We start from the raw sequence: 72,089 nt of genomic DNA, 5'->3' as shown, positions 1-72,089 counted from the left end.
AGTTGTTAAAAGCTTTGGCTCCTCATCTAGTGGTAAATGCCAAAATCCACAGTTTGCATCAAGTTTTGTAAAGATGGTACTTTTTGTGAGTTTTGGCAAGCTTTAAAATTACGGCATTGAATGTGCATGTTCTGCTGTTTTTATGCATTTTGGGCAAGACCAATGACAAATTCTGATGGAACCATTTGGTTTTGGTACTATGCCAGAACACCATCTTGTTAGTTTAGTTACTAGCAAAATAGTACCTTGTTGAAACATTGCCTCTATTTCACTTTCTTTTTCAAGAAATGTGTGTGGGACTTATCTAGATATAAACCAATTAGTTGCTTTAGCATCTGTTCTTATCATGACATCACATGCAGTTTTCAGTTTGAGCATGGGTCTGAACAGTTCTGAGGATTGCATTCTGATTTTATTGCTTTGCTCTTGGTCATTAACCTCTTCAATGCTGAAGATTAGTTCTGCTTAAAAATGAGCATTCCTGGCTCAAAACGAAATGCAATGTTTCGTGGTTTCTCTATCTTTGCACATTGGTGTTATATTTAGCTGCCCTTTAACTTTCAATGTTAGAGTCAGATTAACAAAATTGCAGAGTTTCGTTTCAGTCTCCAGTGCTAGCAACACATTGTTCACAGCTGCCAACTGTCTTCCTGCCACACTAGTGAGATTCTACAATAACATCTTGGGAATTTTCTTATTGTTTCTCTGGCTGCTGCTTCAATGCATGCTTGGTTTTTCACCATTGAAATTGAGTGGCTCCAAAAGGCTTGTTCAATGGGATTTTTCTCTCTCTCTCTGACAAAAAAAAATTGGCTTTGCTTTCTGATGTTGGTCTGTATAGCCAGCTGTGCTGCCTTCGTCAATATTTGATCTTCTTAAGAGAGTGGAGTCTGAATGATTTTTTTTCTATCCCTGACTAAATAAACCTTTAACATTCCGTACTCTCAATCGCCAGCCAAATGCTAAACATTATTAAAATATGAAGTGATTCCTTCCCCAGGGTCTATATTTTCTTCAGTTAAATTCAACTTGCTCAAGTGTGTTTTATGAGCACTGAAATATGAGTCAAAAGCTTCACTGACATCCTCATAGGAGGCTGTCTCTTCATTCACCCAACCTGGTTAGCATATCACACGCAATACTGGTAACAGCATATAGCAAGGTATTGACCTGATCCTTATTATTCTTTCTCTTCAAGCTTGAAACATTTCAAAAGCAATTGAAACATTTTTTCCATTTTTTGTTTAATTTCTCTGCCTGTGTGGGCCCTCCACCTTTTACCATTTCTGGGAGTAGCATGATAACCATTTTCCCATCCTAGGTTGAGTTTCCTATCCTAAAACAGAAGTGAAATGAGGAATGCAGATATCTTGGTCTTTTTGGTCATGCTACAGGAGCTACAACTTTTCTACCTTCACAGTTAGAATTAGATTTTGGAAAGATAAGACTCAATGGTTACTTATAGCCATTCTTCAATTTGACCCAGTCATAAATCTCCATTCATATTCCTATCATTCAAGCTCCCAAATATCAAAGAATTATTGAACCTTGCATTATTGGGACTTTGGGCTGAGACATTCACTGGTGCTGGATGATTTATTTTGAGTGCTAGGTTAGGTCTGTTTGGCCCATTAAACCTTTTTGATATTCAGTACAATCATAGCTGTACTATTTGTGTTTTGGATTCCATATTCCCACACCAATAATGTTTGACACACTTCACTTACAAAAAATTATTTACTGGCTTCTTATAATACTCAATGACCCTGCCTCCAACTTTGAGAGGAAAAAAAGAATACCTTAATCTCTGTCATTAAAGAGTGATCCTGAATTTAAAGAGTTCCCGAGTTCTGGGTTTTGACTTGGTTACAAAGGGCATTGAGTTAAGCTTGTTTGATAAGTAAGTATTACAGAGATTAAGAAATAAAATTATGAATGTAGGTACTAGAGATTTGGCAGTAATCAGAGTTAGTGGTGCTGACCAATGATGGTATGAAAGTCAAGGTATATGGCATTGGTAATCTCCTAACTGGAAGAGGAATCTAAATTACAACAGAGCTATTTTCTATGGTTCTGCACCTTGTGGTTCAGCTGGAGATTACAGCTGGGAACTTTGTCAGAATCAAGACTCTGCTTTGCTTATATCACCTACAATGGGTAGGTTTAGTTTTGCCAACATTGAACTGGAGTAATTTGTGACTTGTCTGGGTCCAAATGTCAGACAAGTCATTAAAAGCTGTAGCCTACTGATTGACGGATAGGAAATATAGAGGTAAATTTGAATAAAAGCTAACCAGTACTTCCTGATTTTACCAGGACAGCAGGTTTCCTGTGCTCAATTTTCGTTCCTCAAATTATCATCTTCATTTTCCTCTTTTAAATTTGTGTGTCTTACCGTACTTATAAGAAGTGTGTGAAATGTGAGACTATGAGCTGCACTCACTTAAAATAATCTGCTCTGGTTTAAGTTTGATGAGCATTCCAAGGCAGAATCACAGATTTTATAGAATCAGAGTGAGAAAGAAATTGTATTGTGATAAAAGAAAATTCCTCACCTAAAAAAAGAAGTTGTGCAGCACTGTTTAAACAGCCCAACATCCACAGATTTCAAATGCAGTGTGGGATTTTATGAGGTAATAATTTCACAGCACTCTGGGGAAACAACAACATTTGAATTACTTGAGCTTCAATTAATCATTCTGTTTTGGTTTAATTAAAATTCCATGCATTTAAGGTTTTGTAGGGAGCACAAACTATAATTCAGTCACTTATTGATCCTGGTTTTGTGTGATCACTGCCCACCACTGGGAACCTAAAACATATACTTATGACACCACACTTAGAATAAATGTTTGCTGTGATGGCAGAGATTTTGAAACTGACTTTACTCTCTCAAAAAGTGGAACAGCATATGATAATTTTGTCATTGCTTTCCTCTTGACATCTATATTTTTAACCTATTCCTTCACCAAGTAAGAACTGCCTTGTATTATTTGTAGCCATTGTGGCCAATAAAAACAGTACCCATTTTCCCATCCTGTGATGGAGACAGTACAGATCAGATTTGATTCTTAATCTGAGCTCAGTTGTAAATACTCAAGTAATAGCTGAGATAATGCAAATATTTTTATTGATCCTGTCCCCTCAGGGAAAAGATTGGCCTTGGCACAGAAAATTCTTGTATTGAACATCCAATTGAGCCTCTGGATCTAGGAACAAAAGGCTGTATTTCACGACCTCTAGGAATGAAAAGGAGAAGACTGGGGCAAGCTGGGATAATATAAACAGGTTGCTTTGAACAACAGCAAAATTTGAAACAACTGAGCAAAGCCCTTTCTGAAAGGTTTCTGCAAAATAGCCAAATTATAAGATCACAAACATGAATTCAAAGTAGTACCATTAAATGCTGACTTCTTACTGGGACGCACTATAATCACAAGTTATCTTGAAAAGTAGAGAAAAATTTAGAGATTTTACACATTCACCATTTTACATCAAATGTAAAGTTTGTCAGTGGTCCGTACAATTTTATTTATTTTCATAGATTCTTAAATAAGTAATTATTGTAAGCTCAATGAATCACTTAAGTAACAGTAAGTATGTTCATAGAGTACCTTTAACATAGGAAGATGCCCCAAGACATTTTACAGGGTCATAATCAGGCAAAATGTGACACAATGAAAAATCAGTAAGGTGACCAAAAGCATGATCGTAGTTTTTAAGAACTTCACTATCTTACACTTTCACCAACCAGGCTAATTGAATACTAGATCTTCAGGATATTTCACTGTTATTCCAATCTATTACAGATCATTGCAGAAACAACATTGAGAAGGTGAAAAACAGTTTTAAGGAGCAACATGAAAGAGAGAATAAAGAGGTGACGATGTCTCTGGAAGGCTACTAATGAAGTCAAGGAAGTGAAGTGGTATAAGAGATCAGGGTTGGGTGAATACAGATTCTGTAGTATTAGTGAGCTCAGGATTAAAATGCTTTTATCAAAATAGAAACAAATAATAATTAATATGTAAAATCCGACCACTTGTAATTAAGGAGAATGTAATCCTCAATATGCTTATTCTTCCCAATTATTTGCAAGGAAAAGATATCTTTTGCATTTAAAATGATTGAATATACCAATAACCAATGTTTAGGTGTACCAAACATTCCCTGCGATATCTCACATGTTAGAATTTATAGGGCACTGCATTTCCCCAAATTATTACTGCTAATAAAAGAAGATTAAAGTAAGGTGAATAAACCAACTCTCACAATGACAGGAATACACAGCCATTGGTTTAATCTTAAATTAAATTAGTTACTTGAATACTTCATGCCCACCATCTTAGTCCTCATCAGTGTCTTGAGAAAAATAAATTCTTGGGATTTGCAAATAATAACAAACTTTTGCAGCTGGTATAAATAAGATGACTGTCTTTTAAAAACATTAAGTGTGCTTTCAATGCAGGAGGTAGGATCCAGTCATTGAATAATTTTTCTGACTAAGATATCCAGAGATGTTACTTACACACCACTGGAGCAGGTGGAACTTGAAACCAAGCCTCCTGATCCTGCAGCAGGGACACAATCACAAGAAGATTTTCCAATCAAGAGATTTTCAATCACCCTGCTCAGTGATGTTTATGATACACCTGAGGAGCAGGTGGGAATTGAACCCCATCACACCTGTGATATCACACCAGCTCTTGATGGTAATTAAAACCAACTGAAGTCTCTTCAAGCAAAATATTTATGATTTAATGTAAGCTTTGTAGTAATTTCAGGCTTAGTCAATATTTTAAAAATGTTCTGGATGATCAGGTTGTAAATATCAGGAGAGAAAATTTTGGGTTTTTTTGCCCATTATGGGTCAGAGGCCCTTGTGTCTTGGTTAGCTCAGTTGGTTGGATGACTGGCTTGTGATGGAGAATGATACCAACAGATGGGTTAAAATCCTGCACTGGCTGAGGTTACCATAAAGGACTTGCCTTCTCAACCTCTTTCTTGCCTGAGGCATGGTGACCCTCAGGTTAAACCATAATCAGTTCTCTGCCTCTGAGACGGTGGTCTGATAAGTGTATGGGGACTTTACCTTTGTATTACATTTTCTCCTAAAACCATTCCTTGAAGATTGACCTTAATTTCTTTGGCTATGGTAACTTCATTTACATTCATTTGAATTACATTTTGCTGCTCAAAGCAGACTTAAAAGTCACACTAATTTTGTGTATGCAAACGTGGTGCTATACATACTAGTGGGGTTGGCCACAAATGCAACCTTTCAAAAAAAGCATTTCTTTAGTTCTGCATCAGTTAAATAAGTGAATTGAGAATTTCTTTTAAAAATAAGACGGATGTAAAATAATTCATGTTGGAAGAATCATTTTAGTTAATTGTTGATGACCTACTGAAAACCTTCAAGCAATCTTATACTTTCACCGACTAGGTTAATTGTATACTAGGAGGCATGTTCAGGACATTAATAGGATGTCTTACTGCAGTTTACAGGGGTTTGGTGAGACTGCACCTGAAGTAATAATGTACCATTTTGGTCTCCCTACTGAAGTCCCCACTCCAGGCATCCTCCCAAATCCATGTTTTTCACCATGCAGACAAAAGTATTTTTCAGAATTCCATCATTTGGAGATGCATAAGCGAAGAAAGGGTATACTGCACCTGCTACAGAGGGATCATGTTGAAGTTTCACTAGATTGAAACTGGGGATGGCCGGACTGTCACATGAGAAGTAATTGGTTCAACTTGGCCTGTATTCACTATAAAAAAAATGAGAGTGGATTCAGTTGGAATGTCTAAAATTCTAACGAGGCTGGACAGATTAGATGCAAGAAAATGTTTTTCTCAGGATTGAGAATGGGGAACAGGGGTTACTGTCTGAGGATTGGGCTAAGCCATTTAAAACTGAGATGAGGAATTACTTCTTCACTTGGAGGGTAGTCAACCTATGGAATTTAATACACAGACCACTTTTGAGGCCGATTCACTGAGTTTATTCAAGAAAGGGATTGATAAATTTTTAAATGTTTAAAAGCATCAAGCTGTATGATGAGAAAATGAGAATATATGGTATTGAGATAAAGGATTATCCATGAATATCCATGATCCATTGAATGGTGGAGTAGGTTTGAAGGACCGAATGGTTTACTCCCAATGATAGTTTCTGTGCTTCTAGAGATATCCTTGTTGAACAAATGAATGATTTATTGTCACATATCTCTAGGAAGATACAGTGAAAAATGTTTTGTCTTCACAATCTGGAGCCATTTTGTGATACAATAAAAATAAGAAGACATTACCTAAATAGGAGTTCATTTTCTGTTCAAATTGGCTCCAGGACTTTTGCAAGATATTCCAGTCCTCAAGGAGTCCTTGCTGCAGATACAGCAGATGGTGCTGGTGAACCAAGGGACCCTGCTCTGCTGCTGCTGCCCCCATCTCACCAACACTGCCAAGAGTCTCCGCACCAGGCCTACTGCAGCTGGGAGTCCCCGCTCCAGGCATCCTCTCAAATCCATGCTTTTTACCACACTGACAAAAGTATTTTTCTGACTTCCATCATTTGGAGATGCATAAGTGAAGTCCTTCTGCTATGCCTTCTCCATTTCAGACAAGTAAAATTGTTTCTTTTCCCAGTGAAAAGGCAATGTGTCAGGGAGTGGAGTTCCTGGTCAGAAATGTTCACAACTCAGGCCCAGAATCTACATGAAATTGGTAAATTTGCAGCAGACATTGAGGAAGTGATGTGCTCTTGCTTGACGTTACACCTTGAGAGTCCAGCAGACTGTAAAGGAACATAAAGAAAGAGACAACCTGTCTTTCACATTAATGCCTCATCTTCTTCTCGACAGCATCACAGGCACCTTCATGTTATAATCAATAAAAAAGCCTGTTCTGATATTGCCAAAACAATGGTTTTCACTGAGTATTCTGTCAAATATTTCTGACAGTTGCTTGGAAGGTACGTTGGCTGCAAAGTTGGAAACTGTAACCTTAAGCCGAAGGGTGCTGCTTTTTTACCAAAATGACATCTGCACCAACTGTGCACTTCTTTTGACATGACCCAAGCTGAATTTTATCTTGAGAAAGAGATTATTGTGTTTTGTAAAATTGCATTGTGTGATGTTAGCCAGCATGTCAACTGATTATGCAAATATGTAGCCATTTCAATCTTGCATTCCAACTAATGTCCTCTCTTGAACATGTATTCACTGTGTGTGTTAAACAGTAGGAAGGACTGCTACTAATGTCGTTTAAAATATTCAACAGTACTCTCAGGTTAGTTTTGATTGCTTTCTACTGACTCTTCTGGAAGTGTTGGGTCTTTTGAGGAATTGTTGAAAGTTGGAGATGCCTATAACGAGTGAAGCTGCTTGTGGGGAAGGTGAAGAGCACGCTGTTCCCTTAAACTTACAGCCAACACATCAGTTACTGAGTGACAAAGGTGATCCAATTTACACCTGGTTAATGTCTCACCTTTGCAACCAAAGCACAAATGACCAGTACATATATAACGAAGATCACCAAGCTGCAACTTAAAACATCACAGGTCCACCCTCTGGAGGACTGAAGCAATGGCTCTGCAGGCTGGAGCACTCAGGAAGGGCTCTCTCTGGGTGTATGTCTGATAGTTGGTGGTTTGTTATGTCTTTCACAGCTTGGCCATGCTAAGTACAGAGTCAGTGATTTAGTTAACTGTTCAGGTGGACCAAGAAGAAGGAAAGAGGCTGTCAGCACTTCTGTGTTCACAATCACCTTATTTAATTTTGATTTCCACAAACACAGCCCCAGATTCGTATTGTTCAACATTTCCATATCATACCATCCCTCCATTCTGTGTCATTGTAATATTTTCATATTCTCGCGCCATATTATTGAAATAAAATTAACTAGTTCACACTACATTTATCCAACTAAACCTTCATTATGCCCAAAAAGACTCAACTAATCATGCTTCTACATTTCTTTTGTGAAATATTTGTGTTCTGAAGAAAGGTCATACCAGATTCACAATATTAACTCTCTTCCACTCTCCACAAATGCAGTCAGACCTACTGTGTTTTTCCAGCATTTTTTTCAGAACTCCTGCCTCCACAGGAATTTTTGCTTTTATTTTTGTGCCATAAGAAGAGACTGTTTCACTTTCTCCAATACACCAAGAGTTTAGTTGTGTTTACCTATCATCTTTTCATGTTTGCATCCTATCAAAGTCCCCAACTGAGTCTTCTATAGCATGTGTAACCTCGGCTTTGAGTGGCTGGGAATCGTGTTATCCCTTCTTCCTGTCCTGGCTCTACACCACTTGTATCCAGTTATTCAATTCTAAAGTACACATATTGTCTGTACCTGGGCTGGAGATTAAATGTAAGATTGATGGTCAATATTTCTCCATCATTGCACCATCCCTCTTGTTCTTCTTGAACTTCTTGCTGACATAGATCAAAGTTCGTGTATATCTGAAATGAGAAAGGTGAGATAAATTTATAAATTGAGTGATGCATACTGACATGTCCTGCAACTTGCACTTCAGAAGAGATTGTGTGGATGAGGGAGGAGGTCCTCAGGATAACTGTTCACATTGATTGCGGAGGCAATCTGCTCATGCTGCCTATTGAGCACTTGTCTGTAGGGTCTCTTTGTTCCATGTGGGAAGGTCTCTCTCCCTCTGAAGCAGGAACTCTAATGTTGTATCAGGAAAAACCCAAAACCCAACCTGTTGCACTGTTTTAGTTCTTCTATTGGTCTTTGGCAATCGCTTCCAATGTCTGGTGCACCCAAAATACCTATTGCCTTCAAAGGTACAGGCTAACATCAAGTAATATAGGCTCAGTGTCAGTGATGCTTGGCTCACAGGAACGTAAGCATGCTGTCAGCCAACAGTGTATTCTGCATTTAATTTTTAGCCCACCAGTTAGTTCTTTAAAAAAATTCACGTACTTGTGAAAATTCTGAAAGATTGACAAATAAAGTTTTCATACATTAATAGTGTTTTGTGAAGGTTAGCAACCTGCAAATAAAAGTAAATACATTTTGAAAGGTTGGTTACAGAATGTTTAGGTGTGGCTGAGTATCTGTTGTAAATAATGCATGTTCAGCAATTTGTTTTTCTCTCTGAATGCCGAAAAGGTAAAAATAATTCTTTAAGGGTATCATATTTCAATTCCAGCATTGCATGCAAAAGCTTTATAAATAATGTGAACCTTTCTACATTTTTAACAGACCATATTCAATTGAAGATTGATGCAGTTTTGCTGTTGCTGCCTGTTATTATAACCGTCAGTTTAATGCTGCAATGTTCAGTTTCTGCATCTGTAAGCGACTGATTGTAATCCATAAAAGTGACATTATCTCATGTTCCCGTGCCTATCAATAGACATTATTTATCATTAACAATTGAATACCTGGGCCTTTGAAACTTGTTTCATCCATGATGTTTTTAAATAATTTCATTTGTCCAATTAGCACACCCAATAGCTACACTAGTTTTGTTGTGTTAGTGAGCCCATGACTAACATATAAGATCATCAGACTTCTTTTAGTATTTGTGTAGGCTATTATTAGTATTTTTATCACTAATTCAAGAAAGCGTCTCATATTTATCAAATTCGCATTTATCAGAAATTCTGGAAATATTGGTATGTTAAAGTGGACTTGCAGGCAATAGTCCCATTCACAAAGCTTCATCTTGGGTTTGTGCTAAATGTTGTAAGTCCTACCCAAAATATATAATTTAATTTTTTGACAAGTTCCTGTATTCATCAAAGAAAGGGCTGTCAGTTTTGGAGAGTAAAACAGGTTCATTAATTGCAATCTTTGTTGACATCAAGAATATGCAGGTCTTTTCAGCATAGTTTAGAGGTGAAATAATATTTATATTGTCTTGACACAAGAATATATCAATCCAATCTTTCATAGTATCTGTAGGGTACAAGTCCCTCTCTTTTTAATCCATTTGACCGTTCCAAGTTTCATTTTGTTCATTCACAGGACAAGGGCATAGCTTGCTCGGCCAGCATTTATTACTTATGTCTAATTATCCAGAAGACAGTTCAAAGTTAACCACATTGTTGTGGGTCTTGAGTCACATGCAGGTCAGACTAGGATAGGATAGCAGTTTCCTTCCCTTAAAGACATTAGTCAGCCAGATGGGTTTTTCCTAACAATCGACAAGAGTACATAGTCATGATTGGACTCTTAATCCCAGATTTTTAGTGATTTAAAATCCCACCATTGACCATGGTGTGACTTAAACCTGGGTCCCTAGAATTTAACTTGTGCCTCTGGAGTAACAGGCACTGATTCCTGAAGAAGGGCTCATGCCCGAAACGTCGATGCTCCTGCTCCTTGGATGCTGCCTGACCTGCGCTTTTCCAGCAACACATTTTCACCTCTGGATTAACAGTCCAGTGATAATACCACTCAGCCATCACCTCTCCTTTGATATTGTATATATAAAATTAAATAATTGTATTATATTGAATTATTATGTCAAATTAGAGTCAATTAAATTAATTTTACACTGTCGATTCATAGCAAATGGTTTTCATCATGGACTCTAATTTAAATATAGATAAATATACTTGAAAAATTGTTTTGAAGAGACGTGATCCAAATATTACTTTTTTAAGTAGGTTATATATATATAAAACTTTAAAACAATGGGCACTTCGCTAAGGAAAATAATGCAACAACGTGACAATTGCAAGGAGCAGATCAGATGGAGTCATACAATCTGGCCGGATTTTGAAGAGAGTTCCCTTGAGAAGAACTATTGCACTTTTGAATGTAATGAAAGAGAATTTGATCTGCCTGAGTAGAAGCCGTCTCCAACCTTTTTAAACAGAAGATCAGTTTAAAATACAACCCAGGATTTGCCCTGAAGAGAAAAATAGAACAAGTAGTATATGTCTAGAACTGTAGAAGTGTGATGCAAGTATATGCAATTATTCATATTTTCCTCTGATCACTGAGTCTCAGTGTGACATGTGCGACTGCACATTATTTGCCAATGCCTTGAAGTCTAGGTTGTAGTTTGAAAATGCTAGTTGTATACAGTCCATCAAATAGATATTTGTGAGATACTTAGACTTATTATCTTCATTTGGGAAAATGCTTTCATAGAAGTATATGGATTCAAAGTGGGTATTTTACTCTATTTACAAAAAATGCTATCTCTTGATCTGACTTTCAACTCAATATCAATTTTGTATAGTAATCATCTTCAGAACAACTCCATTGCTTTGTAAATCAAACTCCAGATGAAAATTTGTAGCCAACCCACCAATGTTTACTTGAAGGAATTGATTTGAGACAAAAAAGACAATTTGTTTCACCACATCTAATTCCAAGTGAATTTTTTTGCTAACTTTCTCAGGCGTGTACAGATATGTTCTAAATAGAACCATATTTCTTTTCCCTTGATTTTATTTTTTGTAGTATTTTCTCCAAACTCAGGAAATGTTGTAGTATTTTGTTTTCCAATTGGGAGGACCATGGACCCAGTTTCAGCATGCATTCTCAGCACTGATCATATGCTCTAAGTCTCTGTCCTTTCCCTGCAATTAATAATTTATCTTCTATAGTGTTGATGTCTATCTGTAAGGGACCTGAGGATTAGTTCATTGTAGGCAGCATCAGGTTTGTCAAGTAAGGATTCAAACAAATGTTGTTGATGAGCTCCTTCTTGAATTGAGCTCATAATCTTCAAACCAACTTCCATTACATAAGTTCACAATCTTATTCACTAATGCTTAACTAGTGTAATATACACTATTTGACAAAAATAGGGGAAATCAAGATCATTTCTGCAAACTGTAACAAAGTCCACAAGCATAGCTGGTGCACCATCAGTTATAATAAAAACAATTTTGATTGGTGTGATTTTTTTCAAGCAAGTACTTTTCAAATTTGTTGTAGATATCCTCAGCCCCTATTCTTGCTATAAGGGGTATAAGGATGGGCAATTCCTCCTTAAAAACTGCGTGCACAAAGATAATCTGTGTCAGTCATGTCAACGGATTCATCAAACTACAATGAAAACCTTCCACTGTTATTCAAGTTTTGCTGTGGTTGTGAAAGACAGCTTCAGACAAAGATACCAGTCATCTCACTACTATGGAAGCGCCAAGTGACATGCTCTGGATTCTCATTATAATTTCTTCTTTGTTCTTAAAGTCTTTGAGTAAGAGTCAGTGGCCGCAGTCATTGTTTCTTTAATTACTTCCACCATGTGTGAATGATTTCCTGTGTTTTGACAGTAGATGGCAAGCGTGAAATGATGGCAAACACTTCACTGCAAGCCTTACAGTTCCTGCTTCTTCAGAAAAAAATGACCTGAGCTTTCAAAACAACCTTCAGCTTATCAGCTTTCTTTTGGCTGAAGTATGCTGTTCAAGGGAAAACTATTACTGAATTTATTGTGCATCCTTGTGCGGTGTCAGACCAAACTCCCTTTTTTTTAAACTTTTTTAGATCTTGGTGACCTAATCAGGCAATTGCTCTTTTCTTTTACCATTATGAACAGAAATTAATTTTCCATTCCACTACATGTTTTTTGTGTCATTTAGAAGTCCCAGGTTCATCACTCACTGTTATTGTATCACTTTGTAGTTTGTAGATTTATGCTAAAGCTGGGCCTCTGGATCCGTGCCTCTGCATTGTCTGGAATATTGCTAGCTGCTTTCAAGTGTGGAAACATGGAAGGTCAGTTCCATGGTTGTAATTTGTTTCCAGGTCCCTGGTTGGCTTGCGTCGCTGATATATTGGATGTGGGGTGTGACAGCATTCCCTGCACTTTTTCTTTTTCTTGTAAAAAACTATTAGAGGGCAGTTGAAGGAAAAGAAAACTGCAGCTCTATAGCAAATGGACAGCAGAGTGAGATTAGCTGAAATGCTCTTCTAGGCAGTCTGCATAGACATGATGGGCTGACCAGCCTTCAATGTTTCTAGTACTATAATTTTGAAATGATAATCTACCTTGACTAATGCTAAAGCTGTAAAGCCTGTTAAGAACATACAGTTTACTCTAGAGATGGGACTTCTGGAAGTGTAAATCATGCAGCAGCCTGATGATTGACATGAGCACATTGAGGGAAGGTGGGCAGACAGTGAGAGACTTTGCGATAGATCAGTTGATTGTAATCTATATGATGGATATGAGGGCTGTAAAGCATAGAGTCATAGAGGCTGCAATACTGAAAAAGACCCTTTGACTCATTGAGTCTGCACTAGACAAAAACAACCATCTTATTCCTTATGAAGGGCTTTTGCCTGAAACGTCGATTTTCCTGCTCCTCGGTTGCTTCCTGACCTGCTGTGCTCTTCCAGCACCACTCTGATTTAAACTCTGGTTTCCAGCATCTGCAGTCCTCACTTTTGCCTAAAAACAACCATCGACCCATTCTAATCTCATTTTTCAGTAGTTGGCGCATGGCCTTGTACACTTGCAATGCCAAGGTATTCATCAAAATACATGTTACATGTTTTGAGAGTTTCTGCCTCTACCACCCTGGAACTCAACATTGAGTTCCAGATTCCAACCAGCCTCTGAGTGATAAACATACGACAAATCAGGGCAGGACTAATGTACTTAATGTTATGGTCCTGGGGAGTGTTGTTGAACATAGAGACCTTGGAGTGCAGGTTCATAGTTCTTTGAAAGTGGAAACTCAGGTAGACAGGATAGTGAAGAAGGTTTTTGGTATGCTTGCCTTTCTTGGTCAGTGCATTGAGTGTAGGAATTGGGAGGTCATATTGCGGCTGTTGGATTGAAGGGTCTGTTTCCATGCTGTACAGCTCTCAGACATTATGACTTCTCTAAACCTCCTATCCTTATCTCAAATCTGTGCCCACTGATCATTGAACTCTCCACAAGGGGAAAAAGTTCCTTCCCTATCAGTCCCTCACAATTTTATACTTCTCAATAAAGTCCCCCTCAGTCTCCTCAACTCCAGGAAAACAACCTTCATTTATTCAATCTCTCTTCAAATTTAAACTGTCAGTTTAGGCGTCATCCTAGTAAATCTCTGCACTGTCTCCAATGCAATCACATCCCTCCTATAATGTGGATTTCAGAAATGGCACACAATACTCTAGCTGTGACCTAACCAACTTTCTATACAGTTTCAGCATAACCTTCTTGCTCTTCAAATATATGCCTCAGTTAACAAAGACAAGTATCCTATATGTCTTCTTAAGCATTTTATCAACCTATCCTGCTACCTTGAGGAACTGGTAGAAATGCACACCAAGTTCCCTCGATCCTTGGTGCTTGCCAGCATCCTACAATTTAGCATGCATTCCCTTGCCGTGTTTGTCCTGCCCTGGTGCATCACCTCATACACGCCCAAATTGAATTCCATTTGGCACTGATTAATCCACCTGACCATGCAGTTTATATCCTCCTGTATTCTAAGGCTGTCCTCTTCCCTATTTGCCACCTCAAACAGCAAGGCTCCCAACACTAATTTCTGAAGAACCCCACTCAATAAAGTCACACAAACACCACTAGAACACCATCCTCTGCTTTCCGCCAATCAGCCAAATCTGAATCCAATAGCAACTTTCCTTGGATCTCCTGGGCTGTTACCTTTTTTCTATCAGTCTCTCCCATAGGACCTTACCAAAAGCCTTGCTGAAATCCAAATGCATTGCCTTCATCGACATTTGTAGTTACATCTTTGAAAAATTCAATCATAATCTCCCTTAACAAAATCATGCTAATTCTTGACTAATTCCTCCCCCTCCAAGTGCAAATTAATTCTATCTCTCTGAATTGCTCCCAGTAGTTTCCGAACTACTGAGGTTAGACAGATTGGCCTGTGTTTTCTGAGTTAGTCCTTGCTGCCTTCTTGAAGAATAGTCCTTCAGTTCTTTGGCACTTGTGGCCGGAGAGGAATTGAAAATTTTTGACAGCTCCCCTGTCGTTTCCTCCTTGTCTCACTGAAGAATCTGGGATGCATTCCATCTGGCCCTGGATGCCAATCTAATTTTAAGCGTGCCAGACCATTCAGAATCTCCTCTCTGTCTACGCTAATTTCTATAAGTATTTCACAGTCTTTCTCCCTGACTTCTATATCAATGTTATCCCTCTCACTATTGAATATTGACACAAAGTACTCATATTGAACAATACCTACATCCTCTAGCTCCATGCACAAATTACCACTGTGTTCCTTAATGGGCCCTACTCTTTCCCTAGTTACCCTTTTGCTATCAATATATTTGGAAAATAACTTCAGATTTTCATTTATTTTACCGGCCATTATTCTATCATGCCCCATTTTACATAAATTACCCCTTGCACTTTCTGCATTGTCATTGCTCTGTCTCATTCTTCTTCTATTTTTCTTTGTAACACCAACACCACTCAGCAAAGTGTGAGGGCTGAAAACTCACTAAAACTTACCTGTACCACTGGGGAATTCCTGAGGAGTATTTTCTATTCATCCACCTGAAGCATAGGGAATTCAGCCAATAAAAGCTGTTCAGGAAGATAACGAAGTGCTAGCAGGTAGTTTGCACAGAATACGTTGCAATGAGAACACCATTTGGCACAATTTGTGACTTATCCTTTTCTCGTAAACTATTACCTGACCAAAGTACCTTAAAGTTAACACTTTGCAGAGTTTTCTTTTTTTTGTTTATTATGAAATGTTTTAATGTTTTAGATTTTCTGAAAAAAATTGTAGTTATATGTAATATAATCCAAACTGTTTGTCAATAATCTTTGCATCTTGATGTGCTGTGTCGACGGTAGTCATGATTCGGAGGTGCATGATTTGGCTTTGCATCTTGAAGTTTGTTCTGGATAATAACCTAATTGTTTATTGACTAAAGAAAGCTGGCTGACTTGTCCTTAATACTGAGCATGATACAGTATGAGACTTCTCTAATTGTCCATTCTAACATCCCGGTTATATTTCAGATTTGTTATGACTGATGAAGGAGTGCGACTAGGAAAGAAAACAGTGCACCCCTACAATTCCAGGTGTAATAATACTTTCCTGCTTTGGGAAAATGCTGGATGGCTATATCAAGATCTATTCCAAAGCTGCAGCGGCAGACTGTAAGCTGCAAAGTAGTCTTTTTGATTCAAGTTTTGTCTCACTTAAAACATAAGCAGTAGCAGGATGAAAGTCAATCTGACAGCAACAAGTCTGTGTAAATAGGACCCTGTTGACTCAATTTAGCACCTTCACAGCCAGCAGAATGAACATATTTTTGATCTATTAGTATTTAAAACTACTACATTCTCAAAATCATCCCTATGTGCAGTAGGCTATATTTGTGTGAAATCTCATTTAGAGTTGCTGCTAAATGACTTATTAATCCTTCAGTGAACAAAGCTCTGTTCAGTAGGGACTATTTGCACTCAAATGACATTGATTTGTTTTTCAATTCCCATTTTGTTTAAGATATGTGCCTCTTGATTAATGGAATGTATATGGTACATTAAGAGTTTCTTTTTGCAAAGAAAAGCTATCCCCAGTAAGAAACAAGTGCAAATAGCTTTTAAGGAGGCAAATTTTCATGCAATTTCTTTTTTAATCACCTTTCTTTGATTCAAACAAGAACTAAAACTTTATTACTTTGGACAGCATGGTATAGCATAAGTGATGATGATTGATCACATCGTATCACTACTTATATTACTGTGAGATTAAATCAATATCAAATATTTGCAGAATGTTTATATAGTGATCTAACTTTAAAATAATTTCAGAAACAGTTTCTTCAAACTGTTATGGTTTAGAACTAATCAGAAATTTGCGCTGATTTGTCCGTTAAACTTATTTTTCCAATTTGAGAGATCAAATTGATTCCAAACACTTTGGCATTTTCGTTCTTCCCAGGGTGATGTGGAAAATGGTGAGAAAGTTTGGAAAATGCAGTAAAAATTAAAAGATGAGACTTTCAGCGTTGAGAAAAAGTTGCGAATTTCCTCTTAAATAGCAACTTCAGAATTTGCTGTTAACAATACTTGCTTTCTTTTGGGCACAGGTTTCTACAGATTATACCCATGTTGCTTTAAGAACGCTCTATCACTAACCTGCAGAGTTCATTTTTCACTTTCATCAGTGTTCAAATTACAGGGCAATCCCCCGTATCCATAGGTTCGGTTACTGCGGTTTCACTTACTCACTTTATTGCGGCCCAAACATATAAAAGGGAATGTTCTAGAACCAGAGAACAGGAGGCTGCTGGGAAGGTGCATTTCCCATTTAAATGAATGGGTTCGCACCTCTCCATGGTTTCGGACTTCCGTGGTGGGTCTTGGTACATATCCCCTATGGCTATGGGGTGGGGAGGGGGAACTACTATATATTTGACAGTCAATGCTGACTTTGGACCTCTGTGCTAGATATCTTGGGAGCCACCGTGTCTGTTACACACTAGAGAGCTTACAAATTCCTGTCATAATCCTAGGTTCTTGGGCTATGGGGATGGCTGCTGGGAGACAAGGGTTACCTCCTCCAAACATGACTGATGAATCTTTTGAAAATCCTCAAACCGATGCAGAATGGAGGTTAGCCCATGCTTTCAGTAGGACCATTGTGGACCTTGACTACAGGGCCACAGCCTCCTTTAAGTGATTGTTTTGATGCATGAACTGCTCTGGAAGGACCTTGTAGTTTAGTCCAGAAAGGGTGTTTTCACATCATTAGGCATGCTTTGTCCTTCACAACAGCAAGGGAGGATCATAGGACAGGCTTGGATTGAAAGACAGATGTGATATTGATTGGGAATCCTCTGAAACAATTGGACGGCAGATCCTGGTTGTGCAATAATAGTAGAAGATTCACAGCTGCAATGAGGATAAAAACTTGGCTTCCAGTCAATATCCTAACAAATGTACAAATAGTGTCTCCCAGCTGAGCTCCTCCCTATTTGCTGAACCTGCATGATTATCCAAGAACTTCTTTTTATTGCTTGCTTAGGGATACACTGCTGTGGATTAAAGGATTAACATAAACTTTACTCTAAGAGTTACTGAGCAAATATATAAGGAGCCTTGACATAATGATGTCAGATCACGTGGAACTGGAGGCTGAGTCTATGCAGTTCTAGAAAATGCCCTCTTTTACCATCTATTGTAAATTATTATGTTCAATCAAGCCTGTTAGTGTCCACCACTCACCTGAGTGTGGGCTTGATGTTACCACATCAGGGCGATAGTGCAACTCAAGCAAATAATGATTTCTGCCCTAACCTACCTGAAATGTTTCTCAGCAATGCAAGGTCTCAGCCAGATGGAATGAAAGCAGAGTCAGCATAGAATGTGTAGAACTGAAAGGTCCATCACGATGGCATCAGGGGAATCAAGCAGAAAAGGTACCAAATGGAATTTCACACACATCCAGAAATGGCAGTGAGAAGACCCACAGGTGAGAAGAAAGGTACTTTCCACACAGCAGAAATTGCAATCACAGCATTGCCCTTTCACTACTGAAGCCTATATTCAGAAGATGCAAGACAACAATAATTTGTAACACGTTCAAGACCTAGAGGTATGCTTCTATTTATAGAGTCATTGAGTCATGCAGCATAGAAACTGGCCCATGGCCCACCATCTCTATGCCAGGCAACAAACACCAAGCCACATTAATCCCTCTTGCTTGCACTTGGCCCTGGCATTTTACGTGCTTATCCTGATGCAAAAAATAAAATACTGGGTATCACCTTCCACTGAAGGTAGATATTTATCTTATATAGGAGAAAGTGAAGATGGCAGATTCTGGAGATCGTTTTCTTGTCTGCTTGTTCCCATCCAGGATAGTCCCATGCCCACTTAAAATTGAAATAAAAGATGAAATTGAGACCATGCTCCAAAACAAAAATTCAAAAGCTACTTAACTAACAATGCAGTTATAGTGTCAGTTCCTAAAACAAATGATCCATTGGAATTTATGTTGACTGAATACATTTGAACAGGATAGTGCAATGAAAAGTGCACTCAATGGCATCTATAAATGAGACCTGGATACAACAGCAATTTCTCTTAATTTCCATTAAAGGAATCCAAATAGCTGACCACGTTTACAATACCCTCTGAACATTATTGTTTTTGTTGCCTGCTCCTTGGCATCTACATCCACACCTGAGATTTTTCAGCGGGCAATGTCTAATGTGTAGGGTGATCCCCGTATCTGTGAAATTGTTTTCTGCGGTTTCACTTACTCATGGTTTACTGTGGCCCGAACATATTATAGGGAACATTCCAGGACCAGGGCTCTGCTAGGATGGTAAATTTCTCATTTAAATGAATGGGTTTGCTCTTATCTGTGATTTTGAGCTTCCACTGTAGGTCTTGGAATGTATCCCCCATGGATATGGGGGGGACTACTGCATAGTGCCACATGGATAACCTTTTCACACGAGTCCACTAAAGCTCGGCATCAATACTGAGTGAAGGGAGTCTTGAGAAGCTTATACAGTGCTGGGCTGTGATTTAATGCCAAGTGTGAATTCTTAAAGCCAAAGCTAAATTTTTGGACTACATTGTTTAGGCAAAAGTGGTGATGGAAGATTTCCAATGTTTAGGAATATTCAGAACAAAGGACAGTACAGTATAGGATAGGGTGCTTTAGCCCACCAAATGTGTGCCACACATGATGCCTGTCTGAACTAAAAACCTTTTGCTTCTATGCAGTCCATATCTCTCTATTCCTCACCTATTCATATTTCTGTCAAGATGCCTCCTAAATATTGCTATTGTATTTGCTTCTGCACCTCTCTCGCAGCGCCCTCTGTGTAAAAGAAAACTTTTCTCTCACATCTCCTTTAAACCTGCCACCTTTTAACTTTCCTACACCTGCTAGTAATTGACATTTCTAGTCTGGAAAAAAGACTCCGACCATCCATTCTATCCATGCTTCTCATAATTTTGCAAACTTCTATTAGGTCACCCCTCAGCCTGCGACATTCAAGCGAAAACAAACCAAGTTTGTCCAATCTCTCTTCATAGCTAATAGCCTCCAATTCAGGCAATAGTCTGGTTTGCCATTTCTGTCTCCACTCCAAAGCCTCCACATATTCCTTGTGACCAGGATTGTATGTAATATTCCAAATGTGGCCTTACAACGTTATATACAGCTATAACGCAATGTGTAGTTTTGTATGCTCTCTGCCTGACCAATGAAGGCAAGCAAGCCATATGCCGTCTTGTCCAACTTATCCATTTGAGTTGCCACTTTCGGGGAATGGTAGACCTATATGCATAGATTCCTCTCTATGTTAATACTTGTCAGAGTATTGCTGTTTACTATATACATAATCAGTAAGGACTGGAACAATCTTATTTCACAACACAATAGTATCTGACAACTATTCTATTAAACCTCCAAAGCTCTAACTGACAGAAATCCATCATCGAGATTCACTTAATGATGTGGGCATCCTGGAAGTTCTCTGACTATGCCTGGGTCTGCTGATCAAAATTGAAATAGATCACACTACCATTTGTTAAACACAATGAAGCTCACAAAAAGGTTTCCCAGAATCCAAAGGATCTGATTGCAGCTGATGCAGTGTGATATAGTCACAGGATAAAAACTACTGCTAATTCTCTATCAAGGATAGCCATTATGCTTCAAGCAGGGATCATTAAAGAAACTAAGGTCTTTGCAGCTTTAACCACTCAATGTTTGCAAGCCAAAGTGAAGACATTGCGGGAATTTCATGAGATTCAGTTATTTAATGAAGAATGTGTGCAAATCTATGTTCTACCTGACCGAAGAATGCCCAAGTAACGTTATTTTGCTACAATGTTTTGAACAATGTCAATGATCTTTTGGCCTAAAATGAGAAGTTGTTCGCCTCTCAAACTTTGTGAACATTCTACAGAAGATCCATTAGGGCCATCTAGTGATGTCCAGATGTACAGGGTGCAGTAGTCACTATTGATCCCTTGTTTCTTAGGGAGATGATCTCCAAATGTGCTACCTGTCCTAATTATGCACAGTAGCAGCCCTCCTCCTTTCCTGCCAGGCCTTGGGAACACATTGGCATTGATCAGTTTGAGTTTAGGGAGATGATTTTTCTTAGCTTGGTCATATACCCGAAAGGCGAGGTCAGAAAGTTCGATCAGCCAACCTCAAAGGCCATGATAACTCTGTGAAGACATGTTTTCCACACGTGGAATCTGGACATAGTCACCTCTGACAGTGAAGCACAATTTATCAATAAGCATTTTCAAACCTTTGCCATCTCATATGGATTAGTCCATTTAAGAAACTTACTAAAGTATCTTAGGCTAACACAGAGTAAAGAGTTAACTATACATTTATTCTAAGCATAGCTACTGATCATGTATGAAATAAGTTAAAAATCACACAACACCAGGTTATAGTCCAACAGGTTTAATTGGAAGCACACTAGCTTTCGGAGCAATGCTCCTTCATCAGGTGATTCCGAAATCTAGTGTGCTTCCAATTAAACCTGTTGGACTATAACCTGGTGTTGTGTGATTTTTAACTTTGTACACCCCAGTCCAACACCGGCATCTCCAAATCATGTATGAAATAAGATATTACATTCCCTCCAGTGTGGAAACAGGCCATTTGACCCAACAAGTCCACACTGATCCTCCGAAGAGTAACCCACTCAGACCATTTCCCTCTCACTAGTGCACCTGACATTATGGGCAATTTAGCATGGCCAATCCACCTGACCTGCACTTCTTTGGACTGTGGGAGAAAACCAGAGCACCCGGAGGAAACCCATCAGACACAGGGAGAATGAGCAAACTCCACACAGACAGTCGCCTGAGGTGGGAATCAAACTCCCTGGTGCTGTGAGGCAGAAGTGCTAACCACTAAGCCACCGTGCCACCATTATGTCATACTGAAGAGAAGAAGAGTCATTAGACTCACATCATTAATTCTGTCTGTATCTCCACAGACGTGTTGAGGTTCACGAGCACTTTGTTTTTATTTCAGATCTTTGGTATCTTCAGTACTTTGCAATCACATGGAGGTGGAGTCTGAATTTGTTAGGATGCCAGATATGACCACGCTTACCATCCTTGTATGTGATAATGGTTAATAAAGTCTATTAATGATCAGTCATATGTATAGACCTGATCTTGAGGTCGTAGATTCATTCGCCCAGCTGGTGTGGTTTTCTGCAGATGTTTTGTTGCCTCGCTAGATGACATTGTCAGTGCATCTTCAATAAAATAGTGGTCTCTCCTGCCTGGTTTTTATGTGTCTCTATTTTTTTGGAACTTCCAGTTTTGTATCTGAGTGGTTTGTATATGGGGTCCAGTTCAATGTGTTTATTGACTGAGTTCTTGTTGGCGTGCCTATCTCGCATGTCTCTGTGTTGCCTGTGCTATGATGGTTACACTGTCCCAATTGAATTCATGCCTTTTGTTGTCGGTGTGGTCAGAAATGAGAGTGTACTGGTCATCTCTGGCAGCGGTGAGTTGATGTTCATGCACTCATATGGTCAGTTTTCTCCCTGTTTGTCCTATGTAGTGTTTTTCACAGTCCTTGCAGGGTAATTTGTAAATAACGTCTGTCCTGTCATTGTGGGTGTCAGGTCTTTAACCTTTGTGAGGAGCTTGTGAAATTTGTTTGCTGTTTTGTGGGCCACTAAGATTCCTCGTGGTCTGAGTAGTCAGGTAGTCATTTCTGATATTTCTTTGATGTACTGATCCTACTACAACTGCTATTACCTGATGATAAATCTGGCCACTTGCTGCCTGCCCCCCCTTCCAGTATGTGATCCACATAGCTATTGCTAACCTTTAATATGAGGATTAACATTAAATTCTGTCCATGCCAATTGCTGACTTGCTTGTGGAAGCATGCACACTTCTCTTAATGCTGTTAAGACTCAGGCTTCACAGTTTAAATTCCGCCCAGTGTTAACACAGGCAGCTTCCAGCGTGGATAATTGCCACTCAGGAGCCAAAATCCTGGCTGAAATTTCTCCCTTACTAGCCAAAATGTACTGTGATTAATTGTCATATGCCAGTTATCTCAGCTGAAATCAGCTAATTGCACACAAACTGGCTCAATATTGTATTGTATAGTGAATTGGGTAGAGCCATATAAATACTTCATATCCAAATATTACTTTTCTCTTGATTTGCCATAAATTCAATCCAGAAATAAGGATTATTTTTATTCCAGAATAGTTAAAATGTAGAACCTGCTACTACAAGGAGATGTTGAGACAAAATCAAACTTAGATGCATTTGAAAGGAGACTGGACAATTATGAGAGAAATTGTAGTGGAAAGAAACGTTGAAAGATATTGTAGACACAATGGGAGGATGTCCGGGGGAGTATAAACTCCACTGTCAGGCTAAACTGCCCACGCTTTGTTCTATGTTCTTTGTAATGTTAAATCAGAAATTCATTGAGAAAATAGTTTAAACCTCACTGTGGCCAGCTCAACTGCAGAATCTGTGTATTAGAAACTAGACGATGAAAGGTTTGACACTATGACCATTCTGAGATATCAGTCCTTGCCGTTAAATGTAGTTAAAACATATTAATATGCATTTTAATGAGTATTTTAACAGACACCAGGACAAATAATTAGCACAAGAATCAAAGTCCAAATCAAAGAACCAATAAATTATTCATCAATTAGGCACTGAGTTGTCTTTGAACAAGAGATTCACTGGGAACTGCAAGCAACCCTGGGTTGTGGGTCCTGTGCCCATTGCTGGGTGAATACCAGCAGCAGTGGGATGAAGCCCTTTTAGTGAGTGTTCTAATTGGCAATGGGGCAGGCAGGCCATCCACTAAATCCTACTTAAAGTGGAAGGTGGTGGAGAATTCATCTACCATCTTGTCTAATTAAATGCCCTTACTCACCACATTAAATTCTCCTCTATTTGTTCATCTCATTACACACACATTCTTACAATTACAATTCATGCAGAAAACGTGGTTGTATTGTGTTATCTGACTATGGTATTCTGTACTAAAAACAGTACTATGAATGCAACCATGATTTTCAGCTGTGCGCATGGCATCTTCCCCTACCTTGGGAGCTTTCGGTGTGCTATCTTTGAAAGCTTGTAAAATGCTCGTTGGTGCCTCTTTCACATAGTTCCTCTGTTGCTGCTATGGGCATACTTTCAGTTCTGCACCCTCTCTAGAAACTCAGCCCTTGTTCAGTTTGTCTGCGAACTAGATTATCCAGAGATAATTTAGGTATGTTGAGCAGAATTCATTACTCATTTGAGTTGCAGTCAGTCTCCTGCAGTGCTGCTTATGTTGGCCAACAGACTTGTGATACATTTATCCTATTTATTTTGCACAGGACATACCTGGGCAATTTTCCACATAGGTGGGAAGATTGTGCTGGAACAGCTTGGCTGGGGGCACTACTAGTTGTATGGTACAAGTCTGCAGCACTATTGCTGGCATGTCATGGGCCTTAGTCTTCACAATATCCAATATGCTGTATGAAAGCTGACATCAATGATGTTAGAAGGGGAGAAATGTAACAAGATAACATTCTTAATGTGACATTAAGAAAACTGCTTAATGGTCAAGTTGGTGGCAGAATAGGATGCTCCAACTGGAGCTCCTACTCTCCTTCCCGAATTCTCGCTTCCTTCTCTTTATATCTCCTTTATAAATCTCTTTCTACACCCCTCCCCCCTCCCCCATCTTGGTGCTTCCCCCATCTTGGTTTTCATGAGGCAGGTCTTAGCTGCTTTCAACCTGGTCTCTCAGTTGTATGTTGGCTGGTTTCCCGGGCTCATGGCGGTGTCTCAGCTAGGACTGTGAGTAGATCCTGCCCAAGCATGTTCCAAGGCACCGTGAGAGATTAGAGAGGTGGCAGTTCCAGTGATGGTATCTGCAGTAGCTTCATCGAGAACAGACAGCTGACGTCTTCCTCGAGAGCGAGGTAACTGGAGGACTCATTAAAGACTGTTTAACTTTTAACTTATCCCTTTATTTTTCTAGTTTAAACTACAAAAGATTTTAATATAAACCATGATCTATTTATTTATTTTTCTACTATTCTTTGGAATAATGCTTAACTTTTTATCTCTCGTTCTCTTGTTACTTTGAACTTAGGTTTTGTATATACCTTGGTACCTTATGTAGCAACCTTACACACTTTTCACTGTACTCCTGTACTTCTGAGGTTGAGTACATGGGACAATAACATATTAAATCTAAGTCTAAAAGAATACTTCAAAGAGCAGGGCAATGATAGTTGAAGTCTTTGCCATTGATATTGGAGAAAAGGGAGGATGAGCATAGTGCTAAAGGTTAATGGTGAAACTGAGATTTAGAATTAATTAAGCAGGAAAGACAGTGTTTTGCTGTAGAAGAGTTAACTGAAATAATGATTTTGAAATTGAACTATATGCTTGATAACAATGATGAGTAGACTTTGATAACTACAAATGTGACAAACTTGCACTACTTTGTGTAAGATGAGTGATGAAATTATAGAAAGTCAGAGCTTGTATTGGTTAGAAATTAGAAAAGTGGCAGCAAAAGCATTGGAGATGTAAGAGGAGTGAAGGGTCATTTCAATGATACAGGAAATCATATTTGGTTTGTGTGGTCTCTACTTTATTAGGCAAATTTCTCCAACACAAGGTTACTGCTTTGAATTTCCCAATCCTCTCTTCACTCCAACTTACTGAGTTGAACAGCAGAGCAGCAACTGAGTACAGTGTTTTGTCAAACATGTAAAGCTTAGTGGTCATTACATCAAAATTTGACCTGATTGTTCCCAGCAACATTGCTAAAGGGAATTTAAGTGAAAAAGTGGAAAGGTGAGTTAGTTGAGTGGTGGAGATGTCCAAAATAGGAATAAGTGCTATTGCTGATGTGTTAGTTATGTTGGAGTTGAAAGAGGAAAGTATAATTATTTTTCCTTGTCAATAGATGTGGAACTGGAAATGCTCAGGAGATCAGACAGCATCTGAGGCTCAGGAAAGTCAATGTTTCAGCCCGAAACACTGACTCTCCTGCTCTTCGAATGTTCTCTGCCCTGCTGTGCTTTTCCAGCTCCATATTCATTGGATCTGACTTCCAGCATCTGTACTCCTTACCGTCTCCGTTGTTTTTCCTTGGTTTATATGGGCCAAATCAAGAGAACTCAGAAAAAAATAACCAAGCCTGTTTTGTACAGAATTGTTCCAGGTATCATTTTACATACAGATATGTATTCAAATAAATCCACATTCAGTCAGGAGTTCTGTTTGATGTTAGGAGTTTTTTTTTCTTTCCGGGTCATCCTTGAGCCGTATTTCTCAGCCTCAATTACTGAAATTAAATAATGTGCCAGAAGCCATGAGAGGATGACTGACAAACCAAAGAAATGCTGAATCAATCATCAAGCTGCCAGAAATAAAATAATATTCAAATGACTTTGAATTCAATTCAGGTAATATTGCAGTTTGATACATCAAATTAGATGATTGTTCTCTGTCTTTTGAGGAGTGATAATAAAAACTGTAATTATTGTAAATCTACAATGTGTCATAGTTTCTGTTCACTTGTTCTTAAGGCTACTTAACGCATTGTTTTGGCAATTTACATTCTACATCAGAGGCTTGTGGTATGGTTAAACAACTGCCTTCCAAAACAGAGAAAGATTACTTGAGGGAAAATAATATAAGCAGAAAGCCAAAGTATAATAATGACAGTTTGTTTGATCAATGGGCATGCTACAACTCCCCTACAAAATGACAGGATGAAGGCATTCCAAGGGATCACCTATGGGCAATAGTCTGAAATACTGAATCTGAGAAAAATATCTGAAGCATATAGTTTGACGATGCACCAGATTGGAATTAGACTTGAAACCAAATGGGAAATTTTCCATTTCATATTGTAATAATACCAAACAAATTATTGTGCCTTTGGATGGTCCCATCAATGCTTGGTTAGTGTAGCAATAAAGTTAGGAATCAGATATGGGATCTTCTTAGTCAGACAACATTAGGTAGTGTATTCATACCAGTTAAGTGATTGATGGTAGGCACATGATTTTTTTAAGCATCTTGTTAACCTCATGGGGCTTCATGTAATGTTCTCTTTTTACAATTCTCTTATTTAAAAATGTAACTTTGGTTTACATGCCGTTGTCTCCCAATTGATATATGCGAGTTTAATAGCAGTCAATTGTAATGAATAGACTTCATGGTAACATAACTTCTCAATGGTAAAATAACTAACACTTTAAAATCTTGTCACAAATCATTAGCTGCTGATTGGTAGTGCATGATCCTTAGTTATATCACTTAGCCAGTTGGATAGTTAGCTAAGCCTTGGGGAATTTGTTTGTAAAATTTGAAACCCATCATGCAGGAAACACCAATGGTGTAAAATATGAAGCGGGGTGGGGTGGGGGAAACCAAAACATAATTACTCAAAACTTGAGAATTACTGGGAAAAAAAGACACGTTTGTTAAACCTTTTGTCGTGCACTTGTCAGGACATTTGCAAGAATACCAATTCAAAGGAAAAAACAACAGTTATATTACATGGAAAAAGGGTGCTGATTGGTTGGCACATAGAGTCTTTTTTTAATTGCCTGTCCCGAGCTGCCCTTGAATAGCTTGCTAGACCATTTCAGAGGGCAGTCAAGAATCAACCACATTGTGTGGTTTGTAGTCACATGTAGGCCAGACCACATAAAGATGGCAGATTTCCATCTCTTCAGGTTATTAGTGAGCCAGATGGATTTTTCTGACAATCAGCAATGGTTTCATTAAGAACCAGTAGGTTCTTAATTCTAGATGTTTTTATTTAATTCAGATTCCATTCATCTGCCATGGCAAGATCCAAATCAAGAACGTGAGTTGATTTTACAAACTAATGGTCTAGCAATAATGCCATCACCTTCCCTGCATTGACTTAGATTGGAGATCAAATGCTTTGGACTAATATGTTTGGACACTTAGAACAAAGAGACATCTTGTGTCTGAAAAACATTTCTTCCGTGAAGTGAATATTTATTTTCTAATACTTCGCTTTATGCTCTTTTATTTGACAGTCAAGGAGACTTATAGAGTGACCTCCTGCTCAGTTTCTACATTAGAGCGTTAGGATAGAAATAAGCTAAAATACATAGGAGCCAAGCATACGTTCCCCAAACATCTGCAAGCAAGATGTATTCATCCGCAAGCAAGAGGTATTAATCTGTTGCAGAGATGTAGATGCCTACATGAGACTGATTGATATTCCAAACCCATACATGTAGCTTCAGGTCACACTTCCGTGAGGTGATGCACCCTGAAGCATTGGGTAGACAGTAACACTAATCTTGGTGAAGCACAACTAATCATTCATGATTGTGTGGCATTGGAGTCAGGTTCTTCTTAGCAATCCATGGGAGCTGAGCTCTGCGGAGAGCTCAGTCATGGCTGCCTTTGTCAGTTGTGATAGCTTCACATTACCACATCTTGGCAATGAAACAACTCTTTTCTCCTAAATGGCCTGCAGGACAACATTTCCAGAGGAAAGTGGGGGTGAGGAGCACAGCTTGAGTGATGCTTCCAGGTTGCAGATAACAAAGTGTTGCCTGGATGCCTTTTAAATATGATGCCCAGAAGTTGGAGCCAGTAATGTCCTGGTGTCATTCAGAACTTCCAGCCCATTAGATCTGCATTTTAATTGTGCATGATAATGCAATGAGCTGAGAAAAACATAATAATGCAACAGCACTCAATACCTTCCTGAGCATAAGTAGTTCCTGCTTTCAGGTCTGTTGCTACATTCAGTCGCTAAAAATCAAGAATCCACCCAGTGAATTGAATTAACAATTTCATTTATTTGTTATTTCTAATAAGAATTACTACAAATGTGAACTGAGGTCAGATAACTGCAAAGTACAAAGGCATGTGACAGGAATGAAGAAACACTTCAGTTCAGTAACCTGCATCAGGAGAAAGTGCCATCAAACAGGGGAGTTTCAGTCTGAGGCATGTCTGATAACACAAGTCAGCCTGTATCCCTTATGTTCAGAATTACAGAATCTCAATCAATCTAAAAATGAAGGATCATGAAGCTACTGTTCAACAAACAACATCAACATTACCGGTAGCCTGCACTACAATGAACTTGACAATCAAGTCTCTGCTCTTTGCTAAGCTGAAAATGTGTTGCTAGTTAAAGCGCAGCAGGTCAGGCAGCATCCAAGGAACAGGAAATTCGATGTTTCAGGCATAAGCCCTTCATCAGGAATGTTGAATCAGCATGGAATGTTGCGCTTTAACCAGCAACACATTTTCAGCTCTGATCTCCAGCATCCGCAGACCTCACTTTTTCCTCTGCTCTTTGCTAATAATTCAAAAACTGGTCCATATATTGTCTTTTAATTTTTATCGCTTGCACTCAACTCTCATTTTTAATCTGTGTATAAGTATGTTGCATTAGTTATTCTTTTCACATTTAGTAATTTATAAAGCCACTCTTCTTAATAATAAAGTAAAACTTGTTAAATTGGCCCTTTTTAAACCGAGTTAGTTTGCATCTGGGAGAAAAGTAATGATCATTTTTAAATGAACCTTGTTGCAACAAACTGAGGGGCTGTGTAAATAAAGAAGGGGAGCTATTTCATCCCTCCGCACCCACAAGCTTATGGTGGGTACTGATTTGGGAACCATAATGAATTTCCACATTGCTACCTTGAGCAGAATACCAAGTTCTGATCAGCATGGAAACAGAGTTGTACAGCATGGAAACAGACCCTTTGGTGCAACCATCCATGTCGACTGAGTTTCCCGAACTAAACATTTGCGTGTGTTTGGCTTGTATCCTTCTATACCTTCCCTATTCATATACTTGTCCAATTGTCTTTTCAATGTTCTAATTGTATTGCATCTATCACTTCCTCTGGCTGTTCATTCTACATACAGACCACCATCTGTGTGAAGACGTTGCCCCTCAGGTCCCTTTTAAATCTTTCTCCTCTCATCTTAAAAATTTGCCCTCCAGTTTTGAACATCCCTATCCAAGGGAAAGAACCTTTGTTATTCACCTTATATATGCCCCTCACGAGTTTATAAATTTCTATAAAGTCACATCTCAACCTCCTACACTCCAGTGAAAAGGTCTCAGCCTATCCAGCCTCTCCTTATAACTCAACCCCTTTAGGTGATCCTTGGAATGGCACAGGACTTCATTTCAAACATTCCAGTTTGACTGATACCTGTTTTTGGATTGAGCGCTGGCTGCCTATTATGGGGGCCTGCTGAAAAATTGAGCCTTGGGTGACTTGGGAATTTTTATTAAAAAGATTCATTTATTGTAACTAGATTTCACATGGTTACAGTTATACAAAGAGTTGTTCCTTCAACTATAACACCTGCACAATTTATTTTAGATTGGTTTTAGACCATCTTTAATCTGCTTGACCAAGTAGAATTGTCTCATAAAACTTAGTTAGAAGCCACACAACACCAGATTATAGTCCAACAGGTTTATTTGAAATCACAAGCTTTTGGAGCATGGGACTTCACCTGATGAAGTTATATTCCAAGCCTGTTGGAATATAACCTGGTGTCGTGTGGCTTCTGACTTTGTCCACACCAGTCCAATACCAGCACCTCCACATCAGATAGCTTAGATTAAGTAAATGGTACAATCTGTTTTCTCCATAAATTTCAAGATGATCCGATTATATCTTTTTTGGGTACTGTTTAGGCAAATTGAGTTCCAGCAGCTCCAAGAGCTCTAACATTTAGAGGGAACAAGATTTACTTTTATACATTCAGCCATCTTCAGTTGCATCTTGGTTGTTATTCTACTAAACTGTTCCAGCGCTCCCAACACTTACTTTCCTCCATCTTCATGTCTGTGTTGCATGTTTATTATTGCCCTCTCCTCTTGTCTACTTCTGTACAGTTTGCTCCAAAGCAAAACATATTATCTTGTGAACAGTTAGTATGCTGCAAGAAACAAAAACAGAGAATGCTGGAGAAACTCAGCAAGTCTGCCAGCATGTGTGGATAGAGTAATAGACTCACCATCTTGAGTCCATTATGTCTCTACTTCAGAATTGAAATGTATTGGAAAATTGGGTTCGGATCTCCAGCATCAACAGTATTTTGCCTTTGTTATTTTAACATGCTGCAAGACCATTTTATCTTGCTGTACATGAGTTAGAGACTGATGGGAAGATAGTAAAGGGCAACATTTATTCTCACTTTTTCAGTAAAATAGGGCAGTAGTCAGACAAAAGTTGGCTGCAATGAATGCAACTGAAGCAGTCCCATTACTGTTTGTAGAAACCACTTCTATATTAGAGATTTTTGAGAAGATTTATAGCTTAGGTTGATAAGTATGTAAGCTAGCTCACTGGGCTTGAGGGTTTGTTTTCAGATGTTTCATCACTATACTAGGTAACATCAGCAGTGAGAGTCTGTGGTGAAGCGCTGGCGGTATGTCCCGCCTATCTGTTTATAGGCCTTGGTTTCTTAAAGTGGGTGATGTCATTTCTGTTTTTTTTCAAGAGAAGTTGGACAGGATCTAAATTAAAGTGTTTACCGACGGTGTTCTGATTAGATGCCATGCCTTCAAAAATTCTCATGCATGTCTTTGTTTCACCTGTCCAAGGATGTGTATGTCGTCCCAGTCAAAGTGGTGTCCTTCTTTGTCTATGTGTATAGAAACTAATGATAGTGGATCATGTCTTTTAGTGGCCAGTTGGTATCCTGGTGGCAAGTTTCCTGCTAGTTTGTCTGATGTAGTGTTTGTTACAGTTCTTGCATGGTTACTTGTAAATGATGTTAGTCTAGTAATAGTATCTAATGGATCCTTTAGATTCATTAGTCATTGTTTAAGTGTGTTGGTAGGTTTGTGGGTTACTATAATACCTTACCTTGGGGAAGAAAACAATCAGAAATGACATCACCCACTTTAAGAAACCAAGACCTATAAATAGAGAGGCGGAGCATACCACCAGCACTTCACCAGAGACTCACTGATTATGTTACCTAGTACAGTGACAACACACCTGAAAACAAACCTTCAAGCTGAGTGAGCTAACTTACATACTTAGCATACATGTATATTCATGATTATGATAAATAGTCAATGGGGAAACATTATTTCTGACTTTGCTCATGCATTACTCATTGGCATTTATAGAAGTGGTCTGTATCAGGTTTGTCATTTCAACAGTAGACAATTGTTCATTAATTGTTCTAATTGTATTATAGAATGGACCTGGACTTTTTTCCACTGTATTATGAGTTGAGAGAATCAAGTAGTTCAATGAGATTTATAAAGGCTCAGTAGTTACTACTGCTGTCTCACAGCACCAAGGACCTGGGTTTGATTCCAGCCTTGGGTGACTGTCTGTGTGGAGTTTGCACATTCTCCCCATGTCTGCGTGAGATTTTTCTGGGTGCTCCAGCTTTCTCCCACAGTCCAAAGATGTGCAGGTTAGCTGAAGACTTCCACTCCCTTTCCCACTCCACCAAGCACACAGGACCTGGGCCTCCTCCATCGCCAAGCCCTAACCACTTGACACTTGGAGGAAGAATGCCTCCTCTTCTGCATTGGGACCATGCAACCACTAAGTTCACCAGTTTCCTCATTTCCCCTCCCCCCACATTATCCCAGTCCCAAGCCTCCAACCCGGCACCACCCTCTTGACCTGTCCATCATCTTTCCCATCTATCCGCTCCATCCTCCTCTCCGATCTATCACCTTCTTCCCCACCTTCATCGACCTATTGCATTCTCAGCTACCTTCCCCCAACTCCACCCCTCCCATTTATCTCTCAGCTGCCCCGAGCCCACAAGCCTTACACCTGATGAAGGGCTTATGCCTGAAATATCGATTCATCTGCTCCTCAAATCATGTCTGACCTGCTGTGCTTTTCCAGCACCCCATTCTTGATTCAGATCTCCAGCATCTGCAGTCCTCACTTCCTCGCAGTTAAAAGTTAACTAGATTTCTACCACTAGGGAAGTATAAGGTAGGTGCATTAGTCAGGGGAAAGTAGTCTGGGTAGGATACGCTTCGGAGGGTCATGTGGACTTGTTTGGCCGAATGGCCTGTTTCCACACTGTAGGGATTCTATGATTCTATAAATAGTTGGACAATTTAATTTACATGTGTACATGCAGTCCAATATTCTTTGAATGCATGGGTGCAGATTTATATTCCTATTTTTATCTTTATTAGATAGAATGAGTCAAGTTGAAGAAAAAAGGTGGTGTGTAATCCTGACCTGCCCTTGTTATTTGTATTCCTTGTATATAAAGTCTGTTTAATAAACATATTGGTAACATTAATGGTGGAATATGTTTATCAAGCCCACTTTAGAAATTATGTTACCTGTCTGTCTATTGATTTTCTAAAGAATTTATTGTATAATAGTGCCTCTGCAATCAATTCCCTTACTTTAATAGGTATAGATACTAGCCATCTGGAGCAGAGAGTTTGTCTATGTTAATCTCCTCCTTCATTTAAGTATTTTTGACACTTTTGATCTCTTTCTCTAATGTCTCAGCCACTTGTTCACTTCTCTGATAAATACTGCAGCAAAATGGTTGTTCAATATTTCTGTTCTTTCTACACCATTTCTCCAGCTAGGTACTCGTCTGGTGTATTCTGCTATTTCTACTCTCACTAGCATATATAAAATTGCCAGAGAAAGAAACAATGTATGACAATTGGAGCATTTTGAATTCAACAAGAGAGAGGGCAAAATCCTTAATAAAGAAGGGGAAAACAGAGTAAAAAGGCAGGACATCTGAAAATTGACCATAAAAGCTTCTGTAAATATTTGACGAAAAAAAGATTACTGAAGCCAAATATAGATTACATACAGTCAGAAGTCAGGAAAATTATAATGGAGAACAAAGAAATTGAACACATATTTTGGTTCTGCCTTTATAAAATAATGCATTAATAACCTCCCAGAAATGTTAGGGAAACAATGGTTTAGTGAGCAGACAGATTTGAAGGAAATCAATATTAGTAAAAAAGAGGAGTGCAAGGGAAATTAATCGGATCAAATGTCATCCAATAACCAGGACCTGATAATCTACATCCCCGATTACAAAGAAAATGGCCCTGGAAATAGTCATGGAATCCTCACAATGTGGAAGCAGGCCATTTGGCCCATTGAGTCCACACCAACCCTATGACTCAGACCGACCCTATCCCTGTAACCCTGCATTCCTAAGGCCAATTCACCTAACCTGCACATCTTTGGACTGTGGGATGAAATTGAAGCAGCCGGAGGAAACCCACGCAGACACAGAGAATGTGCAAACTCCACACAGACAGTCGCTTGAGACTGGAATCAAACCCAGTCCCTGGTGCTGTGAGACAGCAGTGCTAACCACTGAGCCAGCATGCCACCCAATATTGGATGCATTGGTGGTCGTCACCAAGAATTTTAAAGACTCTGGAGACATTGCTACAGATTGGATAGTAGCAAATGTAAACCGTTATTTAAAAAGGGAGTGAGAGAAGTGTCAGAGACTTATTGACCTAAAATCAGGAGTAAGAAAAATGTTAGAGTCTATTGTAAAAGAAATGCTAACAGAACATTTGGAAAGCATTCATGGGATTGAACAAAGCTAGCATGTGTTCATGGAAGGCAAATTATGCTTAACAAATCTACTGGAGTTCTTTTTGAAGATGTAACTCATAAAATAGATAACGGATAACCAGTGGATGTGGTGTTTTTGGATTTTTGGTAAGGTCCAGCAGAAAAGGTCAGTGAGCAAAATTAGAGCATGTAGGATAGAAAATATATGTTAGCATTAATTAAGAATTGGTTGACAGAGAGTGGTAATAAATAGATCTTTTTCCAGGTGGCAGGCAATGAGTAACGGTTAATGCAAGGACCAGTAATATAACACCCAGCTGTTGTGAATAGATCTGGATGTCAGAACCAAATGCACATTTTTAAGTTTCTTGATGACACAAAATTGGGCAGGGTTGTGATTTGTGAGGAGGATGTAAGGAAGCTTCAAGGTCATTCACGGAGGTTTGATAGATTGAATAGGTTGACTATGTTGCCGTAAAAATGGTGGCTGCGGTATACATGCAAAGTGCAAGGTTATATACTTTGGTGTAAAAAACAGAAAAGCAGAGTATTACTAAATTAGGGCGGAACGGTGGCTAGCACTGCTGCCTCACCATGCCAGGGACCCAGGTTCAATTCCCGCCTCAGGCAACTGTGTGTGTGGATTTTGCACGTTCTCCCCGGGTTTCCTCTGGGTGCTCTGGTCTCCTCCCACAGTCCAAAGATGCGCAGGTCAGGTGAATTGGCCATGCTAAATTGCCCAAAGTGTGCGGTGCATTATTCAGGTGTTAAATATACAGTAGGGAAATAGGTCTTGTTGGGTTAATCTTCAGAGGGTTGGTGTGGACTTGTGGGCTGAAGGGCCTGTTTCCATACTGTGAGGAATCTAATTGCGACATATTGGGAAATGTGGATGTACAAAGTGATCTGGTTGTCTTTGTACACCATTCCATGACATTAGACAAGCAGATGCAGAAAGCAATTAGGAAGGCAAATGTGATGTTGCCATTCATTGCAAAATAATTTCAGTTCAGAAGTATGGATACCTTACTGGCCTTGGTAAAACCAAATCTGCAGTATTATATGCAGTTTTTGTTTTCCTACCTAAGAAAGGACATATGTGCCATACAGGGAGTGCAGCAGCAGTTTTCTAGGCTGCTCCCAGGGATGGTAGGACCGTTCTATGAATGGAGATTAGTTAGTTGGGCCTGCATTTGCTCATGTCCAGAAGGATGAGCGGGCATTTGATTGAAACATATAAAATTCTAACAGGGCAGCACAAACTGGATGCAGAGAGGATGTTTTCCCTGGTTAGGGAGTCTAGAACCAGGGGTTGGAGACTTAGCATGTGGGATACACCATCTAATGGTGGAACTCATTTCTGGAGCAGGCAAGGGAGGCAAAGTTATTGAGTGTCTTTAAGACAGAGACAGGGAGATTCTTGATTCATAAGGGGATCATGGGTTATGGGAAAAAGGCAGGAGAAAAGAGTTGAGAACCATTGGAGCTAGAACAAACAGAGTTGTTATCTCTGGTTTGTTACCCCTGCCACGTGACAGTGAGGTGTGGAACATAGAGAGATATCAGCTGAACACGTGGCTGCAGGGATGGTGCAGGAGGGAGGGTTTCAGGTATATGGATAAATGGGGCTCATTCTGGGAACATGGGACCTCTACTAACAGGATGGTCTTCACTTGAACTAGAGGAGTACTAATATCCTGGATGGGTAATTTGCTGGTGCTATTCGGGTGAATTTAAACTAACTCAACAGGGGGATGGGAACCTGAGGTGTAGTTCCACCGCACAGGAGGATAAGAGTAGGGCATGGACAGGATGTCATGGTCATTGGAGTGTGCTGGCAGACAGCAAGTTGGTTTGAAGTGTGTCTACTTCAACACCAGAAGTATCTGGAACAAGGTAGATGAGCTTTCAGCATGGATAGGTACCTGGAAGTTCGATGTGTGGCCATTTCGCAGACATGGATAGAGTAGAGTCAGGAATAGATGTTGCAGGTTCCAGGGTTTAGATCTTTCATTAAGATCAGGGAAGGGGGTAAAAAAGGGGGAGGTGTGGCTTTGTTAGTCAAGGACAGTATAATAGTAGCTGAAAGAGTTTTTGACGAGGACTCATCTATAGAGGTTGTATAATCAAATTGGTAAAGCATATTCAATGAGATAAATGATCTAATTCTAATCATATGTTATTTAGAACTGAGAAGGAGAGAATTCTCCACTTAAAGGGTAGTGAACCTTTAGATTTTTCTACCTATAGGGGTCTTGACCATTGAAAAGTCAAGAAAGAGAGAGAACCACATAGATTTTAAAGGCATCAATCACTCTGAGGATAATGCAAGAGTATGATATTGTGACAGCGGGTCATCCAGGATCCTGTTGAATGGTGGAGCGGGCTCAAAGGGCCACGCCATCTACTTTTACTCCCACTTCCTATGTTTCTGTGTTTCACTGTTATTTCTTGTGAGATTATGTTGTGAATCCCTTAGAGGTTATATCATCAATGTTCCCTATAATATATTGTCCACTGCACAGAACTCTGTGATCCATGTATAGCAGAAATATGAAAGCCAATGAGCCAGCATGCTGATCAGCATGTGTAGAACTTCCCAGAGGCTGTACATGAAAAGGAATACTGCCTGTCAAATTGTCATTTTTAATTTTCAATTTGCATGTTTGTAAAATCCTTTTCTATTCCTTACTGATTTAGTCATGTAGTTTGACTGTTTCTACTTATTTTTTGGTTTCATTCCAAAATATTAATACTTTCTTTTATCATCTTCTTTATTATTTACAAACTTAGAGATTTCCTTCTACTTTAGTTTCAGTTTTTCACCAATGTTTTACTCATTCATGATGTTTCATTTTTTATCTAAATCGTATTTCTCTTGAATTCTGTTTTGGTCACAATATAAATATTTCCCACTCTTTATCTTTAAGTCTTAACATTTCTTTTCTAGTTTACACTTCCTAGTTCTATTCTCATGCCCTCAAAATGAGCTTTTATCCTGTCTATTACTTTGAATTCTAAAAGGCTGCTTTGTTTTGCTCCACAATGCTGTACTGGGTTGCCAGTCCTCTATTTTGCCATGTCATTGACAATGCAATGGTTGAAAGTACTTAAAGCTTTCAATCAGGAACTGACCCCAATTTGAGAAAATGAATTGGGCATGCTATTGAAAAATCAACCTGTGGCCTCTCAATGAAGAAGGTACAAATACTCACTTCTCTTGGTCAGGTACCAATAAAACAGCTAGTTCCTGTTGAGGTCAGTCATATCATGAGCCAACACTTTAAAGAAAATAGGGGAAGAAATTGGGTAGAATTTAATAAAACATAATGGCATAGATCCAGACTTTGTATGATAATGTGAAACAGCGAGGAGTACTCCATCATATGGCAATAATGATTGAAGGAGATATAAAATGATCTGCCAATTCATTACCACCCATTGTGCACTATTGCACAAAATTAAGATTGACACCAATGACTTCTTGATTGACTTACAAAAGAAATAGTTTAAAAAGGTCCAAGAGAAAATTAAATATGATTCTGGGGTTGGAGAGGATTGAGAGATATGTCAAGACTGCTAAAGGGAGATATCTTTGTTCAGTTTAATGGGCCTTTCCTTTTACAAAAATTCTTATAGTCTTACATATTGTTCCACCTTTTCCAGGCTTCAGCTGGAAATGAATATGTATGATTAAGTTCTTCTGTGCCTTTCTCTTGACAAAATAATAACCTCATCATTTCCAACTTACTTATAGCTACATTTTATTGCTGGTCCATTGGCATCATATCATATTCCACTTGAAGGAGTGCATGTTGCTGACTCGTATCCACTAGGAATTAGATTTAATGCAATACTGCTTAGTCTCATTTAACTAGGGAACTGTGATTGCTGTCAGGGAAGAAATTAACATTGTTCTTGCTCCTGTCTCAACTAGAGTCAACCTTTGACAGTGCTAATTCCACAAAAAGGTCTTATTACGTTCATAATATGTGAATCTGTTTTGTTTTCTCGTTGCAAATCATATCAATTAGGATAATAGAAGTAGAAAAAAAAGTGATTTACATGGTAACTGAAATGTTATTCCACTTGAAAAATATATATTTGCTTTTATATAACACTATGAAGTGTCACTGATTTAACTGGCAGTATTCCAGTGTGACATTTAACTTATTGTTTTGAATAGTATTGAGTGTCTATCTAACTTGCACAGAATTACAGGAGTGTGATTTATAATGAGCAAACCTTAAGAAGTCTGAGGATAAACTCCTTCTAGTTTAGACTAACTGATAAATTTGAAAACCTCCCTCAAAAACTGGCTGTGGAGTCAGTGTTTCATGAGTGGGAATAGAAATCATAAAGATTTAAACTAAGGTCCCTTGAGATACAGTGATATGAGTTTAATTTTATTGAATGGAACCATATGGAGCTCATGGGAGTGGAAAGTGAGAAGAGCACAAGCATTTAATTGTGCAAGGGGCCAAGACTAAGCTTCAGAATGATTGGAATCAAGCACAGTTTTAAGTCTTTGGTAGACTGACAGCAGATCATCAGGAACTCTTTTTAAATACATTTTCATGCCATGTATGCTGAGTGAATGGCAACCTTGCCAGAATTAATAAAAACTGAAAGTACTTGAGAAACTCAGCAGGTCGGGCAGCATCACTCCAAATCACAGCAGCAATACATCACTGCTAGCTGGATATTTTGTCCACTGCTTCCTGTGAAACCATAAGAAGTAGGAGCACAAGTTGGTCATTCAGCCCATCAAGTCTACTTCACCATTCAATGAGATTAGTATTGATCTGGTAACCCTTTAGCTCCACTTTTCTACCTTTTCCCCAGAACCCATGATTCTCTTACTGTTTGACATGTCTGTCTCAGCCTTAATGTCCCAGCCTTAACAGCCCTCTGTAAAATTGAGAAATGAATCTGGAGATTGATGAATTTGCCTAATTATCTTTGGCCATGGGAATATTTATACAGTATACCCCCAACCCCCCTCAATCACCTACAAAATGTTGGGCATGGTCAACAGTAACATAATTCCTGATTTAGGTACAATTTGTATCACTGTGATTACAGAATCTCTCTTAGATACAATTTCAAAGTCAATTTATTTGTAAAATTGCACACAGCTCCACTGCAGAATAGAACATTCACTGGGCACATATTAGTATTATCAGAGGATGACTGTATATGCAGTGAAATTTAAAGCAAAAGTGACATTTGAAAAAGAATGTCAAAATATGGTGCAAAAGCTATGAATTTGCTTCAGAAACGCTCAACAGGCTTCTCAGATCATTAATAACTTATTTGAAGGGAGGAAATAAACTTTGGCCAAGTAAAAATAAAGGAAAAGAGAATCCAAGGTTTAGTCATGAGTCATGCAGCCACGACAAAGCTTACCAGCCTAAGTCTCCAATTCACTTATTGCACATGTTAAAGTAATTGCTCTTTGTGTCACTTTGCGTCACTATCCTCAAGGGGAACTATTAGAAAGTGCCTCTATGAGACGGAGTTGGTTTCAGCATGCTGATACTCTATTGTGTAAGTGTTGCTACTGCAATCGCAACGTTTTTTTTTCTAGTTAATAATGAGTAGTACCTAGCGTGCGTTCTTGAATGTTTGCAATCTTGGTAATTTTGTGAACTTTGAGATGTGATCCTTCACCTATGTATCCTAATTAAAAATATACTTTCTTGATAATAGGGCTGTTTTAAGCAAGCTGATCCCATTTCTTATGTAATCACACTGCAATTTGCAGACTAATTATCATTTGTAAGGTTGTTGATTAAAAGGACTCCTAGAAAAATACCACAATTAAGCATTGCAGCAAAATATTTTGTTTAATTAAAGCTTTTTGAAAGCACGCTGATTTCTTAAACTGAGTTACACTGAAAAAGGTTTACTAATGTAGCAACTATTGTCCCAATGAATAGTACCCAGAAGATTGTGTTTCTCGGTTGTTTATCATCTATTTTCTTGCCTTCCCTTTACTGCCTCTGACACTTCTATTCCCTCCTCTGTTTCCTCTGGTATTGAATCATTAAGCTAGAATGACTATCTGCTCTTTGAGTTTAATAATATGATTAATTATTACACTCTCAGTTGGGAGATCTCAGTTTGATCACTGCTCTGTGCTGAGTTGGCTGATAACATCTTGGGTGGTGATTGTGTCCTGAAAGACAAGGTTTGCATCTTGTGGTTAGGGAAAGACTGACGGCTATATCTCTTGTAACCAATTAGTTCTGTTGACTAAAAGATGGGGTCTTTTATGATGGGGTCACTCTGTAGAATACTCCACCAGCATGAACTCTTCATAAGAGGTCATTATAGATTTAGATTCCTTGATGGTGCTACTGCAGACTTGCCAAACTATTTAGCATTAATTTGAAGGCTGTTGATCTGAGAAAGGATGTTTTTTCTTTTCTGTGCAAGTCTGAAAGCAGAATGCTGTTTAGAAAAAATAGAACTAGGAATGTCTGTGTTGAGAAAAAAATGGGGTAAACACAAAATTACTATATCGCAATGTGATTCACCAATTTGAGTGGAAGACAGAAAAACAGTTGGGAAAGAAACATTAATGAAGGAGTTTCAGGAAAATGGTTGGTTTGTATTCTTGAGTTATCTGCTGTTTAGCTGTTCTGTTTGTCTTACTTGTTATTTGTAAATGTTGCACAGTTAACTGCTTCCTTTAACCCAATCCAGTATAGCCATCAGATGCCATAATTGCAACTTTCTCTCAAAATATCTCACATTCGAAAAAAGAGAGATGGCTGCTAAACTTTCTGATCTTGTTTTAGGAATAGCCATACAATAAAATTTTTGACTGATTTAGACTTGTAAAGGCATTAATGAGAAAGGATTCTTCTCTTGAACAATACTATAAGTAAGCATTCAAGTATAGAATTTAATTTGACATCAGCTCAATTCAAGTTTCTTTTAAAAACATGCAGCTTGTGATTTTAATTAGTTGAGATGTTACAGTGGCCTTTGGAATCTTGGAATGACAAAGGGAACTGTCAGCCAGATTTTCCACTTCTGATCAGTATCCTTGCCACCTGTTTGAACATGAGGTGAAAACAGAATGAAACTTAGTTCTGGCATCTCATTGATTGAATATCCTGCTGATGCTCACTCTCTAGGCTCAGACATGCAAAAGGCTATTGCAAAAGAATAATTGATTGGAGGCAAGGAACACCATAGACAGAATGACTGCCTCAAGATGACAGGAAAAAAATTGGGTCAGTGGCAAATTAAAATGGCTCTGAAAATATTACACTGGCTGTGCAGACAGTCCTTTGAAAGAATTAGCATTCTTTGGGTTAATATAATAAGCATCAAAGACTATCAGTTCTAGTTTAACAAAATAATCTTTTGGGTTTCTGAAATTGCTTTTAATATTTGAAGAATTGGCCACTGTCTAGTCCGTGAAATACTACAATTTTAACTACATTATTTTTCTGAATGCAGTTAATTATCAGATATGTGAAGGCACTGTTTGACTGTCATCAGCTTGTAATGACACTTTGAAGTTTGAATCTACCAGAGGAAAGTAATTAAACTAATAAAGAAAAGTGGGGGTGTTCAGGCAGACTCTTGAAAGATGCCTGTTTAGATTGGGTTTAAGTTGGCAAGTGTGTTGTAAAATGTGGCCCTTTTATGTCTTTTTTTATCTAAGTATGACTGAAACCAGTGTACAAAATGGCTCTGTCAGATAACCAATTCCTGTAGATTATTGCACAGAATATGGTGATTTACTTGATTGGAAACCTGCTTAAGATTGAAGTGCACTGCAGCATCATGTTGATCTGATTTGTGAATTTGTCACCTTGCCTGCAATACCAGCAAATGAAGAACTCCACATTTCTCATAGTCTCCATTTTCAGGTATCTTATACAGAGTTGGGAAGACAATTGGAGCAGTTGCTTGCATGAGGTTCTCCGATCCTCTATTAGATGGTTCCTGCAGCCAAGTTTTGTAAATAGTGCTGCAAGGAAATGGAATGTACCACTTTTGGAAGAAGCCAGCTGGAGAAATGGGGATAGATGGGCATTGCAGAGCCCAATATTTGGTCATCCTTCATGAGATGCACCATTATCCATGTTACCGCGCTACCTTGGCAATATTCTAAACAGGGAAAATATTTTATAAAATTGGAAATTGATTTCTGACAGGAGGTGAATCAATGTAGATAATTTTTAATGATCTTATATTGTCCAATGCAGTTTGGACTATCATTTTGAATTGAGGGTTTGAGCCTGTCATATGTCAGTTAATTACACTGCACAGCAGAATGATGAATATGTGCCGGCTATTCCCTATAAAGAGAGCAACCTATGCCCTCATTAATAGTAATAGTTACTGCCTGTATTTGCATTAACTTTATCACAGCGAATACTATGTCACAAGCACTCCTTCAATCAGATCAGATTACCCCTTCAATCAGATGCCTATTTCAACCAAGCCCCAATTTACACACCCTGAAACTCAACAATTAAGATTTCTGAATCAATTACCAGTCAAATCCTAGAACTGTACCACCACAGAAGAACCAGATCCACAAATCATTTCCATGATGTCATCGCCGCTTGACATGTCTCCACCTGGCATTAATGCAAATTTGGTTCCAAAGTCGTTCCCACTTCATCCTCACCATTTTTGGCACTTCTGTAAGCAGGAACCAGGTGTGAGTATGCACTCATGAGACAGTGCATTCTAATACCACACAAAGGAGACAAATACATTAATTGGCTGTCTTCGCGCCATTTCTACGCTGTCAACATTGTATTTGTGGTATTACAATAATGGGGAATTAAAAATAAAACTTTTGTTAATTTACATGCAATTTGTTCCAAAGAGAAAGAAATGACAAATTGACACATTTCAACTCATTATTGTCGTGGAAACAAGAACATGGAAGCAGCATTTGGAACACTTAAGTTCAGCAGAACAACTTCCTAGAAGTGTGGGCACCCTGGCTTTAACATTAATTATGCAGAATATTCTATAAAAAGCTCTGGTGTTTCAACACTTCACATCATGGATCAAGAATAGCAGATGACACATCTGTTTTGAAACATATTTAGATGTGTTTGCATAAATGTAAGGGCTATAATGAGATTGCAAGGAATAAAGTACAGCCTTTGAAAAAAATTATTATTAATCAATGAAAGCTGAGATGCTATTTCATTTCTCCCTTTCTTGTTTGCAGCCTTGTCCTGCTCTCCCTTTATTATATGGATTGATCGGTGTTTTGGACAATAATATTTTGAATAAAAATATCTTTGTTATGTGAGAAATAATTGTGTACCATTGCATAATATATCTGGAATGATGTTGTTTGTGTAAGTTGGATGCTTGATGGTACAGAACATTAATATTACGAAAATGACATCAGAAGTTGAAGCTTATCATTTTATAATCATCAGAATTAGGATGTAACAAACAAACTTGATAAGAAAGATACAATTTTGTACAGAATGAGAAAAGAGTGTTGATTGGTTGGGGCATAATTGGCATGGAGGTGCAGCAAGAACCTTTAACTACTAGGCTTAATTCTCAGATCAGGCAGGTAGATTCTGATTGGTCAGGGTATTGCCATGGGGATGCAGCAATCTCCGCGAACCCTTCCTTTTGAAAAAGGTGCAATGTACAAACAAATTCCTTTGACTTACATGAAAGAGAGTCATGAGTATTTAAGTACATATCTTCTAGAAAGTGCAAATGTATCATATTGTTCTCTCAGCTGATGATTTTATATTGGTTTCTAGAGTAATTTTTAGTGCAGCGTGGACTACTGAATAAATGCTTTCCAATAGCAGAATTTCAATTAGTGGTGGCTATACCATTTGCAATTGGCAGCATGTTGCTTCTGTACAGCTGATGATTTAATGCAACAAAATATTAATTATAGTGACTAAAAATGTTGCATATACTTTGTCAAATGTTGTGAGTAATAAAGTGCATCCACCAAATTGAATAATTGTTTAATGAGTAGGGAACTGAGGTGGTGGTTCTGGCATATAAAAAATATTGTAGCACACAGAAGAATGAGGAAATGTGGAAATTCTCTTACGTTGGCAGAATGCAACAGTTTTCAACAGAAAGATGCTGCTTTCCTAAAGGCAAGCAGGAAGATGAAGGTCAAAAGTCAGATTTGTCAGAGATCGCTCAGAATTGTCTAAGATTGTAATTGCTGCTTTTAAATTTGAAAGTATGTTACAGCTGGCATTTGGGAGCTGAGATAATGAAAGTTATTGGGGCATATATAAAGTGACATTTCTAATAGTTCAACGGAAGACATGCAGTCAGCCTGAGAGACAGCCATGAGATTGAAGTAATGAGTTGTGTATGTTTAATGTGCAAATAAGGTGATCTATGTGTGCGCTAAGGCCTCAAATGATGCATGACAAGTACTAAGTATGTGGGATGTCTTGGAAATGGCAGCAAGGAAGATGAAGTTGGAAACCGATTATTCTAGGAACAGAAGAAAACTCAAAACCCAATCCCCTGAAAGAGAAACAGGGTTAGACGAGTGAGAATCAATGCAGGAGTTCTAGTACAGTACAAGGTTCCTTCTTTTCAAGAGTGCTTTAGATAGTGCCAAAATACATAGGGCTATAGAATATAACATATTGGAAAGCAAAGATAACTATGAAAACTATTTAATAACTTTTTTGGAGATGTATCATTGGAAAAAGATTGTGCAAGCTCAACTACTTTGTAATTGTTTTGGTGCATTATTCTTGATTGGTAATGTTTCACATTTGTTTATATTTCAAAGAATCATCATGATTAATTTGGATGATCTTTTATGCATTGTGTACATTTTAAAGGGGTCAGAGACAGAAGGTGTGACTGCAAGTGAGGATTCAATCTAGTAAATATGAAGGCACATGGACTGCACTGGTTCAAACAAGAAGCTCACCACCAGCTTCACAAGGGCACCTATGGACTGGCAATAAATACTGGCCCAGCCAGTGACATCCAAGTCCCATGAGTTAAAAAAACACACATGAACTGTAATATTAAAATGTGATGCACGCTTGTGTATTCAAAACATGTTCAGTCACTCCATTTTCCAGGATCAATCCTGGTGAACTGTTTCCTTACGGTTCTTAACAATTGCTACATAATATTGCTCAAAGTTATTTGGAGATAAAAGTAGAAGAAAAATGTTAAAATAACTTGTTCAAGTCATATTTTATTAAATGTTTTAACAAACAGACAATGTGTTGGAAGGACAGAAGAAATCTTAAAGTACATAACTAAAATATGTATACTTATTAATAGATGTGTTAAAACACTAAGATCTTGGTTATTGTATACTTAATAATTTTTAAAACTTATGCCATTATTTAAGTGTTTTTGTGTGTGCTTGCTATATGCAAAATAGCTTCCATGTTTTCAATGGGCAGAAAGTCACGGTGACAGGCAAGGCACCCAAAGCAAAGTCAGGCAGCAGCCAACTGATTGAAAAGAAGCTCTTCCTGCAACCATAACATGCTGTGAGTGGGCTACATTATGGAGTGTGGAATCCTTCCTCTCAACTTGAATAAGCAGTACTTGCTGGAACTGCCAGCTGGTCTGATTGGTCAGTAGTTCTGGCAGCACCAAGATCTCAGTAGAGGGTGCCATTCTATTCAACTGAAAAATAGCAAATATAACTCCTCTACTCAAGAAGGAGTAGGAGTAAAGTAGAAAGTACAGGCCTGTTAGCTTGCCAATGGTGTGGGGTTGTTTATTAGATTGAAATCTCACGAGCATTATACTCTCCCTGTCTCTGACCACTGACCAAATCAGAAAACTTTATCCTAAAGAGTTTGCCCATTTCCTGGAATAACGTGACAGGAACTTTCCCCTCCTTGATGTTCGATAGTGTCTGTAGCTAAGCTTCCAGTTCAACAACTCTGAACCAAAGTTCCTGCAGCTTATGGTTCTTAGCAATACTATAAGCACATACCGCAATTTCACTATTTGCCCTGGATTATACTGGCATCCAGAAGCTCCCATGTTCTGCAGTCACAACACATCACCTGCCCTGCCACCTTAAGTATATGCTAATTAATTAGTAATATAGCCTATAGCACCAAAAATGTTCTAACAATATTTGATTTTCCAGTTCCTTCTGCTATTTGAAATTTGCAATCAAATTCTGGAGGTAGTTTAAAAGTTGCAAAAGGAAATCAATTTTATTGGCCAATGATCTGAAAAGCAAATGATAGAGTTTGATGAATTCTTAAAATCCACCAAATTTCTTCCTGATGAAATTGAATTGTTGACACCTGTGGACGGATGGATGATCTTCCAAAAAAGGCTTTAGTTTGGGTGGAAATCAAGTTGGATTCAAGTCTTCGATGGAAGTCATAATTCAGATTGTCACACTTTACAATGTGATCAGAATACTGAAATTTGGAAACTTTATCAGGTTTATCAGAGCCCTTTATCAGAGCCCTTCCTGATGAAGGGCTCTGGCCCGAAATGTCGAATTTCCTATTCCTTGGATGCTGCCTAACCTGCTGTGCTTTAACCAGCAACACATTTTCAACTGTGATCTCCAGCATCTGCAGACCTCACTTTTCAAACTTTATCAGGTTCCCAAGCAATTTAACCACGAAATGGAGAGGAATAGTCTTGTAGCTATATGCTGCTATGGAGGTTTGCTACTTTTTTTCTTCAATTGTCTAACATCATGAAAGCAAAACTCATGTTCAGCAAGTGTGACTAGGCAACCATCAATCCTGGAGCACTCAAAGTCTCTTACAAAGATAGACTTTCCAGGAATTAGGTGCAATGGGTCCTACCACTTATTTCCTTAAAAGCTCTGCTTCGCTGTTTTTCAAAGTCATTTAACTTTCTGTGCTCAGCAATTGGTTTACAGCCTAATTCAACTGTTGATTTCATTTCTAAGAAACCACATGTTTCCTTCAAGTCTTTGGTGAAACGAAAACTCTTTTCATCCAGAAAGTGCACTGACAGTTAAATAACTTCTAGTTTTATATATAATCCATAACAGTAGATATGTATTCCCAACACGAGTCTGTAGTCATAGAAACTGATGCTGCTGAGTATTCAAATTCTCTGATCTTCAAAGCTCTTCTTTGGTTAGTCTTCAATTAGTTTTGTAAATGACTACCACCAAGACATTGGAGTTTTTGTTTGTAGCAGTCACTGCTGCTGGCTATGATATGCCTTGAGTAGATTATTTTTCCTGATGCTGCAATGGAAGACTGGTTAGCAAGGTTAGATCTCATGGAATACAAGGAGAACTAGTCATTTGGATACAGAACTGGCTCAAAGGTAGAAGACAGAGGGTGGTGGTGAAAGGTTGTTTTTCAGACTGGAGGCCTGTGACCAGTGGAGTGCCACAAGGATCGGTGCTGGGTCCTCTACATTTTGTCATTTATATAAATGATTTGGTTGTGAGCATAAGAGGTGTAGTTAGTAAGTTTGCAGATGTCACCAAAATTGGAGGTGTAGTGGACAGCGAAGAGGGTTACTTCAGATTACAACTTTACAAATCACACAACACCAGGTTATAGTCCAACAGGTTTAATTGGAAGCAGTAGCTTTCGGAGAGTCGCTCCATCATCAGGTGTTTGCAACACCTACTGAAAGAGTGGCACTCCGAAAGCTAATGCTTCCAATTAAACCTGTTGGACTATAACCTGGTGTTGTGTGATTTGTAACTTTGTACACCCCAGTCAAACACTGGCATCTCCAAATCAGATTACAACAGGATCTTGATCAGATGTGCCAATGGGCTGAGGAGTGGCAGATGGAGTTTAATTCAGATAAATGTGAGGTGCTGCATTTTGGGAAGGCAAATCTTAGCAGGACTTATAACTTAATGGTAAGGTCCTAGGGAGTGTTGCTGAACAAAGAGTCCTTGGAGTGCAGGTTCATAGTTCCTTGAAAGTAGAGTTGCAGATAGATAGGATAGTGAAGAAGGTATTTGGTATGCTTTCCTTTATTGGTCAGAGTATTGAGTACAGGAGTTGGAAGGTCATGTTGTGGCTGTACAGGACATTAGTTAGGCCACTGTTGGAATATTGCGTGCAGTTCTGGTCTCCTTCCTATCGGAAAGATGTTGTGAAACTTGATAGATTTCAGAAAAAATTTGCAAGCATGTTGCCTGGGTTGGAGGATTTGAGCTATAGGGAGAGGCTGAACAGGCTGGGGATGTTTTCCCTGGAGCATCGGAGGCTGAGGGGTGACCTGATAGAGGGTTACAAAATTATGAAGGACATGGATAGGGTAAATAGACAAAGTCTTTTTCCTAGGGTCAGGGAGTCCAGAACTAGAGGACATAAGTTTAGGGTGAGAGGGGAAGGATATCAAAGAGACCTAAGGGGCAACTTTTTCATGCAGAGGGTGGTACTTGTATGGAATGAGCTGCCAGAGGAAGTGGTGCTGGTACAATTGCAACATTTAAGAGGCATATGGATTGGTATGTGAATAGGCAGGGTTTGGAGGGATATGAGCTGGGTGTGGCAGGTGGGACTAGATTGGTTGGACTGAAGGGTCTGTTTCCATGGACGGGTTGGACTGAAGGGTCTGTTTCCATGCTGTACATCTCTATGACTCTATGACTCTATAAGAAAACTGAACCTGGATATGATAATAATGACGAATCTAACAGCTATTTATTACAGCCAGCTATTGTGTAGAGTTAATGTTAATCCATTAAGCTGCATAGAGCAACATGCTTCCAGTGGCATGTCATGTTTTATGTTATCCTGAGGTAAGATGGAGTATGAGATACATATGCCCTCAGATGTCATGCTATGATACAGTGATTATATCATGAGCATCTTTCAAAATATTCTGAAATACTGACCAAGAGATGTCACACAACATGCCTCTGGTCATATTTTCTCACCAATCAGCATCACAAAAAACAGATTTTCTGGTCATTACCACATAACTGTGGGAATTTACCATGCACATGATTCTTCTTTTGCTGTGAATTCTAAGTTTGGGACTGTTTAGTCTCCCAAAAGTATGCAGCATCACAACATTGTCCTCTTATGCAAGGACTGTTTATTTGCAACTGGATTTTAACACTCTCTTCACATGGGTTTTGAGTTTTTGCTGATTTCATGATCTCTCTCTCTCTTTCTGTTTCTCCCCCTCTCTACCCTGCTTCTCAAGTGTCTCTAATATGTCAGCTTCACCTGTTAACCCTATTGCTTTACATCACTGTGGTGACTACATTTCAAGAGTGCTTCATTAATTGTAAAGCATTTTGGAACATCCTATCGTTTTGAAAGGCACTAAATAAATTTAAAACTTACTTTTTTTTTCAGAAGTGCTGTTCAATCACTCCCTTGATTCTACAACTGTGCTTTTGGGCACCTGCCTGTCTTTGTAAAGCAAACTATTGCACTAAGATACTTGATGTTTCATTGGGCTATTTTATTACAGTAAAGACCATAAGACATAGGAGTGGAAGTAAGGTCATTTGGCCCATCGAGTCCACTCCGCCATTCAATCATGGCTGATGGGCATTTCAACTCCACTTACCAGCATTCTCCCCGTAGCTCTTAATTCCTTGTGACATCAAGAATTTATCAATCTCTGCCTTGAAGACATTTAGTGTCCCGGCCTCCACTGCACTCTGCAGCAATGAATTCCACAGGCCCACCACTGTCTGGCTGAAGAAATGTCTCCGCATTTCTGTTCTGAATTGACCCCCTCTAATTCTAAGGCTGTTTCCATGGGTCCTAGTCTCCTAGCCTAACGGAAACAATTTCCTAGCGTCCACCCTTTCCAAGCCATGTATAAAAGTACTATATAAATACAAATTACTTTCTTTTCTTCTGCTTTTGTCTACTTGTACGATTTCACTCTGCTATGCTGTCCCTCCATTACCAATCTCCCCTCCATCCATCCCTCTTTTCCATCTAACTCTTTTTGGTTCTGAAGTTCCTAACTTTAGCTTTTCTCTATCTTTTTCTCATTTCTTTTCAGTTAGCAGTAGAACATGGCAACACCTGGTGTCCAAATTGTGTAATTGCAGGGTAACAACTTTAGATCGATGATTTCTGTTCTAAGTGACACAGGATTTATAATGAACCAAAGTTGACACAAGAGGAGAATGAAAAGTGACAAAGTGACAATAGGAGATAATGTTCTTTGGATCAGCCATGATCTTGTTAAATGCCTGAGCAGGCTTGTGAGGTTAACTAGCCAGCTCTTGTTCTTATATTGCTAGAAAGTGCACACAGATATAAAATTTAATTGGATATCTGTGTTTTCTATCTTCAGAACTTATTTCCAATTGTCACCATCAGGTTAAACAATTAGACCATGAACAATTTCCCTTGGTGTTGATTCAACAACAAGTTGTCGTTCTGTAGCTCTTTCAGCATCATAAAACATGATTACCTAATGGCCAGATGACCATTATTCCCATGCAAATAGGAGATGGACGCTCCTGGGATCTGAACCACCTTACCACTGCCTGACACCCTTTTCTCAGTGCCAGACCCAAACCTGATCCCCCCAGGCCCAGATCCGACAGCTCTGTCCACCCATTGTGCCCAACATCCAATTCCTCTTCCAGGGACTCAACCCCCTTTTCCCCAATGCCAATCCCAACGCTCCTTTTTTCCACCACTGGTCTTGCCCCCTTTTTCCCCTGTTTCAGACACCATTTCACTTTCATGTCTTATCCAACCTTTCACCTGGCACTCCAGACATAACATCCTTGCCCCGCCACCAGATTGGATACCTCCTGCAAACTCCAAGACCCAACATTGTCTCCCATCCTTAGCTACTCCTGGGATTCACCCTGATCTTTGCCAAGTATTGTATTTACCTAGCTCCCTTTGCCACCTTACACCCTGGCAATCTAACTGTCTGGCAACTCCCCCCTGCCCACAGCATGCTAGCCAAATAATATTCAACTTCCCTGACATCCTGTCACATTACTTTCCATATTACCTGTTTGACAGTAAACATCACATTAGCTGTGTGAGATTCTGGAACTTTAAATGTCAGAATGCAATAGAAGACTACTCTGAAAAAGGGGGTATCGTTCTACACTGAGGGATCTGTCAAAGTGGATGTTTAGATTAGATTACTTACAGTGTGGAAACAGGCCTTTCGGCCCAACAAGTCCACACCGACCCGCCGAAGCGAAACCCACCCATACCCCTACCCTTACCTAACACTATGGGCAATTTAGCATAGCCAATTCACCTGACCTGCACATCTTTGGACATTGGGAGGAAACCGGAGCACCCGGAGGAAACCCACGCAGGCACAGGGAGAATGTGCAAACTCCACACAGTCAGTTGCCTGAGGCGGGAATTGAACCCAGGTCTCTGGCGCTGTGAGGCAGCAGTGCTAACCACTGTGCCACCGTGCCGCCCTACGTTTGGCTTCACATTTCTGACGAATCCCCAAATTTTCAGAAATGTGGAGGTCTTTTGTTGTGAAAACAATAAGAAGCAAAGTGGCAATCTGTGTGAGTTTGCTATTCCTTGGAAAATTCAGACCATATTTATTTCGAAGAAATAAAAATATCCAGACATCAAATAATTGTTATCAGAACTTAGGCCAAGTATTCACATAATTTACACAGATAAGTGTACCAACTTTATTTAAAAACTCAATTTGAGCAACTTTCTGCACTTTGAGAAGTCTCAGGAATATTTTCAGACAGATACTGGTAAAATATGGAAGGAATTATTTCACATGTTGAATGTTAGTCCGTGGAATGCATTATCAAAGATATTACTTTAAAAGGGAAATGCAAAATGGTAGGAAACGAATAACATAAAAATACATCACGAAAGGTTTCATGGAACATATTTAGAATTGATAATTGAGGATTTAGCACCAGCACAGGCACAGTGGGCTGTGGTTCTATGAATATGTTTATTTATTACAAATTTAGTATGTTTAGTGTGTCCGCAGTTACAGCGGAGAAAAATGACAGGTTTGCCTGAAGCACATGAATGTTTGTGTATTAACATATCTGAAAAGGTTGATTAGAAAAATGGTTAAATAATAAAAAAAAAGACCCAGTTGAAAAATCTTTTGTTGCAGTTCAGACCTACACTTCTGATCTTTGAACATCTGCTGCAGAGGAGTGTGGGCAAATGGGAGGACCTCCTCATGGGTCTGCTCCTGGGCCTGGCCAGGCTGGCTATAAACAGGTTCAGGCAGCAGGCTATGCAGAGGATCATCTCTGCTGACTGTCTGTCTTCCACATTTATATTTGTTACCAAGTGTCCTTAGAGAGGTATCGTGTAAATAACACGTGGAACTAGGAGAAAAAATATTTATAGCTGCGTCTGTGTTGCAGAGTGACAAATAGTCAAGGTCCTACATGTACCAAACAATTCACATGAAATCATAGGTTTTAACATCAAAGAGCATCTCTCCCCTCTGTCTTCACCCATCATCTCCCAACATTCTTATTGTAATTGCCACTGGCTAGCAGGAATGGTCAGATTTTTGTGGAACCTTCTATGTGAATGGTCAGGAAAGGAAAAATGAAAAGAATTACCAAGTATTAATTCTGTTAAATAAAATCAATTGCAACTTGTAAAATTCCCTGTGGGGTGTGATGTAAACTGTGGGATTTATATATACGATTTTTAATGTTATTTGGTTTCTGGTTTTGAAGTTAGTAACCAATGGTTCTTCTATGCATTGGAAGTTAATGACTAACTTGTAACTATTTCTGTAAAAACAGTAATTTATTTAAGAATCATTTCTTTGAAGCCTGGGTGTAGACTGAATAGATGTGTATTAGAGTACTGAATACAGAACATACAGCACACGAACAGGTCCTTCAGCGACCATGCCTGTGCCAGCAATGATGCTATTCTAAACTAATTCTGTTCTCCCAGTACATAGCCCTAATACCTCTATTCTTGACCTGTTCATGTGTCTGTCAAAGTGCCTCATAGACACATTTTTTTGCTTATTTATTCTTTTCTGGTCTCATCACCACCCCGTTTGGTTTTGAAAGACCACTCCTTCTGTCATTCAATCTCTCTTGTCTTTCATCTTAATATAGACCTTTCATTTGTCCTTGTCACACCCACTCACCAAAGTATAAACATTGGACTATCAAAGCTCAACTCATGTATCACAGAGTTAGGCATGGGAAGGGTGATATTCCAATTTGAATATGTTTGAGAATCCTTGTCCTACTTAACCTGTCTGGATATACTTGATTTACTTACCACTCTGTGCTCCCTCTTGACTCTTGTTTCCAACTTATTGGAATTGCCTTGTTTTTGGGTATGCTCATACCATTCTGAAAGCAGTGAACAGTACTTTCTCTTCCATTCCCAGTGTTGTAATTTCATGAATTCTAGCCAGGCCTCTTTTTCTTATCCACATGCCATCCCTTTGTGGATCTTCCTAAGCAAGTGAAGCAAGCTGTACGTTTATGGCACAAATTTCCAGCACTGCCTGTACAAAGTCTTTCATTTGTATTCTATGTGCCAGTATAATTCATACTCAAATTTTCAAAGTCTGCACTAAGAATATTTATTTGCTTATTTCAATATTTAACCATTCTGGCAATATGAGGCAATCTAGTAATGATCTTAGGGAAACATTTTGTAAGTAACAAAATGCAAAACTTAACAAAGGAGAGCAATGACTTTATTGTCCTTGCATTGTTCATTCTTTCCAATTCATCCTCGTACACAAAATGATGTTCTCTCGCTCTTTCTTCATCACCTGGAGATTTTTGCTCCAGCTGGTACAGATTCAGTATGAAATTCGGGACAGATTCAATATGAAATTTGGACACTGAAATTTGGTGATTTTTAACAATTTCCAAACTAAGTGTTTGATCCATGATGTTTTAAAACTCTGGTCTGATTGTTGCATGGCTAGTTTCTGATTGGTTTCAGTCTCTGGTTTCATAAGGGAGATGGTCTCCTACCAATGGTACTTTAACAAATTTCTGAACTAGTCATTTTAGGTATCAGTTATTTATGGGACAATATTATAGCTCTTTCTGTTACTTTGTCATATTTCCTGACTTTCCACTGAGAAAAGGGGTGCCTTAAGATAGTTTCAGTATCCACTTGTTTGAGATAAGGGAGAATATGATGTCAGTAGATACTTGCTGAAATCCTCTGGACCAAATGGTAGCAATATTATGTGTCTTAAGCAATTTCAAAGTGATAGGCACTTCAAAATGTGTTTTGGTTGAAGGATTTGTCTATTTATGTGCAATTATTAATATTAGCTATAGGTGCTCTAAATAAGATAATTAAAATAATGAAAGTTAACAAAGTTACAAATGCTTTAAAATTAAAATAGAAAGTACAAAATAGATCATCTGTCTAAGTGCATGCAAAACTATCACTGCATACAAATGACTAAAGCACTAGAAAAGATGACATCAAACTCAGCCGTGTCAAACCTGCAAGGTGTCCTTACCAACACTTGGGGGCTAGTGCCAAAATTGGGAGAATTGTCTCACAGACTAATCAAACAACAGCCTGACTGTTAGGCTCACAGAATTATACCTTCCATGGTGATCCAGATCATGTCATCATCATTTCTAGGTATGTCCTGTCCAACCATCAGAACAGACGCTGTGGAGGTGGCAGCACAATGTTATGTAGTCAGGAGGGAGTAACACTGGGAGTCCTCAACATTGACACTGGACCCTATTTAGTCTAATGGGATCAGTCAAACATGGGCAAGGAAAACTCTTCCATGTTGGAAGAAGCACTGAGGGGCAAGGCTGCAAAATGTACTAAATTGGGTGAATCCGTCCATTAAGGACAAAGAACAAAGAAAATTTACAGCCCAGGATCAGGCCCTTCTGCTCGCCAAGCCTGAGCTGATCTAAATCCACAGTCTAAACCTATCACCCAATTCCTAAGCATCTGTATCCCCCTGCTCCCCACCTACTCATGCATCTGTCCGAATGCACCTTAAATGAATCTACCATGCCTGCCTCTACTACGTCTGCTGGCAACGTGTTCCAGGCACCTACCACCATCTGTGTAATGTACTTGCCGCGTATATATGTATCATTTATGTATATTACAAACAACAGCAGCCCCAACACTGATCCCTGTGGAACACCACTGGTCATCGTTCTCCATTTTGAAAAACTCCTTTTAACTACTATTCTGTCTCCTGGTGCTCAACCAGTTTTTTATCCACCTAACTAGAATACCCTGCACAACACCATGTGACTTCACTTTCTCCATTAGTTTATCAAATGCTTTACTAAAGTCCATGTATATGACATCTACAGCCCTTCCTTTGTCTATCACTTGGTCACTTCCTCAAAGAACTCTATTAAGTTGGTAAGGCACTATCTACCCCATACAAAACCATGTTGACTATCACTGATAAGCCCATTCTTTTCCAAATATAAATAGATTTTATCCCTCAGTACCTTCTCCAGCAACTTTCCCAACCACTGATATCAGGCTCACTGGTCTGTAGATACCTGGAATATCCCTACTTCCCTCTTTGAGGGGGACAACATGAGCAACCCTCCAGTCATTCGGCACCTCACCTGTATTTAAGGATGCTACAAAGATATCTGTCAGGGCCCCAAGCTATTTCCTCTCTCGCCTCCCTTGGCAACCTGGGATAGGTCCTATCTGGTCCTGGGGATGTGTCCACCTTAATATCCTTTAGCCTACCCAACACCTTTTCCCTCCTTTGTCAATGCGATCCAGAGTAAACAAACTTCTATCTCTAATCTCAGCATTCATCACCTCCTGTTCCTCAATGAACACTGATGTGAAGTAATCATTGAGAATCTCACCCATTTTCTTAGATTTGACACACAACCTTGCTTTCTTATCCTTTAGTGGACCGACCCTTTCTCTGCTTCCCTCTTGCTTCTTATATAAGAATAAAAGGCCTTGGAATTCTCCTTAATTCTGCTCACTAAAACTATTTCATGACCCCTTTTAGCCCTCTTGATTCTTTGTTTAAAAATGGTCCTACTCTCCCGATATTCTTCCAAGGCCTCTTCTGTTCTTAGCTGCCTGGACCTTATGTATGCTTCCTTTCCCTCTTGGCTCGTTGCATAATTTCTCCTGTCATCCATGGTTCACAAAGCTTGCCTTTCATATCCCTTGTTTTCAAATGGACATGCCTATCCTGCACTATCTTCAACCTATCTTTGAAAGCATCCCACATGTCAAATGTGGACTTTCCTTCAAATAGCTGTGTTGAATCCACATTTCTCAGCTCCTACTTAATTTTGATATATTTGGCCTTGGCCCAGTTTAGTACTTGTCCCTTACAACCACTCTCATCTTTGTCTACGAGTATTCTAAAACTTACAGAATTGTGGTCACTAATCTCAAAGAAATCCCTCACTGCAACGTCTACGACCTGGCTTAGCTCATTCCCCAACACCATTCCCAAGAGTGGCTCAGCAGCAACACGACTGATCAAGTTGGTTGAGCCTTAAAGGACATTGCTGCTAGACTGGGTCTGTGGCAGATGGTGAGGGACCACATGAGGGAAAAAAACATGACCTTCTCCTCATCAATCTGACTGCCATAGATGCATCTGTCCATGACAGCATTGGTAAGTGTATGATGGTACTGCTTCATTTATTCAACCTTGCTAGACCTCACAGGATTAGTTCAGCAATTAAATTATTAAGTATAGGAGTAGGCCTCTCATAATTAAACTAAAGAAATGTAGTATAACCAAGTCTTAAGATCCTGCTATCTGATTTGTCAAGCCAAACCAAGAGGCAAAATGTAACACATAGATCACAGTTAAGCAGAATGGGTTAATTGATGTACTTCAAATATCTGACCATTAACTAAACATTAAACATGAACTTCTATACATAAACACATATTGAAATTAATAAACTTTTTTTTAAACAGGTATATTACTCTAGCAGTATCAGTTCCTTTGTGTGTGATTACTGGAAATCAAACTTGCAATTTAACCTGTTAAATTTCAGGCATTGTTGATATTGATTTAGTTACATTATATCCTGGAAAATTATGTATGTACATTTTAATGTTTAAGTTGTTTTTTCTTAAGGAATGATTTATATTACAATTGCCTCTCTGCTGCCCTCTCTGGGGAGATGTAAATACATTTATTCATTAAAGACTGCCTCCAGTTGGACATGTAAACAAAAGCAATGTTGCAAATCAAATCTAGTTCGTGTTATCCACTTGGTATAAGACTTGCCAAGTGAAGAAGATAAAAGTTTATAAGATTGAGTTTTCCAAAAGATTTCTGCTTAAAACTGCATGATTAATTGTAATTTTTCATTTGAAAAGTGAACCGACCAAAAACAGACAATTAGGCGAAACAGCTATTGTTATGACCAACTTAGAAAAGTTCACTGATTCTTCAGCCCCTTTACTTCTGGGTCACCAAAAAAGATGATAATTTAATTAAAGCACACAAATTTCTCAAGGTACTGGTCTATTATTATTAAGATAATAGGAACATTTAGAGGTTCCTGGACTTAATAAAAACTTCCATTTATTACAAATAACTGAATTTTAATCAAAGTAAACAGCTATGAATAATCAATATATGGCTCAATATATAATTAAAATCCTGATACATGTAAACAAATGGCCAAAAAAAGCATTGTTTTTATGGAAGGAGGGGAAAGAAGTGGGACATCCCAGTTCAGTACCACCAGTCCAAGGGGTTCCTTGAGCTATACCTTTTGCTTTGCAAGGCTTTATAGTCTTTCACCTCCTTTCTGAAGGTTCTTTCATTTGTTTACAGGAAGCACAGGGCAATTAGTACACTGACTACAAAATCTTTTAGTTACTGGTTAAAGGCAACAGCTTACAGCAACTGGTGAGAAATTATAACTGGCTTGTTTAGGGTTTAATGCTTTTTTACTGCAAAGAGAGAGAGAGAGACACACAACCTGCTGTTGCAGCAGGATGAAAATGTCTCCCCTGTCCACACCAAAAGCTGTTCAGTTGCCTAGGAATGAAACCAGAGAGAAAAGAACTGCGGATGCTGGAAATCAGAAACAAAAACAGAAATTGCTGAAAAACTCAGCAGGTCTGGCGGCATCTGTAGAGAGAAATCAGAATTAACATTTCAGGTCCAGTTATCCTTCTTCAGAACTGATGGTAGCTACGAATTTTTTTTTGTGTGTAGGAGATAGGAGGTAAGGAATAAACGATAGGTGGAGATAAAGCCAAAAGGATGATGACCATTGACATTCATGATGAGTCACCATTGCACAAACCAATTAGCTACTTGTTGTTGGCTAAATCTCATAAAATCCTCTCCAACTCTCGCCATCCCTCCACCTCCGTCTACAGACATCTTCTCCCTTGCATGAGCACAACAGTTTTGTCCCCCCACACAGCACATTTCAGTAACTTGTCTTTTAAACACACGGAAACTCCTTCCATAGTCCTCAGATTTTAAAAAAGTTATTTTTAATTTTTTAACTGCAAACAAATATTTTTTAACTGCAAACTGGAAAATAAAATGATAGTCTTTAAACTATGCAAGAACATAAGAATGTAATGTCAAATACATTTGAATTATTAGAACCTTTTAATTCCATGTCTGTGGCTTTTGGGCAAGCAGATAGTCAAATGTTGTGAATGCTATCTATTGGACAGGCAGTTGATTGTTTTTGACACTGTCATTTTTGGTGTAGGCAAGAAAGGATCAGCAACCATTAAGGGTAGACTGCACTTGGGATTAAATACAGGCTACAGCTCTTGGAATGGTAGATAAGGGCTTCATGATTTTAATTTACTTTTTCTTGGTGCTGAGTGTGGAGCTGACTGATGTTCAATACTATTACTGTTTCATGATAAATTACTATTTTCTAAAACTTGTTACTATTAATTTTGAAAGAGTGAAAAGTCTGGGTACTTGGAAGACTAGCTCAATCATTCAAGAGTTCAAGTCTGCATTAGTGTTGGTGAAAGAAACATAGAACCATTTAAGTTTAACAAAAACATGATTCTGAAAAAGGGAAATTTAGAATTCATAGAATTGATTTTGTTTGGCAAGAATGTTGGTAAGTTCTAAAGATATCAAGCTTTGAAGCTCAATAGACAAAAACACAAACTTTCATAACAAATACTAGCAAATGTTTGAAAGTGAATTTGAGGGAGGAAGTGGTGACTTTTGAAAGGGGAAATAGTCTAAGTGGTAAAACCAGTTTTGATGAGAAATAGATGCCAATGTGATAATGAAATTGACAGAATCAATATTTAAGATGCCTTAAAGATGCAGTGCTTAATGATAAGGCATGAACCCAAAGCAATACATGGCATGCCTAAAGTAGCTGTGCCGGGCCTAAATAGGCTCTGAATTATTAGATTGTTGGCACAATGAAAAATAATAAGTTATGATGCAGCTGCTGTTTACCATGGGAATTGCTATATAACTGCAGGCACAGCTGTACTGCTCAATGTCAACTAACAGTGCAACTAGTCAGACTTTTTATTTAATTATGTGGCAACTACTCAAAACACTGCTAGTAGGTTAAGGACACACACAAAGCTATATTTGACTCTGGTACATTTCAGTGATTACAACTTCCTTAACACCAGGAACAGGAGTGGTGGAGAGAGGAAGAAGAACAGGAGTAAAAATTAGAAACAGGTGAGAAAAAAATACAAATTTGAAAAGCGTAATAATTCCACTCTAAATAATAACAGAGGATGAGAGTGGAAGATTGCAATGAATGACTCAAGAAACCACCTCACTGCACTGAGATATCCTTCTGGGAATTAACTCTATCTTTGAGAAATCATGATGGTACTACTGCAGGCAATCCAAGAAGAGCTTACAGTTATTTAGGAGAATACACTGGCATTAAATGGAATATGATTTTTCAATCTGTATTCATGAAACAGTTATTCATTCAGCAATTTTTCATTTAAGTGGAGTTAACTGTTTTCTTTTGGGCGCAGAAATTCTGTAAAGAGGTGATAATAGTAGCCATCAAACTGGCTGTATAGCTGTTTGTGAACAAGGTTGTGTTTTCTTCAGCGCTGATGCCTATATAATTACTTTTCTTATCAGAAATTCTTGATTAAAGTGTTTTTAAAGGTAAAATGCTGTTTTTTTAAACAAACAAATAATTTATTTTCTGTTGCTCGCATAGTCAGAAAAGCATGGGTTTTGAAACTATTATATAATCTTCAATTTAAGAAAAAACAAAACCATCCGAACAAACAATCAACAGTATCCAAACCATAGTCATTCCATCTGAGGAGTCATTAATAATTTCTGCCTGTTTGCCAATTAATTTAGATTGAAAATCATATGCATTTTTCTGATTGCACTAAATTCCTGTTACTTGAGGCCTTGCACTTGGAATACTAAAATGAAAAAGTCATCCCGTGAATTAATCTCAAAAATATTTTCAGCATTTTAGTTAGTAATGAAAGAATATGACCTGATTTGGTAATGCAATAGTTGAGAGCTTTTTCCCTCTCTATCTTGACTAGCACACCATACACCCTATATGATATTAGGATCTCACAATATGTTTAATATAATGCTAACACTAAGGAAAACTGATGCATGTTTATCTGTGAGAAACCAAAGTCATGCTTTTTGTTAATCTAAAATAAGTATCATTAGATTAAATTCTCTACAGTGTGGAAACAGGCCCCTCAGTCCAACAAATCCACACTGACCCTCTGAAGAGCAACCCACCCAGACCCATTCCCCTATATTTACCCCTTCACCTAACACTACAGGCAATTTTGCATGGCCAATTGACCTAACCTGCACATTTTTGGACTGTGGAAGGAAACTGGAGCACCCGGAGGAAACCCGTGCAGACATGGGGAGAATGTGCAAACTCCACACAGTTGCCTGAGCCAGGAAGTGAAACTGGGACTCTGGCATTGTGAGGTAGCAGTGCTAACCACTGTGTCACCGTGCCGCCCTAATTTCATGAGTGCTCAAAGGTAGATGAAACATAAGCAACTTTGAGATGACTTTCAAATAGTTCAGAGAAGCATATGTTTCAAATGTCCTGTTTATATTGGAAATTTTCATTTCTAACTATTAAATATTTTATTGAGGTTAAGAGATACGATAAAACTTGAGTATGTGCATACAAAATCAAACCAATAAACACAGTAAAAGATTGCATTTACATATCAAATCTTTAACAAATGAATAACATCATAAATCTGAAATGCCATTACTTACGTCGCTGTCCTCATATTATTATTGTACAGAATATGCATTTAGTGTGTAATAAACCCACAGAATTGCATACTAGGGTCACATGTTTGCAGTGATGAACAATAACTTGGTTACAGTCAACTAAGCTGAACTGTTAAAGGGCAAACCTATAAACAAACAATGGAAAATACAAACGTCTACAAAGCAAAGGTTCAGCATGTACAGTTAAAGAAGCATGGTGTGATAAATTAAGAGATGGCACTGAGGTAAAAGAAAAGGTTTGCACAAGAACAAGGAAAATTGAAAATGCAATAGACTGAAATGGCAATGAAAAATGAAATTTAGAAAAACGATAATAAGAGAGAAAAATTAGAATGCAAAACATGCAGTGTATTATCAAGGAGAAACAGCAAATTATTTTGTAAGTATTGTTATGGTTACTTTTAATAATTGACCATGGGAGTCTTGAACATCGGTATATCATTGTTCAATCAAGTGAAAACAGGCTGAGTTTATTTTTTGGCTCGTTAGAATAACCGAGGGATACAGAATAATGCAGGATCTTTATATGCTGTTTTGACCAAATAGACATCTCATTATCCAAATTGCAACCTTGTTTCAGTTAAACATAAGAAATTATGTCCCTTCTCGGTCATAGGCTAATGTTGTTAAGGTCTTTTCCACCCAATCAAGAATAATTTAGTGTGGCACTGTTTTGCCCCATACCTTATCAGAATCTATCACCTCCCCGTCTCTGAATTTCCCTGACTCCGAGGCCTCTCTGGAATATTTTGTTAACACTAACTGTTGTTTCTATAAATTCCTGCTGACACTAACCTCTAGGGTGCACCAGGGTCATTTAGTACAAGCTTCATATGGAGAAGTCTGTTCTTTACTTTTGTGCATTTAACCCATACAGTGTGATTCACTGTAAAAGAAAAGTAAAGGGAAACATAGGCCTTTTAAAAATAGGTGCCAGCAAGACTCCAATAGTCAACAAGGAAATGACAGAATATTTGCATTAATTTTGTTAGTGGATAAAGAAGACAAAATCCCAATATATAAATAGACCCGAAGATGCATTGAACGATTACATCTTTGCACTCCTGGAGAAAAAGAATTATGTAAAAAGAAATCTTTCAGACCTTATGGTTGCCACCCACTGCCTCCCCCACACCTCCTCTATGCCAACAAACCCCTCCCCCAATAACAGTATGACATTGATCATAATCTTACATCTCTTTCAGAATTATCACCTGGATTTCACTCCACAGGTGAACGTGTGGAGTTGGGAAATATCCAAAATCCCAATGTGGTCTCCTTTACATTGGAGAAATCAAATACAGACTGGGCGACTCCCTTGCGGAACACATATGTTTTGTGCATAAAAATAATCTCAAACTTCTGGTTGCCTACTAGTTCAACACAGCACTGTGTTCCCTGGCCAACATGTTTGTCTTGGGCTTGCTGCAGTGCTCCACTGATTCTTGTTTTCCACTTGGGGACCCTGCAGCCTTCAGGTCTCAATATTAAGTTCAACCATCCTCAAACACACTAGGCCTTGTCAATACATGGGCTGCATTCACCACACCCACTCATAGTTTCCAGGAGCAGCTTTACTTTCTCCCCAGCTCATCCATCCCTTTGTCTGTCCAACTCCTGTTCTCCCTCTCTGGGCTCCATCTACATGTTTTGTTTACTCCTCTGACCTTCATCACACCCACCCCAGCTTCAGCATATACCAACCTATCGTAGCTACAATCAATTCTGAAGAAGAGTTGCTGGACCCAAAGTGTTGACTCTGCTTTGTCTCCACACGTGCTGTTAGACCTGTTGAGATTCTAAAGGCTCCTCAGGCAAAGATTGTTGACCTCTACACTGGGTGGATGTGAAGTTGGATAGATAAATGGCAAATTAAATTTCAGTCCTGGCAAATGTAGCATTACCTATTGGTCAGCAATAATATATAGAAAATAGAATTGACATAGGGAAGATTGATAATATACCTGTGCGCAGCAATAGATTTTGATGTTAGAGAATGGCCATTCAAAAATTGTCCAGTTTGTCCTTTGTGGCACATTGGCTTTTAGATATAGAGGGACAATAATTTTTAAAATCCAATTAGAATGATAGATATATTTTGTTAACATAATTCTGCAGATGTTATGTCAATATCTTACAATACACTATTCACAGCACACTTCTGGTTATCCAATTCTGTTCTTGGTGCCTCAATAATGCACTCCTATTTTAGTGCCTATGCAGAGATCAGCAACAAACATTATCCTCAGAGCAATATTCAGAAAGGTTAGAGGAGCTCAAGCTCTCTAGTTTAAGAAGTGATTTAAAGGGACAAAAGTATAGAAAGCAAAATACTGTACTGAATTGTAGAAGAAAGAGTAAACCCTGAATATTGTTTCAAAGTTCAACTATTAGGAATGGTACAACAGCAATTTGAATTTGTGATAAAATGAATTTAAAACTTAAGATTCCAGACCAGATTATCAAATGTATGTCATGATCTGGTTAGGGACAAGTAAGTGGTTTTCTTTTAGACAAAGTTTATAATCCCAGTTTCTGACTAAGAGCATAAAGCCACAAAATTCCATGATTTTTGTTGATGTTAGGAAGGAGGATGTGCTGAAAACTTTGAAAATTTTGAAAAACATAAGGATAGATAAATCCCTGGGCTGGATGGGATATACCCTAGGTTTCTACAGGAAGCTAGGGAAGAGATTCCTGCAACTTTGGCAATGATCTTTATGTCCACACTGGAGTAGTGCCAGATGATTAGAGGGTGGCAAATGTTATTTCCTTGTTCAAGAAAGGGAATAGGAATAATCCTGGGAATTACAGACCAGTCAGTCTTACATCAGTGTTGGGCAAAGTATTAGAGAAGATTCTGAGAAACAGCACTTATGTTTACTTGGAAAACTATGGCTTTGTGAAGGGCAGGTCATGCCTTACAAACTTTATTGAATCCATTGAGGATGTGACAAAACGCATTGGTGAAGGGAGTGCAGAGGATGTGGTGGACATGAATTTTAGCAAGGCTTTTGACAAGGTTCACTAGGGTAGGTTCATTTGAGATGTAAGGAGGCATGGAATACAGGGAAACCTTTCTGTTTGAATATAGAATTGGCTGGCCCATATAAGACAGAGGGTGGTGGTAAATGAAAAGTATTCAGCCTGGAACTTGGTGACCAGTAGTGTTCTGCAGGGATCTGTTCTGGGAGCTCTGCCCTTTGTGATTTTATAAACGACTTTGATGAGGAAGTGGAAGAGTTGATTAGTAAGTTTGTTGATGACATGAAGGTTGGTTGAGTTGTGGATAATGTGGAGGACTGTTGCAGCTTGCAACGGGACATTGTTAAGATGTAGAATTGGGCTGATAATGGCAGATAGAGTTCAACCTGGAAAAGTGTAAAATCATCCACTTTGGAGGATGAATTTGAATGCAGAATATAGGGTTAAAGGCAGGATTCTTGGCAGTATGGAGGAACAGAGGGTTCTTGGGGTCCATGTCTATAGATCCCTCAAAGTTGCCACCCAGGTTGTTAGGGTTGTTAAGAAGGCATATGGTGTGTTGGCTTTCATTAATGGGGGACTAAGCTTAAGAGCGGCAAGGTTATGCAACAACTGTACAGAGCCCTTGCTAGGCCACACTTGGAATACTGTGTTCAGTTCTGGTCGCCTCATTATAGGAAAGATGAAAGCTTCAGAGAGGGTGTAGAGGAGATTTACCAGGATGCTGCCTGGACTGGACTGGAGGGCATGTCTTATGAAGAAAGGTTGAGGGAGCTAGGGCTTTTCTCATTGGAGTGAAGAAGGGTGAGAGGTGACTTGATAGAGTCATAGAGATGTACAGCACAGAAACAGACCCTTCGGCCCAAATTGCCCATGCTGACCAGATATCCTAACTTAATCTAGTCCCATTTGCCAGTATTTGGCACATATCCCTCCAAACCCTTCTTATTCATATACCCATCCAGGTGCCTTTTAAATGTTGCAATTGTACAGCCTCTACCACTTCCTCTGGCAGCTCATTCCATACATGCACCAACCTCTGCATGAAAAAGTTGCCCCTTAGGTCCCTACTAAATTTTTCTCCTCTCACCCTAAACCTATGTCCTTTAGTTCTGGACTCTCCCAGCCCAGGGAAAAGACTTTGTCTATTAACCCTGTCTATGCCCCTCATGATTGATGTTGAGAGGCATAGATACAGCAGATAGCCAGAGACCTTTTCCCATGATGGAAATGTCTATTACAAGGGGCATAATTTTAAGGTTTAGGAAGGAAGGTTTGGGGGGGATGTCTGAGGTAGGTTCTTTACACAGAGAGTGCTGGGTGTGTGGAATCCACTGCTGGCAGTGGTAGTAGTGTCAGATACATTAGGGATCTAATGATGTTGTTTAGTCTGATCTGAGAGTAGAATAAAAGGCGGGCACAACAACGAGGGCTGAAGGAACTATACTGTTCTATGTTTCTATTTTCAATAAGCAACAATGAACTTTACTATCCCAAGTTAGAGCTGTTACACAATGTACTGCAGCAAACCTTTTAATAACTGACACCTACAGGACAAGGAGTCTGCTGGTTAATGTATATATTCTGGTTCAACAAGAGGCCCATATAATCTATGTAAAAACACTGTTATATTTTATTTAGAGCATAAAACACTTAAATAATAATGCAACTTTGACTTAAATAAAACTTACTGTCTTCACTCTGGCACTTTCAACTGACTACTTGGATATCATAGAGGTCACAATAAACCAATAAACTTCCGATATTTCAGGTATATGGTTTGTTTTTCTGATTTATCAAGAGCGCTGATTCACTAAAGGTGCCAGTTAAAACAGAGTTTGCTTTTGTCGGCAGTTCCTTCATTGCAACTGGCTTTGATTCTGGAGTCCGTATGCAAGCTGGAACACAGCTATAAAGCAGCAAATTGTAAGTGTAAGCATTTGGATGCCAGACATTCATTTGTATAAAACATATATTCTAATATCCAGAAATAACCTGAAGTAAAAATATACAAAACAAACAAACTGTGGTCAAACACTACAAATAACAGTCAAAAAAGATCTCTCAGATTTCTCAGGAATCTCACAGATAATGGTGATCATCAAATCTTACTAAACTTTTACAATTATTCCCTTGGACAGGTCAGGCTTTAAAACTCTCTCAAAACCCATTTGTTCAGAAATTGCCTCACTGACTGCTCATGTCTCACTAATTCACACTTCTTGCTGACAAGAGTGCCCCTTGGACAGAAACTGCACTCCAGCAGCTAACCCCAACATGACTCCTGCATTTCTGCAGCCATCCAGCTTCACCAAGGGATTACTGCCCTGAGTCTCTCACAAATCTAATGTTCATGATTTGGAGATGCCGGTGTTGCACTGGGGTGTACACAGTTAAAAATCACACAACACCAGGTTATAGTCCAACAGGTTTAATTGGAAGCACACTAGCTTTCGGATCTAATTTTGTTTAGCAGCACTAAAATTCAAACCTCTCTCGCTTTCTTCAGGTTAAAGATGTGACCGTGTGTACCTGCATGGGCTGTGTTCAACCCATTACCTGCCCTTCTGTCCTCACCCTGTCCCTTCCCCGGGTCCTCATTTATCACCCACCAGCCTTCACATCCAAAGGAATGTAAGCTATTTTTTTCTGTCACCTCCAACAGAATCTACACCCAGAAACACAATCCTCTCTGCTCCCTTGTCAGTGTTCTGCAGGACCAGTTCCTTCCAGAATGCTGTGCTCCACAACCCCTCTATTCCCAACACCTCCGTTTCATTCAGCACCTTCCCGTGCAATTGATGGATGCCCATTTACCTCCTCCCTCCTCACTATTGAAGGCAACAGACACACCTTCCATATGAAGCAGCAATTTACATGAACTGTGTTCAATCTAGTCTACTTTATTCACAGCACAAACCTTTCTACATTGGAGAGGTGAAGTAAAGATGATTGCTTTGCAGAATAGCTATGTTCTGTCCACCAAATTGACTCCAGGGTTCTGGTTGCTTGCCACTTTGTGGTCCCTGGCCAACATTTCTGTTGCAGGCCTGCTGCATTGTTCCAGTGTGCCTCAGTGCAAGCTCAAAGAGCAACATCTCATTTTCCGCTTGAGGACCTTGCAGCCTCTAGGACTCTACTTAGAATTCAATAACTTTGGAGCCTGATTCTGTCCTTCCATGTCTTTTTACCCTCTCCTACTCCTGGTCCTGGGTTGCTTTTAGCACAGTCACCCATTCTTACCTAATCCTAAGCTACTTTCAGTACAGCTCAAAATTCTCTCCTACATTTAGCTATTATCACTTCTTCAGCTTTTCTTCAGTCTGGCCTATCCCTTTTACATCTCTCTCTCTCTCTCTCTCTCTCTCTGGGCTCATTTCCATTTATCTGCTCATCCACCTCACTCCCAACTTTCAGCATAATATATTTTTCCTAGCTGTTAACAGTTCTGATAAAAAGGCAGCTGACTCAAAACTTTAATTCTGCTATTTGTAGATTTCCTTCACTCCCACTGTAAGCTGCATGAAATTATCAAAACACACAGGCTTCTTCTAAGCAACCCCTCCACCACTAACCATCCTGCTGCTCCCAGGATCTCTTCTGAGTCCTGACATTATGAAACAACTGCTGTGATGACTTTTGAGTCCAAATTACACAGAACCGGTTTCACTTTCGGGAGCACTGTTCTCAGCCCTCCTGGAGTACGAATCCTGCTCCTTATTCTCTCTAACAAACTACCTGTTTTTTAACCTTTGATGTGTTCGTGATGATCTATTGAAACCCTCTCAACAAGCCCTACCCTTATTCATTGACAAAAATTCTAGCAATATTGAAGCTCATATTCAGTTAATGTTACAATATGCACCGATGGTTGGGCTTATAGAGAACAAGTATATACCCTGAAAAAAATTTTTATCACAAACTAGTGAGAAAAGACTCAGTTACTCTCAGAATAATATATTTTTAACAATAAGAATAAGATAGCAAAGATGATTTTGGGATGGAAGAGTTTCATGAGAGGAGAATGAAGTTTGTTAGGACAGTTGGTGCTTCTCAGTAACGTTTTTGCAACCTTAATCGCACTTTTGTATTTTGTACTCAAAGGAAATTAACATTCCGTTGAAAAGAAAGATGAATATATTACAACTAACCTTTCAGAACTTCCAAGTACAGAGTTGAATTTGTTTATCTCATAGATTGTAGGTAAATTAAGAAAAACATAAATAGAAACTGTAAGTAAACAGATAACCTTCAAATATGGAAAAGTTTGCGCCAAGTCCTCTTTTCCACCCCCGAGACAGCCGTGAGCCTTATGAATCTTTGCAGTTGGTGAAATCAAACTATCCCGAGATGTCATTTAACCTTGGAGTGGAACCTTTTTGTAGGTCAGATTTCCCAAAATGTGTGGGATTTCTGCTTGTAGGTGGGAGGATTGGTTTCATGACTTGTGTGATAGTGTGCCATTAAACATCCAGGCATCACAGGCTCAGCCAATCATCCAGCAGGTACAGGTAAGAAGTCATTGACCCTGCAGTTACTTCTGAATGCTGAAGATCTGCGCAACATATAAAGGTGACCGATCAGACATTCATTTCCTGCAATCCCATAGCAACAGTCTTGACTATATTAGTGACACAATGACTGCTCCTAGAACCTTCTGATCGAACCTCATCTTCTGAAACCCTACACTCCTCTTTCCACCACCACCACCACCAGATAGCTATAATCACTGCTACCACCTGCTACTCTGGAATGATGTCTCTAGAGTAGTCAATCTACTATTTATTGGTATCCTCCATCAGTTTGTTCAGGAATATTGAGGTCCTGTTTCCCAGTAATGGCAGCAAGAGGCTTTCTTGCCTGACCTAAGATATTTTGACTGACAGGGAGTGCTATAATTTGCATCAGCCACAGCCACCTCTCCACCCAATCCACCATGGATGTCACCATGCTTGACTTGGACTTTGAAGACTTCTTTTTGTTTTTACATGTGTGTCTGTACACATTCCCACATTGACCTTGGAGCTTGAAGTCAACATCCTCCATTGCCTTTGAACTTCCCTCTACTAGTTCCAACACTTGACTTGCAATCTGTTATTTTTGGCTCTCACAACCTCACCTTCCTTCTATAACCCTAGATTTCCTCACAATCATGTGTAACCTCTCATTTATAAACACTAACGTTTCCTGTGTATTACAACCACCCTCCCTTCATCTGCCTTAACACCCATGCAGAGTCTGTAACTTGCCTCTATCCCTCAATCAACCATGCCCAATCCTCTTTAACAATTACCAATCAATCTCAATGCATCGATGAGTCCTCCTCGGTGGACCTATAATTCTTTCTTTGGGGAGTTAAAAAAGCAGATATCCATATCTACCAGGAAGACTATTTTGCTTGGTGTCATCATTGGTGGCTCCTCGTGGATGAGAATGACACCTTCCATTCTTAAGATAAGTCCATAGGTGGCTGAATAGTCTGATGTGGCTTCCACAGATTCTGTTACCTCAGAGCCAGGAAACCTGGGCTCAGGTACGACCTGCTCCAGAAGTGTGTAATCACATCTCTGAACAGGTTTATTCGAAAATATTCAGACTTCTGGCTTCCTGTATCTCGTCAACATCCTAAGCCAACATTCACCTGTGGCCTCTTCATATGGAATTCAGCAGCTGTAAGGATGATCCCTCCTTAGGCTAGATCCATTGTACACAGTTCCAATGAACATGTGGGGAATATCAGAAACTGAATAGGCTCTTTAGGAATGTGAATTCAACAGTCAATTTGCCGGAGGTTGTCTGGTAAGATCAGAGCAAGTGAAACTTTATGCTGTTCTATTGCCTTTGACTAACTTCTTAATTATCTGCCTTCTCGTCCTCAGAGCAAGAAAATCCTTTTAACTGTATTGCAAGGATGACTACTGGCTGGTTCATCAACTGTAACCTTAAGACCACGATAGTGCTTGAATCCAGACTAGTTTGCATGAATCACATAAAAAAAATTGGATCAGGCATAGGCTAGTCAGCCTCTCAAGCCTGCCCTCCATTCTATAAGATCACACCTAATCTAGTAAGTAAAGCTGCCAAAGTTCCAGAGAACTGCTGTCTGATTAGTGTGAGCGTCACCAAACCTGATCTGCCACAGGTCACAACCCCTTTCAAACCAGCTCCTCAAACATCAAACCCCGTGATATTTCAAAAGTCTACCTGTCTCATCTTTATATATATTCAGTGATCTAGCCTCCAGAAATCTCTGAGGTAGAGAATTCCAGACATTCAGTATATTCAGAGAAGAAATTAATTTGTATCTCAGTTTTAAATGAATAGACTCTTATTTTCTGTAACTAATTATACCCTCTAGTTCAAGATTTCTCAAATAGTGGAAATTCAGCTCACCAGCAACCTTCTTGATCTACCACATAGAAACCAGAGTTACAATCAGTTTTAATCCCTTAAGGGACACAATCCTGGAATGGCAAGACTCAAAAAATGCCTGCAAGAGGTGAATATCTGCTGAAAGGTAATCAGCCTTGCTGTTATCCCTTCCTGCTTGAAGGCTTATCAATTTGTGATGCTTACAAACTGCACAATGGGAAGATGTTATTATATACGAGGCATTAGGGGAAAGAATAGTGCTCCAATAGTCAGGGTTCTCAAGTGAAATGTTGCTAAGAATGAGCAGCCTCTGTAATTTGGTTCTTGTAGCTGTAGTTGCATAGACCAATGATCAGACCGGCGATTGAAATAAAATTAATGAATGATATGTTTATGAAGGTGAGCTTGTACTTATCTGGAAGTTTGGAACTGGTCTCCAGATCCCTTTTTGAATTTTATCAATTTAACTAACACCTACTTAGCACCCATTTCAACCCATTCATTCATATCAATATTCCCCCAGATTAGCCAGCGTTAATTGGAAATGTAATAGGTAGTGTGTAACTTTGAAGTGAATCATTTGCTTTGAATTACGGGTCTTTGGTTTGCAGTTCCTCATTCCTCATTCATCCTCTCTGACATCGTCTCGCCATTCCCTATCTCCAATTAAGTAGATGTTGCTTCACAGTTTCCTCCATTGCTTGTGCCTGGGAAGTAATCAGAGATGCATATTGAATACATCAGTAAAGAAAAAATGACTGAGAAATCTCAAAAGGGAATTTTATTTTGATTAGATTAGATTACTTACAGTGTGGAAACAGGCCCCTTGGCCCAACGTCCACACCAACCCTCCAAAGAGCAACCCACCCAGACACATTCCCCTCTTCACTTACCACTATGAGCAATTTAGCATGGCCAATTTAGCATGACTGTGGGAGCTCCCGAAGGAAACCCGTGCAGACATGGGGACTATGTGCAAACTCCACACAGACAGTTGCCTGAGGCAGGCATTGAACCCAGGTCTC

Source organism: Hemiscyllium ocellatum, chromosome 9, assembly GCF_020745735.1.
Source record: "Hemiscyllium ocellatum isolate sHemOce1 chromosome 9, sHemOce1.pat.X.cur, whole genome shotgun sequence".
NCBI lineage: Eukaryota > Metazoa > Chordata > Chondrichthyes > Orectolobiformes > Hemiscylliidae > Hemiscyllium > Hemiscyllium ocellatum.
The sequence above is the reverse complement of the archived record's forward strand: the minus strand, read 5'-3'. Positions refer to the sequence as shown.